Genomic DNA, 72,089 nt, shown 5'->3' on the forward strand with positions numbered 1-72,089 from the left:
GTCTTCTATTCACGCAAATGACGTGGGCCTGTTCCCGGGAAAGCAATATGTCCCTTACATAGGGCTCGTCGGACTCGTTGAAGGAAAAAAACAAATAGCTTCCAGCTCGTGGTGGTGAGTAATCAATGTTCTGATGTCCAGAAGTTATTTTCGGTCATAAGAGACGATAGCAGCAACATTATGTACAAAATAAGATTTAAAAAATAAGTTACAAACAAAGCAAAAAACAAACAAAATAGCACAGTTAGTGCTAGTAAATTCATTATTCTGCTCTCTGGTACTCAGACGAGAGAGCTCTGAAATCGGAGTAGAGAGCCAGAGCGATTTATGAAAGCACCCGAATGTCCATTGAAAAAGCACAACGACTATGCCATTTAGCTAAGCTAAGAATGATGGGAATAATCAAGTCAATAAACATTGGGTAGTTAGTTAGAATATAGTTCATATACTGTATAAGTAGCCAACTAGCGTTAGGTAGCTAGTTGACATACCGGTACATACTGCTGTAATAGCATGCAAGCAAATTGTCAGTCAAAATAACGTGTATGGTAACTTATTTGAAAAGTCATTACTTTATTACATTGCTCAGTATTTTATTAACATTTGTCATAATTAGTTAAAACAATGAATTTGTATCGGCTCTCGTTGGGCTTCGTCTGAATATTTTCCGCCATTTTCTTCAAATCTGAAAACGATGTGAAACCACGCCCATTTGATGAAGAATTGCATTATGGACCCTAACGTACTGCGTGTTTACGTCATATTTTGGCGAAGATAGTACGACATCAGGGAACTTTTAACATATTAACTATATCCATACTATGACCAATGAGCATACTATATAATCAATTAACATAACAAATAGTACGGTTAGTATGAGTATTCTAACACAGCTAATAACTTATCAACAGCTAACAATTTGACCCCTGGTAGTTATAGAAAGACCCATTTACTATTTAGCCACTGATTCTTGAAAAATATAACTTAAGTTAATATAACTTACCCCACCAGAAACCAAAATATAAGCTTGTATAACACCACTGTTTGTAAACAAGCACTGTATAGCCTTGAAATCTGTTTAAAACTATCATTTTGACCTTATGGATGGCTAGTCCTTGTATTTATAGTCAATTCAGGGGGTAGCCCTGAGCTGGACTCAAACCTGGGTCCAGTGACTGTCAAGCCAACACCTTATAACTGTTACGCCAAGATGTCTGAACTTCTTGAAGAGGTCGCTAGGTGTTGGGTTACGGTGGCTACAATAGCTTTCTCTATGAATTTGAGAGTGGTTACATTTCTCCAGCCCCCATCCCTCAGCTGTTTACCAAACCAAGTTTCAGGGCTGACATTTAGTTGCTGTTTAAATCCTAAGTGGCCCCTTAAAAAAAGCCACACAATCAACCAACCAATCTGTAGTTCAAACAATAACAAAGATGTCATTCCACCACTGTTTTGGTAATAAGATGATGGATGGGGCTGGAGAAATGTAACTACTCTCAAATTCATTGACAGACCTATGGATGCAAGGACTGACAATCCATAATATCAACATTATAGTTTTAACCATGTTGAGGCTATACAGTGTTGATTTACATTCTTTCTAAACATTGGCGTAAAAACTATTATTTGGGGGATCTGATGGGGTACAACAGTTGAACGAAGCTCATGAGGCATGTTATACTCTTCAAGAATCAATGGCTATAAATAAACACATTTAAAAAGTCTAAATATGGATGTAGCAATTGCATATTTCCCATCAGTTCAACAACTGCAGAGTTTGCGCCTCTGTTTTTAAGACAGTACTTGCTAGTGTTAATCAGGGCCCGTTCATCGTTAGAACCATTGGATGCTTTAACATGCCTTTGGGAAACCGAGTCCAGATATCCAGTTTCCTCCTCTTCTTTTACTGAAACTTCCTCTTTCACTCTGAACGCGTCTGCCTCTTCTTATTTCACTGTAACAGCCTCATCCTCTACTTGTTTTTGTATTGTGACATCCTCCTCTTCCTTCTCCTCTTTCACGACAACGTTCACCCACAGACCCTCTTTCTCCGTCCAGCAGACCTTCTCTTCTTTAACAGGAGAGTAAACTCTGGTGCCTTCTTACCGTGGGCACAAAACGAAACAACCTGCTTGCTCCTTTTTGTTTTGTCAACTTTTCGGTAGGGATGTTACGTTTGATACCGGAGCTACGAGGCATGCATCCAAATCGCTAAGCAGTAAACTTCAAAACAGTGTGCTGATGCCTGTATCACTTTATCAGCAGCACGTGATCAACAACTTCTGAAGCTTAATTTAGTTGAACAACCACCTGATTGGTTTGGTATTGGGCTTGTTTGACACTGCAGGCGACTGTCAACTGACTGATATACAAATACCCATGCATCATAAATAACTCCTCGTCATTATTTATAAATCAGCCAGTCACAATTTACCCACAATTCAGCATGGATTTGATGCTCTCGAAAATGGCCAGTGGTTTAGTAGATGACATAAAGGCTACGCTGCGCACGCTCTAGGCCGCGTGGGACGTCATCTATAATAATGTGACTGTTCTAAATTCTGTGTTGCTCAAACCTGTTGAACCTACATTACCGTTCAAAAGTTTGGGGTCAATTAGAAATGTCCTTGTTTTCCATGAAAACATACATGAAATGAGTTGCATAATGAATAGGAAATATAGTCAAGACGTTGACAAGGTAATAAATAATCATTTATAATTGGAATAATAATTGTGTCCTTCAAACTTTGCTTTCGTCAAAGAATCCTCCATTTAAAGCAATTACAGCCTTGCAGACCTTTGGCATTCTAGTTGTCAATTTGTTGAGGTAATCTGAAGAGATTTCACCCCCTGCTTCCTGAAGCACTTCCCACAAATTGGATTGGCTTGATTGGCACTTCTTATGTATCATACGGTCAAGCTGCTCCCACAACAGCTCAATAGGGTTGAGATCCGGTGACTGTGCTGACCACTCCATTATCGACAGAATACCAGCTGACTGCTTCTTCCCTAAATAGTTATTGCATAGTTTGGAGCTGTGCTTTGGGTCATTGTCCTGTTGTAGGGGGAAATTGGCTCCAATTAAGCACAGTCCACAGGGTATGGCATGGCATTGCAAAATGGAGTGATAGCCTTCCTTCTTCAAGATGCCTTTTACACTGTATAAATCTCCTACTTTACCACCACCAAAGCACCCCCAGACCATCACATTGCCTCCACCATGCTTGACAGAAGGTGTCATTTTTTCTGCATCTCATGAATGTTCTTGTTTGTGATCCAAATACCTGAAACTTAGATTTGTCTGTCCATAACACTTTTTTCCAATCTTCCTCTGCCCAATGTCTGTGTTATTTTGCCCATCTTAATTTTTTTATATTTTTAAACGGTCTGAGATATCGATTTTTCTTTGCAACTCTGCCTAGAAGGCCAACATCCTGGAGTCGCCTCTTCACTGTTGACATTGAAACTGGTGTTTTGCAGTTACTATTTGATAAAGCTGCCAGTTGAAAACTTGTGAGGTGTCTGTTTCTCAAATTAGACACTAATGTACTTGTCCTCTTGCTCAGTTGTGCACTGGGGCCTCTTTCTATTCTGGTTAGAGCCAGGTTGCACTGTTCTGTGAAGGGAGTAGTACACAACGTTGTACGAGATCTTCAGTTTCTTGTCAATTTCTCGCATGGAATAGCCTTAATTTGGAGGAGAGGGCTTCGGACCTCATCTCAGTGAGTTTAGGTTGGGAAACCGTGGAGGAGAGGGCTTTGGACCTCATCTCAGTGAGTTTAGGTTGGGGAAACTGTGGACGTGAGGGCTTTGGACCTAGTTCATGGCATTGAGGAGGAGAGAGCAGCTGTAACACAGTACCTGGTCTAGTTCATGACATTGAGGAGGAGAGAGCAGCTGTAACACAGTACCTGGTCTAGTTCAAAGGGACAAGGGGGATACTAAGAGGGACCAAGAGTCTGTTGATTGGTCGGTCATTGGGTTCATTTGTTTTACAATATGTTAAAATCAAGCTTTATTTATACAGCACATTTCAGACATGGATGCAACATAATGGCTTCGTAGGAAAAAAACAATGAAAATTAACAGAAGAAAAACAACTGAAAGACTAATGAACAGTCTAAGGAAATGCCATTGATTAAAATATGAATTGGATGCAATATCCAACCCAAAATACAAGCTTGTTTTTTAGGAGGGGCTCTGATAGACACTATGGGGGTGTCCACTGAAAATCGACTAGTAACAACAACTGGGACCTAAAAGACACTCACCATGAGACCCACTAAATCTTCCCAAGAAGAGGCAAACATAAGGAAAACACACACCAAACTTAAAGACAGGAAGTAAATCAAAAAGGTGGTGGTTAAAATAATTTATTACAATCAATACCATTCATACTATTACAAAATCATAATTCTCATTCATTCTTAATTAATTATATTTACAAAAACATCAAACAAAAACAAACCTCAGGGGAGCATCGTCCCTCCCCGTCATACCTAACCAATACCTAACCCTTTCTCTATCTCCCCTTCCCTAATCTATCCCCTTACCAAACTCACTCTAACACTCCCAGCCCTAAACCCCCTTTCCACCTCTCCCGTGCCGCATGCTTCCCCCACTTCCTCTCCTCCCTCTTCATCTTCCCCCTCAAATTACCTTCCACCCTTCTCACTATCCCTTCCACCCCACAATCTCTCCCTGTCTTGACTAAATTCTGCCCGGCTTCCCACAGTCCCTTTTTAAAGAGACTCATGAGAAGCCACAGCAGAAACCTGTCCCTATCCGTTCCCTTTGCTCTCCCTACGCCTCTCTCTAGCCTAGCCCATGTCAAAACAAAATCACTCCTAACCACACCTAGCATTACCCGTGCCCTAGCCCAGACTAGTCCGGCAAAGGCACAGTCCCAGAAGGCATGGCGCACAGTCTCCTCCCTGCCACAAGAGGATCTTGGACAGGTGGGGGATTGCACCAAACTATACCGGTACAAGATGGCACGTACCGGCAAGCACTTATGGAGGCCCAACCAATTCAGGTCCTTGAGCCTGTTGTCCAGGCCCCGCGCCTGCACTCCCTCCCAGACCACTGACGAGATGCCCGCTACAGGCGCAGGACTCCCTGCCTGCCTGACCTCCTCGTACAGGTGCCTGTGGTCTAAACCTACTCGGGCAACTTCAACCTCGGGGTGCGCACGCAGCCACTTGGCCGCATGGCCAAAATGCCACGGCAGCTGTTCCGCCCGAGGACCCGCGTTAGACTACACCATTACGCTTCTCGCCTTAAACGAGAAGAACATCAGCAGGAGGTAACCGGACGGGTGTATAACCGGACGAGCAAGCTCCGTCAACAAGAAAGAAACAAAAATGGCGTCCAGCTTGAGGGGGAAATGTGGTACCCCCCTACCTCCCTCCCCGATGGGACAGATCATGCGTGCCCTGGCGACCCACTCGCACCTGCCACTCCACATAAACTGAAACACAAGCCTCACTAGAGTCCTCCTCAGACAAGCCGGCAATGGATAGATGTATGCCACATACAAAAGAGACGGCAACACATCCACCTTTAGGACCAGGACTTTGCCCATAAAAGACAAATACCTAGCCTTCCACATTGCTAGCTTCCTCTGTACCACTGCGATACGCATGTTCCAGTTTAGCGTCGCTGAGCCGGAGGTCTCAAAATGAACCCCGAGAATCCTCAGGGCCCCTTCACAGAGAGATAACCCCCCAGGCACATCCGTTCTACCGCGCCATCTTCCGAAAAACTTGACGGAAGACTTTGCATGGTTCAGAACTGCTCCCGACGCTCGGGTGAAATCCCCAAAGATGGCAAGGGACCTTGTCAGGCACAAGTCCTTGCACAACAGCAAGGAAGTGTCGTCGGCGTACTGCGTCATCTTAACACGCAGCCCACCGCTTCCAGGGATCAACAAGCCTTCCACCCCTGTGTCTGCCCTAATGGCAGCCCCCAGAGGCTCCATGTACAGAACGAAGAGGAGAGCCGAGAGTGGGCATCCCTGCCTGACCCCAGGCGAGAGGTCAAAAACGTCACCTAAGTGACTATTTACACTAACTCGACACCCCGCTCCGACATATAAAGTACGGATCCATCCTATAAACTTCTCCCCAAATCCTAATCTACCTAACACCCTGAATAGAAAATATCTATTCACGCGATCAAAAGCTTTCGCCTGATCTAGCGCTGCTACCATTAAAGGCAGCCCTCTATCTTCAACCCAAGCGATGGAATCCCTGATCAACTGTAGGTTCCATCTTATAGAGCGGCCCTCTACCCCGCACGTCTGATCCTCGTGGACGACGTAGGGAAGGGCTGTGCGCAACCGGTCTGCTAAAACCTTTGCAAGAATCTTGTAATCTACGCACAGCATGGTCAATGGCCGCCAGTTGCCAAGGTCAGTTGCTTCCCCCTTCTTATAAAGAAGTGACAGCACACCACGCCACGCCTTTAGGGCTGTGAATCTCTCCCAGTCAATCGACCCGCCGAGGTTGCCTGCCTCGTACTCGAGTTCAATTAACCTTTGGATACGATCCACCTCCCTCCTTTCCTCCCTTTTTTTCCTTCTACAATATCCTATTATAAAAGCCCTTATCCTCCCCTTGACTAAATCCCACCACTCTAACACCCCCTCGCATATGGACCGGAGGCCGTCAAGCCTCCGAAAGAAACAAAAAAATGCATCAACGAAAGCCTGCTCCTCCAGTATATCCCGATCTAACTTCCAGTACCCCCTACCGAAGAGGCAGACTGGCGTCCCCACCTGCAGGAACACCCCGTCGTGATCCGTGAAGAAAACAGGCAACAGCCGCCCAGACAACTGACCCAAAGACCTGGATACAAAAATGTAGTCGAGCCTCCGCGCAACCCCCCTGGAGTTGCGCCATGTAGGACCGACCATTGCCGGAGTAGTGTGCAGGCCACCATCAACCAGACCATGGCAAGCCATTAGCCCAGAGATGGCACCTGCACTGCTATCACCGCCTAACCCTAAATCTATATTAAAGTCTCCTCCTATCACCAAGTGCCTGTTTGTAACACACAGGGGCGCCAGACAGTCCACCATCTCCCTCCTGTCTGCCGCCACCTGTGGCCCATACACCCCAATTAACCTATATCTAGCTTCTCTAAACTTAACATCTATCCCCAAAACTCTACCCTGCATTATTACAAAAGTGTTCTCTATTTTAACCTCTCTATGCCCACACAAAATCCCTACTCCTGTTGAGTGCACCCCTCCTATGCCCCAAAAAGATTCCCCCTTATCCCACTCCCTCTTAAATCTACACACATCCCCACCATCCCTCAGGTGAGCCTCCTGTAAAAAACAGAAATCAAACCCCACACCCTCTAAATAACAAAAAACCGCCCTCCTTTTAACATTATCCCTTAACCCCCTAACATTTAGACTAAAAAAAGAAACAGAACTATTCATTTAATTATTTACAGAAAATAAAAACCCCAAAACCCAAAGAAAAACTAGGAGACTCACCCGATGCTCCCCTGGTCCATCTCCACCGGCGGGGACGTCCTCTCCTCTCCTGACGCCCCCCCGTCCTCCATCCCAACCCATGATCCAGGCAGTGTGTTGGGTCCTCCCTCCCCACCCACCATCCCCCCCTCCCTGTTTGCCTCGGGGCTGCATATAGGGGACCCCATCTCCCCAAACAGGAGTTGGGATCCCTCTAGCAAACAACCCACCGACCCCTCACTGGAGTCATCCACTAAAATGCAAGGGGCTGAGGCAAACCGGGAGAACAAATTACCCTCCCCTCCCCCCCCCGCCACTCTCTTAACCCCCCCCCTCCCCCTCCACACCCCCCTCCCTCTCACTTCCTGCCAAGCTCCCCCTCTTTATCCCTTTCTTCTTTGGTGAAGGAGGTAGCGGGGAGACACAACGTCCCATCCCCACTAACCCCTCCACCAAATCCCTCATTTCGACCTCGAGGAAGCCTGGCAGGCTGTCCCCCCACTCCTTCCCCCCATCTCCCCCCCTCCCACCTCCACTCCTCCCTCCTTCTCCGTCACTGTCCCCGTTCCCTCTTCCACTCCTTCTCGTACCACTGTCCCCTTCTCCCTCTGCTCAGCTCCTCCACCTTCTTCCGTCCCCTTTTTCTTCTCTCCTTCTGTTCCATTCTTTTCTTCTCCTCGCCTCTTTCTTCCCACCTCATCCTTCTTCCCATCTTCTTCCTGCGCCGTCTTTTCCCCTGTGCCATCCATGCAATCCGCACGCGTCCTTTCTTTCCTCCCCCCATCACCCGCCCCCCCCCCCCAGCTGCAGACGCGTATGACCGGTGACGAGCCGGGCAATCACGCCACAGGTGTGCTCTTGAGCCACACCCGTGGCAAGCCTTGGGCTCGTCACACTCCTTGGCCTCGTGTTCTTCCGACCCACAAAAACGACATTTCTTGGCGCTGCACGAGGCCAGGATATGGCCGTAGGCCATACAACGCCTGCAGAACGGGGGCTGACGTGCATAGTAGAGTGTTCCCTGTCAGCCCCCAGGGAGAACATCGCCGGAGGATGGAGGTAGCCATCCACACTCTTCGGGGACTCCCTGAGTAACGCCTGGAACCCTCTCCTCCCGTTCCAGAAACCCAGGGAGTCCCTGAGGTACCTCGCTGAGGAGACATTGTCCATGTATCTCCCCAGAAAGGCCCTCACTTCTTCATCCTTCACGTGCGGATTGTACATGTTTACGGTGACCACCCTGAAGTTGTTCTTTGCCAGGCTGGTCACCGCATAATGGCACAGGGGTCCTTTTCTTTCCGCTTCCTTTGCCATCTTCAATACATCATCATGTTTCTCTTGCTTGTGAAACGTCACATCAAAACCCTTTTCATTTGGGTTGCCTTGAAGGCAGAGTACTTCCTTCACCTCTATCCTGAGGCATCCCATCAATATGGTCCTTCCAAAAGTTTCCCTGCCCCAAGGTTCCATCTCCTTTTCAGTCCATGAAAATCTTACGGTATTTGCTATACCAATCCCCGGAACCAACCAGGTTTGCTTGTTTGTATTCATTTTTTTCTTCAAAAAAAGCTCTCTTCAGAAAGAAGCTTCAACCTGAAATGAAAACATCTTTAACCAAAAAGGTGGATCAACTAAAGGTGTTGACTCTCCACATCTATCAAGACAACTAGACCACTGGGCCAGACACTCTTAAATAGAACCTGGACCAGCTCAAGTGAAACGCCTCCCCACTAATGAGATGTATAAGCCAGCACAGGTGTAACACATACTGACTAACAAGGTGACACCAATCAGTGCACTGAAGACACATTTCAATTGAACAAGGTATCCTCCTTTCCTACCTGCTAACCTCCAACCTCAAAACATAAATGGAAAAACCAAAGCCTGTAACACCTTCCCCCTAAAGACAACAACTTTATCCTATATTTCTGTTTGACAAGAGAAAACAACAGAAAACAACTTCCAGCCTCCTGGGTGGTGCACAGCCTCCTGCGATGCAGTGTTAGCTGTGCCACCAGACTCTGGGTTCGAGCCCAGAGAAATATGAGGCGATTTGAATCATGCTTCTTCAGTTGTGAAATGAAGACATTTAGCACTTGAATGTTGTAGGACTGTTCATACAATTGATTATAGACCAATTTATTACACTGCGACCATGTGTATAGGCTGTTGAAATTAAATTGTTTTCTTTTCAACTTTCACTTTCAACTAATACCAAACGTATATTGTACGTCGGGCAAAGTCTTATTTTCAACGACATTTTCCTAGGTGGGATAGCCCCAATGTCACAGTTTTAACGTGTCCAAATCAATAATCCAAATGCAGAGAAAGTTTGTGATAACTTGAAATCTTAAAGATAAAATGTTCTATATACACAAACATCTGCCACAATAATCATATGAAGTATTTTCTTAAACAAGCACCTTATAAACTGCATAAGCACCAAAAACGCTGTTGTTTTGACAAATAGTAATACATCACTGACATCGATTAGGGGGGAAATCAGGTTGTACGTGATGTTGAAACTAACATAACTATAAAAACACATGGAAATGGGAGATATCTTTCACCTCACTGATTAGAGGACAACATGCAGAAGACAGTCAGCTACATTTGGAAGTTAAATAAAAGAACGCAACACTTATTTGTCATCACTCATCGATATAATTTTTAAATCAATTGTGCAGCAGGAGGGAGATGAGGTTGCACGTCCTGTTAAAACTAACAGCTCAAAAACCACACGGAATATGGGAATAATGTGTACATCACTGGTTAGAGGACAACTTGTAGAAAACAGCCAGCTACATTTTGAAGTGGTGCAATTTGATTCAAGTGGGTCACCAACATGTTAAGTGTAACAACTTATTTGTTAGTCACTTTTTGTTAAATCAGATAAATAGTAACTCTTCCAATTCAGAGCCTGGATTTATCCCCTGAGGCTAATATCTATATCATGTTGAAATCAATAGAACAGGGGACAAAGGGTTAGGGTTCTACATTGTGACATCATTAGAATACTCCTACTACAATGGCAAAACATTCTACATTGTGACATTACTTCATTGATATCATGAAACAACTCCTTCATGTATTTATTTTCTGATGATTGATCGGAGATCTTTTATCAGAGTATCTCTGGTCACAGCTATAAGATCTCTCTCCTGTGTGTGTCCTCTGGTTTAAAGTCAGCTGGCAAGATGTTGTAAAACTCTTCCCACATTGATCACAGCCATAAGATTTCTCTCCTGTGTAAATACAACTAGCAAGATGTAGTAAAACCCTTCCCACATGGATCACAGCCATAAGGGTTCTCTCCTGTGTGTGTTCTCTGGTGTCTAGTCAGAATGCTAGATGTATTAAAACTCTTCCCACATTGGTCACAGCTATAAGGTTTCTCTCCTGTGTGTGTTCTCTGGTGTACTGTCAGATGGTCAGATCGAACATAACTCATCCCACATTGACCACAGCTATACGGTCTCTCTCCTGTGTGTGTTCTCTGGTGTACTGTCAGATTGCCAGATCGAACAAAACTCTTCCCACATTGATCACAGCTATACGATTTCTCTCCTGTGTGTGTTCTATGGTGTCGAGTCAGAATGCTAGATGTATTAAAACTCTTCCCACATTGGTCACAGCTATAAGGTTTCTCTCCTGTGTGTGTTCTATGGTGTCGAGTCAGAATGCCAGATGTAATAAAACTCTTCCCACATTGGTCACAGCTATAAGGTTTCTCTCCTGTGTGTGTTCTCTTGTGTCGAGTCAGAATGCTAGATGTAATAAAACTCTTCCCACATTGATCACAGCTATAAGATTTCTCTCCTGTGTGTGTTCTCTGGTGTACAATCAGATGGCTAGATGTCGTAAAACTCTTCCCACATTGATTACAGCTATAAGGCTTCTCTCCTGTGTGTACTCGCTGGTGTATTTTAAGTTCTGATGAAGTTCTGCAACGTTTCCCACAGTCAGAGCAGTAGTGAGATTTCTTTCCTGTGGGTCTCCGCTGGTGTTTCTTGAGGTGTTCTGATGTGGAGAGACTCTTCTCTGCCTCTTCATCATCATGTTGTTGTTGAGGCTCCTCAGAGGATCCACGGTAGTCCCGTATCTCTCCTGTGTGAACAACAAGTCAGACGGTTAAAGGCCCACAACAGCAGAAACTGTAAAAGGTGATGCCAACACGGTAGCCATGATGTTGTACAACAATTGACGTCTGACGCCTTGGTTCACTCCAGACCTGACTTCCCTCGACCAGCACAAAAACACCCTGTGGCGTACTGCACTAGCATCGAATATCCCCGCGATATGAAACTTTCAGGGAAGTCAGAAACCAATACACACAGTCAGTTAGGAAAGCAAAGGCTAGCTTTTTCAAACAGAAATATGCATCCTGCAGCACTAATTCCAAAAAGTTTTGGGACACTGTAAAGTCCATGGAGAATAAGAGCACCTCATCCCAGCTGCCCACTGCACTGAGGCTAGGAAACTGATAAATCCACGACAATAGAGAATTTCAATAAGCATCTCTCTACGGCTGGCCTTGCTTTCCACCTGGTCTGTTCAACCTCTCTTTCGTATCGTCTGAGATTCCCAAAGATTGGAAAGCTGCCGCGGTCATCCCCCTCTTCAAAGCGGGTGACACTCTACACCCAAACTGTTGCAGACCTATATCCATCCTGCCCTGCCTTTCTAAATTTATTTATATAGCCCTTCGTACATCAGCTGATATCTCAAAGTGCTGTACAGAAACCCAGCCTAAAACCCCAAACAGCAAGCAATGCAGGTGTAGAAGCACAGTGGCTAGGAAAAACTCCCTAGAAAGGCCAAAACCTAGGAAGAAACCTAGAGAGGAACCAGGCTATGTGGGGTGGCCAGTCCTCTTCTGGCTGTGCCAGGTGGAGATTATAACAGAACATGGCCAAGATGTTCAAATGTTCATAAATGACCAGCATGGTTCAATAATAATAAGGCAGAACAGTTGAAACTGGAGCAGCAGCACGGCCAGGTGGACTGGGGACAGCAAGGAGTCATCATGTCGGGTAGTCCTGAGGCATGGTCCTAGGGCTCAGGTCCTCCTCCGAGAGAGAGAAAGAAAGAGAGAAAGAGAGAGAGCACACTTAAATTCACACAGGACACCGAATAGGACAGGAGAAGTACTCCAGATATAACAAACTGACCCTAGCCCCCCTACACAAACTACTGCAGCATAAATACTGGAGGCTGAGACAGGAGGGGTCAGGAGACACTGTGGCCCCATCCGAGGACACCCCCGGACAGGGCCAAACAGGAAGGATATAACCCCACCCCACCCACTTGTTGTGGACATGTTGTGCTAATGTTAGTGTGATTGTGTGTGAGTATGTTTGTGTGATTGTGTGTGAGTATGTTTGTGTGAATGTGTGTGCGTGAGAAGCCAGTATAAAATGAACAGGCTAGCGCGCTCTCGAAAATAGATTTTCTGACAATCGTAGCTGGCCTTCATTTCAACCAGTTTCTCACAAATTCTGGGTTTCTGCCAAACATACCCTCGTAAAACTGACTGTCCTACCAATCCTTGACTTCGGCGATGTCATTTACAAAAGGTGATTCTACAAAGTATTGAAAAGTATTATTGGTGTGAATACAATAACAATAACATAGATTAAGTTATGGGTCCTACAGAAACCACTAGTTATACAAATACCATAGACCTACTGTAGGACCCATAACTTCACCTAACAACAACATAGACCTACTGTAGGACCCATAACTTCACCTAACAACAACATAGAGAAACTGCAGGACCCATAACTTTTGTCAATAAAGTTAAGGTGACACTCGGTTAGAACCATTGGATTTAGCAAACTCTGAAATGATTTAGGATTTCTGTGCGCATGAAAACTGTTTTCCCATAAGGAGCCACTAAATGTTACGTAGGTAGAGAGCATTTCAGAGATCTGAATACAAAAAACTGTCCGACAGCAAGATCCAGTATTTAAGTTGAAGTTCATCATATGACAAGCTTAACGTTATGACTATAACTACTGTTCCCTGAAGGAGGGAAACTAGGTACAACATACTATTAAATCCATGCCTCGCTGGAAGCCCCGCCTTCCACAGGTGATGAGCGTGAGACTTCAATTTAACACCGCTCTTCACCGATCCAGGAAGTGGCGGGGCCAAACAGGTGTTGTAACTCATTCATAACTGGCACGCAGATTGGTAGAAATGGTAAGATAGATTGGCTCTCCAAATGGAAATGGAAAAAGTTTGCCGATTTTACTGGAAACTTCACGAGCATAACCTCAGGCCAGCAGCAGGTTGGGAATTGGTTATTTTCTTCTGGTTAAATTGATCTCTGGCTTCCTCAAGTGATCTGTGTGTCTTAATTATTTAATCAAACGCTTAAAGCATCAGTTCAGTTCAAGTTCTGCATATACAGTTGATGTTATTAAACACATGGGGTGTGTCTATATGAAAAAAAATACACATCATAAAATTTCAACCATTCATTTGGTAGAAAGAAAATACTATTTAAAAAAAAAATCTGGGACAGCCCTAAAACATACAACATACATGCATTCAGACCCCTTCCCTTTTTACACATTTTGTTACGTTACAGCCTTATTCTAAAATAGATTAAATAGAGAAATGTTCCATTTAAAAAAAATTAAGCAATCGTCAGACAATACCCCATAAAAGTGAGAAAAAAGTTTAGAAATGCTTGCATACCATTGGTTGTAACTCTCTAGGTCATGCCAGTAGGTTACAGTAGGTTGTAACTCTCTAGGTCATGCCAGTAGGTTACAGTAGGTTGTATCTCTCTAGGTCATGCCAGTAGGTTATATCTCTCTAGGTCATGCCAGTAGGCTACAGTAGGTTGTATCTCTCTAGGTCAAGCCAGTAGGCTACAGTAGGTTGTATCTCTCTAGGTCATTCCAGTAGGTTACAGTAGGTTGTATCTCTCTAGGTCATGCCAGTAGGTTACATCTCTCTAGGTCATGCCAGTAGGTTACAGTAGATTGTATCTCTCTAGGTCATGCCAGTAGGTTACAGTAGGTTGTATCTCTCTAGGTCATGCCAGTGTAACGGATGTGAAACGGCTAGCTTAGTTAGCAGTGGTGCGCACTAAATAGCGTTTCAATCGGTGACGTCACTTGCTCTGAGACCTTGAAGTAGTAGTTCCCCTTGCTCTGCATTGGCCGCGGCTTTTGTGGAGTGATGGGTGATGCTTCGTGGGTGACTGTTGTTGATGTGTGCAGAGGGTCCCTGGTTCGCGCCCGGGTATGGGTGAGGCGACGGTCTAAAGTTATACTGTTACACCAGTAGGCTACAGTGGGTTGTATCTCCCTATGTCATGCCAGTAGGTTACAGTAGGTTATATCTCCCTAGGTCATGCCAGTAGGTTACAGTAGGTTGTAACTCTCTCTAGGTCATGCCAGTAGGTTACAGCAGATCCAAGTGGAAACAATTATCAACCCAATGTGGAAAGTGTCGAATTTGGTCAACAACAAAATGAATGGCTTAATTGCTACATGAGGTTTACTTAATCCAACAGAAGTTTCGTAAAGCTTAAGTTATGTGGACACGTGACATACCGACAACTTTGATAAAAACACTACAGGAGTTGTCTCCAGATCGATATGCATATTCATGCTAGTAGCTTAGCATCTCTCTCCATTGAATACGTTGACGTTGTTGACGTCAACAACCCTCATATAATATAAACAATAGATTACAATAATAAGATGTATCCACCAATCCAAAGAAAGGATAGGTGGGAGCTAGACAACCCGCATGGCCACTGTGAAGACAAAGACTCCCCTTGTTAGAGCGGAGAATCATCTTGTCAGTATATCCATAATCTTTGGTGTAGCCAACCCAACTCTCACATGGCACTATTGGGGGGCACGGTGTGTAGTAAATCATCACTACACGAAAATCACTACATGCCGTGCCCCCCAGTCTGCGGTCAGCAGATAGACCCTTCTCAAATATATGTTAAGTTTGACTTTTTGGAAACGGAAAGGATAAAACAAGGGGTGGCTTGCTCTCTACGTTGTCTGACTCTAGACATATCAGTCATCATCCCAGGGCCCTCCGTTGAAGAGGTATTGACGAGCAAACTCCGAATATCCAAAGTGAAAAAACACATTTAAGTCGGTACTTACTTGTGTTAATTAGATCTCCAATCTCCACCTCTTCATCTTCCAATGTGACAGTAATCGCCCCTTCCTCTTTCACTCCAAAAACTGCATCCTCCTCTTCCTCTTCTTTTACTGTAACATCCTCCTCCTCTTTCACTCTGAACGCGTCTTCCTCCTCTTTCTCTTCCTCTTCTTTCACTGAAACGTCTTTCTCTTCTTCTTTCACTGTAACAGCCTCACCCTCCACTTGTTGTTTTACTGTAACATCCTCCTCTTCCTTCTCATCTTTCACAACAATGTTCAGCCCCAGAGCTTCTTCCTCCGTCCAGCAGACCTCCTCTTCTTTAACAGGAGGGGAGTAGTTTAGGGAGCTCATGTTCGGGGACGTTAGCTAGCTATCATTAGCGACTAGGCTAGTGCTAACTTAACCAGCCAGCTACTATAGCTGACTAATACAAAATAACGTAATATGAAATTAAATAGGTTAACAAGTAGATACGACAGATGTGTGTCTAAAACACAGCAGCTAATATACACCGAAAGCGTATAAATAGCTTGAATCTTTCGGCTATGTTGGCTAACAAGCTACCGAGGTGGTTGATGAGCTGTTTCTGAAGAACCGTCCACTAGATTATTCGTCACGCTGGCAGCGTCGCCAGAAAGACTCACATCGCCGTCTGCTGACTGGAGGGGAAACGCAGTTGAGGATCATATTTTATTTTCAGACAAAGATTATTTTAAATGGATTTAATTAAATAATACTATTATATTGAAACATAGAAAGACCTGAATGTGCTGATTGATTAGTGCGAATATTTTTTTTTTACTACAGCAGATTTAAGGCAGTTTCATTAAGTCAAACTAAATCTAAATAAGTAGCCAGCAACTGTCAGTCTATACCGCTCCTACATGGTGTAACAATACATCATGTATATGTATATAATGAACAGACTAGGTCTATACTGCTCCTACATGGTGTAACAATACACCATGTAGATGTATATAATGAACATACTAGGTCTATACTGCTCCTACATGGTGTAACAATACATCATGTCGGATCTATAGAATTTTTTAAAATTTGATTTATTTCACCTTTATTTAACCAGGTCGGCAAGTTGAGAACAAGATCTCATTTACAATTGCGACCTGGCCAAGATAAAGCAAAGCAGTTCGACACATACAACATGGAGTAAAACAAACATACAGTCAATAATACAGTAGAAAAATAAGTCTATATACGATGTGAGCAAATGAGGTGAGATAAGGGAGGTAAAGGTAAAAAAAGGCCATGGTGGTAAAGTAAATACAATATAGCAAGTAAAACACTGGAATGGTAGATTTGCAGTGGATGAATGTGCAAAGTAGAAATAAAAATAATGGGGAGCAAAATAAATTAATACAGTAGGGGTAGTTGTTTGGGCTAAATTATAGATGGGCTATGTACAGGTGCAGATGGGCTATGTACAGGTGCAGATGGGCTATGTACAGGTGCAGATGGGCTATGTACAGGTGCAGATGGGCTATGTACAGGTGCAGTAATCTGTGAGCTGCTCTGACAGCTGGTGCTTAAAGCTAGTGAGGGAGAACAGTGTTTCCAGTTTCAGAGATTTTTGTTGTTTTTGCCAGTCATTGGCAGCAGAGAACTGGAAAGAGAGAATTAGTTTTGGGGGTGACCAGAGAGATATACCTGCTGGAGTGCGTGCTACAGGTGGGTGCTGCTATGGTGACCAGCGAACTGAGATAAGGGGGTACTTTACCTAGCAGGGTCTTGTAGATGACCTGGAGCCAGTGGGTTTGGCGACGAGTATGAAGCGAGGGCCAGCCAACGAGAGCGTACAGGTCGCAATGGTGGGTAGTATATGGGGCTTTGGTGACAAAACTATTTTGTAAATGACATCGCCGAAGTCGAGGATCAGTAGGATGGTCAGTTTTACAAGGGTATGTTTGGCAGCATGAGTGAAGGATGCATTGTTGAGAAATAGGAAGCCAATTCTAGATTTAACTTTGGATTGGAGATGTTTGATGTGAGTCTGGAAGGAGTTTACAGTCTAGCCAGACACCTAGGTATTTGTAGTTATCCACGTATTCTAAGTCAGAGCCGTCCAGAGTAGTGATGCTGGACGGGCGGGCAGGTGCAGTCACCGATCGGTTGAAGAACATGCATTTAGTTTTACTTGTATTTAAGAGCAATTGGAGGCCACGGAAGGAGAGTTATATGGCATTGAAGCTCGTCTGGAGGGTTGTTAACAGAGTGTCCAAAGAATTATTTGACACACTGAACTCTATCAGAGAAGTAGTTGGTGAACCAGGCAATACATACGTCATGTAGATGTATATAATGAAAAGACTAGGTCTATACTGCTCCTACATTGTGTAACAAAAGTTTGGGGTCCGTAAGAAGTGTCCTTGTTTTTGAAAGAAAATCTATTTTTTTGTTCATTAAAATAACATCAAATTGATCAGAAATACAGTGTAGACATTGTTAATGTTGTAAATGACTATTGTAGCTGGAAACAACATATTTTTTATGGAATATCTACATAGGCATACAGAGGCCCATTATCAGCAACCATCACTCCTGTGTTCCAATGGCACGTTGTGTTAGTTATTCCAAGATGATAATTTTAAAAGATTAATTGATCAGTAGAAAACTCTTTTGCAATTATGTTAGCACAGCTGAAAACTGTTGTGCTGATTTAACAAAGCTTTTGTAAACAGTGTGTGGGCCTTGTTCATTAACAAAGCTTTTGTAAACAGTGCTGTTGCATAACAATCAGGCAGTAGAACAACAATAATCATCACCCTCTTGACCAATCTTCCCTCCCCTTAACATTGGGTAGGATTCAGACCCTGTCAGTGTGCCAGGTGGTCATTGGGTTTGATTCAGACCCTGTCAGTGTGCCAGGTGGTCATTGGGTTTGATTCAGACCCTGTCAGTGTGCCAGGTGGTCATTGGGTTTGATCCAGACCCTGTCAGTGTACCAGATGGTCATTGGGTTTGATTCAGATCTTGCCAGTGTACCAGGTGGACATTGGGTTTGATTCAGACCCTGCCAGTGTACCAGGTGGACATTGGGTTTGATTCAGACCCTGCCAGTGTACCAGGTGGACATTGGGTTTGATTCAGACCCTGCCAGTGTACCAGGTGGACATTGGGTTTGATTCAGACCCTGTCAGTGTACCAGGTGGACATTGGGTTTGATTCAGACCCTGCCAGCATGGCCAGAAATGTATTCCAAGGTCAGTAATTTATAACCACAGAAGCACCACAGACCTTTCATGCATGACTAAAAACAACTAAGTATTATATTTACTGCCATGGTCTAGTATGTCACCACCTCAGACACCATTCACAATGCTGGCTGAGGTACGAGTGAAACATGACATATTATTTTCTAACCGTTCACAATGCTGGCTGAGGTACGAGTAAAACATGACATATTATTTTCTAACCGTTCACAATGCTGGCTGAGGTACGAGTAAAACATGACATATTATTTTCTAACCGTTCACAATGCTGGCTGAGGTACGAGTGAAACATGACATATTATTTCCTAATTGTCAAAAAAATCCCCACTCCTTAATCAACTCTCACTGTTTAACCAGAATAACATGAGTTGTGTCCTTTAGACTTTTAGACTGTTAGTCCAAAATAATATTCAGCTACTTAGATGTCATGTTTTGTGATGTTATGGTCACTATAAGTAATCCTGAATCTAGTGAAATGCCTGGAGGGGATGTGTTCATTCATAACCCATCATTTATACCTGTTAATTCATAACCCATCATTTATACCTGTTAATTCATAACCCATCATTTATACCTGTTAATTCATAACCCATCATTTATCCCTGTTAATTCATAACCCATCATTTATTCCTGTTAATTCATAACCTATCATTCATTCCTGTTAGTTCATAACCCATCATTTATACCTGTTTGTTCATAACCCATCATTTATACCTGTTAATTCATAACCCATAATTTATACCTGTTTGTTCATAACCCATCATTTATACCTGCTAATTCATAACCCATCATTTATATGTGTTCATTCATAACCCATCATTTATACCTGTTAATTCATAACCCACCATTTATACCTGTTAATTCATAACCCATCATTTATACCTGTTAATTCATAACCCATCATTTATACCTGTTAATTCATAACCCATCATTTATCCCTGTTAATTCACAACCCATCATTTATACCTGTTAATTCATAGCCCATCATTTATACCTGTTAATTCACAACCCATCATTTATACCTTTTGCTCGAAAGGGGCGGTTCAGGCAGACTTGCACGCTCCCTGACCTTACTTCTTACTTGGCAGGAACTGATGGGGATCCATAATAAACCCCAGGAAGAGTAGCTGCTGCCTTGGCAAGAACTAATGGGGATCCAAAATAAACACCAGGAAGAATAGCTGCTACCTTGGGAGGAACTAATGGAGATCCATAATAATCCCCAGGACAAGTTGTTGCACACAGTTGGAACACAGTTATGTGATACTTGGTATAGAAAAGTCCAATCTTAGGAGAGTACATGAGAGGCACTATACTGTGTGTCTGCAGGTGTCTATCTTGTCAAAACCACTGATACAGGAGACCCAACACCCTCTGGCGGAATGGATCATTTCTACAGAGAAACCTAGATTCAAAGGCTTGTGTGTATTAGGTATATGTTGTGAAATTGTTTGATATTACTTGTTAGATATTACTGCACCGTCGGAACTAGAAACACAAGCATTTCACAACACCCGCAATAACATCTGCTAAACATGTGTATGTGACCAATAAAATGGAGGAGGAGAGGAGGTAGACTAGTGGTTAGAGGGGAGGTAGACTAGTGGTTAGAGGGGAGGTAGACTCGTGGTTAGAGAGGAGGTAGACTCGTGGTTAGAGAGGAGGTAGACTCGTGGTTAGAGAGGAGGTAGACTCGTGGTTAGAGAGTGTAGTATCTGGGATCTACATCGGTTTATATTAGTTACTGTGCTGTTACTAAGCAGTAATGCATTACGGCAGTGTTACTTTACTACACCTAATAGGAAATGCACATGCTCACTGGGGTGCCGCAAACTGTAGAGCACGAGGGGTTTTGACTAAACGAAAACTAACTGTACTCCCGTCTCCTGCCTGGTCATTTCTCCACAACACAAATATTACAGAGAGGAGGTAGACTCGTGGTTAGAGAGGAGGTTGACTCGTGGTTAGAGAGGAGGTAGACTCGTGGTTAGAGAGGAGGTAGACTCGTGGTTAGAGAGGAGGTAGACTCATGGTTAGAGAGGAGGTAGACTCGTGGTTAGCGAGGAGGTAGACTCGTGGTTAGCGAGGAGGTAGACTCGTGGTTAGCGAGGAGGTAGACTCGTGGTTAGAGAGGAGGTAGACTCGTGGTTAGAGAGGAGGTAGACTCGTGGTTAGAGAGGAGGTAGCCTAGTGGTTAGAGGAGGTAGACTAGTGGTTAGAGGGGGTAGACTAGTGGTTAGAGGAGGTAGACTAGTGGTTAGAGGAGGTAGACTAGTGGTTAGAGGAGGTAGACTAATGGTTAGTGACTAGTGGTTAGAGGAGGTAGACTAGTGGTTAGAGGAGGTAGCCTAGTGGTTAGAGGAGGTAGCCTAGTGGTTAGAGGAGGTAGCCTAGTGGTTAGAGGAGGTAGCCTAGTGGTTAGAGGAGGTAGACTAGTGGTTAGAGGAGGTAGACTAGTGGTTAGAGGAGGTAGACTAGTGGTTAGAGGAGGTAGACTAGTGGTTAGTGACTAGTGGTTAGAGGAGGTAGACTAGTGGTTAGAGGAGGTAGACTAGTGGTTAGAGGAGGTAGACTAGTGGTTAGAGGAGGTAGACTAGTGGTTAGTGACTAGTGGTTAGAGGAGGTAGACTAGTGGTTAGAGGAGGTAGACTAGTGGTTAGAGGAGGTAGACTAGTGGTTAGAGGAGGTAGACTAGTGGTTAGAGGAGGTAGACTTGTGGTTAGAGGAGGTAGACTAGTGGTTAGAGGAGGTAGACTAGTGGTTAGAGGAGGCAGACTAGTGGTTAGAGGAGGTAGACTAGTGGTTAGAGGAGGTAGACTAGTGGTTAGAGGAGGCAGACTAGTGGTTAGAGGAGGTAGACTAATGGTTAGTGACTAGTGGTTAGAGGAGGTAGACTAGTGGATCGAGGAGGTAGACTAGTGGTTAGAGGAGGTAGACTAGTGGTTAGAGGAGGTAGACTAGTGGTTAGAGGAGGTAGACTAGTGGTTAGAGGAGGTAGACTAGTGGTTAGGGGATGTAGCCTAGTGATTAGGGGAGGTAGCCTAGTGATTAGAGGAGGTAGCCTAGTGATTAGAGGAGGTAGCCTAGTGATTAGAGGAGGTAGCCTAGTGATTAGAGGAGGTAGCCTAGTGATTAGAGGAGGTAGCCTAGTGGTTAGAGGAGGTAGCCTAGTGGTTAGAGGAGGTAGACTAGTGGGTAGAGGAGGTAGACTAGTGGTTAAAGGAGGAAGACTAGTGGTTAGAGGAGGCAGACTAATGGTTAGAGACTAGTGGTTAGAGGAGGTAGACTAGTGGTTAGAGGAGGTAGACTAGTGGTTAGAGGAGGTAGACTAGTGGTTAGAGGAGGTAGAATAGTGGTTAGAGGAGGTAGACTAGTGGTTAGAGAGGAAGTAGACTAGTGGTTAGAGAGGAAGTAGACTAGTGATTGTGGGTTATATTTCTCAATACCAAATTCACTAAAAGAACACCTGAGAATACACACTGGAGGGAAATCTCACTGCTGCTCTGTGGGAAGATATTCAACTCTTCATCAGACCTTGAAATATATCAAAGAATTCACACGAGATACATTTTTAGACTATGATGGTAATTTTTCTACATCTAGCAGTCTAACTATACACCATAGAACACACAGGAGAGAAACCTCATAGCTGTGATCAATGTGATACGCTGATATTTAACAAAAAGTGACTAACTAAAAAATAGTTGTTACACTTACCACGTTGGTGACCCAGTTGAATCAAAATGAAACCCATCAAAATGTAGCTAGTTGTTTTCTACAAATTGTCCTCTAACCAGTGAAGTACACATTATTCCCAGATTCTGTGTGGTTTTTGAGCTGTTAGTTTTAACAGGATGTGCAACCTCATCTCCCTCCTTTTGCACAATTGATTTCAACGTGATATCGATGAGTGATGACAAATAAGTGTTGCATTCCTTTGTTTAGTGACCCTTACATTTAAATGCATCACTCCAAAATGAAGCTGACTGTCTTCTGCAGGTTGTCCTCTAACCAGTGAGGTAAAAGATATCTCCCATTTCCATGTGTTTTTTTAGTTGTGTTAGTTTCAACAGCATGTACAACCTGATTCGCCCCCAATTGATATCAGTGATTTGGTGCTTGTGCAGTTTATATGATTACTATTGTGGCAGATGTTTGTGTACATAGCACATTTTCTATTTAGGTTTTCAGTATATCACAAACTGTTTCTGCATATTGGTTATTGATTTGAAGACGTTAAAACTGTGTTTTGACATTGGGCTATCCCGCCTAGCAAAATGTAATTGAAAAGATGTTGACAATAAGACTATGCCTGACGTCCAATATAAGTTCACATTGTAGTTTTTGGCTCAGCACTGCACAGCTGATTCAAATTATCAACTCATCATCAAGCTTCAGGTGGTATTTATGTATTAATTTGCGATGCTATCCTTGATATGATCCTGTAATTGTCACATGTTACACATGCACATATGTGTGCCCATGCATCTATCAATCCAATGTTATCATGATTTGTTATCAGGGATATTATACTTTAGTAATCCACAATGACCTGGTGATGTAACAGTCTAATAATTACATTGTCTTCCATATTCCTAGATACCTTGTAACTGGAGATTCCTTCAAAACGATTTCCTACATTTACCGTGTAGGGCACTGCAAGGATGGGTGACTAGGGTCATCTGGGACTGCCTCCTGGAGGAATTCAGGTGTGTGAAGGCTACCTGTGTCCTGCGTAACTTCATGAGGATGGACACGAGGACCAGGATGGGTTCTGCAGCTCGCCGCCGTGTCCCAGAGGAGAAGTCTGCTGCTCTGCAGGATGTTTCAAGGATGGGGTCCAACAACGCAGCAAGAGAGGCAATCCGTGTGCAGGAGATCTTCACCTCCTACTTCTTCAAAGATGGTGCTGTTCCCTGGCAACACCTTAGACTACACTATGCACAACCAAAGGCTCTTTTAAGAGCCATTCACATTGCAATAAGAGTATTCTTCCATTTACTTAGCTATGTCACCTGCAGTTATTAAATTCACAGTTTCTCTCCCTAGGTAGGGTGCTGTTGTCTCCCTAGGTAGGGTTTGATGTCTGTGCAAAAAAAAACAAAACAGGGTATTTTAAATCACCCACATTGAAAAAATGTTGAACAATTAGACACCCTATAACCCACACCTACACACTCATGTATCAATCTGATTGATGGATTGTGTTGTGCAGTAAGCAGGTTCAGATGTATAACTGTGGCTCCTTCCACCTTCAAAGAATAGGCAAGAGGGCCAACCATGGAGAATAGTAAGACAGTTCATTATTTCTATAACTACGCTATATTGTTTGTCCTTGTGCGTCCGTTCATGTTTTTCAGCATAAAGTCCTCTGCAGCCACTTAGTGTGGTGTGGACACCAGGTGAGGCCACACACAGATTCCTGTTGAACACTGTCACTTTAACTACCTTATTTTCTCAATAACAGTCTCTCTCCTTCACTTCATCCCTCTCTCCCCTTCTCCCTAAATCCTCTAGGTTATATCAGCTGTGTCGGTGAACGCCTCCTGCATCTGAACTGGCTACAAGAGGGCACAGCATGATCAGAGGTGAGTGGTCACTTGGTCAGGTCAACAGGAAGTATTATTAAAGAGATGCTTTACATTGAAATACAGATAGAGATGCAGTAGTCCCAGAGTTAATGATTCAAGGTCAGTTTTGCATTTCACCTCCTGATTGATGACTAACAATGTTAGAATAAAAAATAAAAACACAAGGCTTAAACATGCTCTCTCTCTTCATCCGTCTCTCATCTGCAGGTATGTTTTGATGTGAGAGGATGCCAACCCCCAGTCCCATCATCGCCACCTCACCTGCTTTTAAGATAACCTTTGGGCTGATGAGACACTATTATGTAATTGTGATGAACTGAGACAATATTTAGGTAGCACTGTGATTCATTAATCACGTGCTGCCTTCCCTGCTCCTATGTTCTTACCTCTTTCCCTTTCTGTCTTTTACACCTCTCCTTCCACCTCTGTTCATATAATTCACAACAGATGTGCATTGAAGTACAGTTTGAACTTGTATTTATAACATTTGGATAATGAGCTTTTCAATAAAGCGTTCTCTACTGGTTGAAATGAAGTGTAATGTGATGAAATACTCCACCTATCCTGTGTTTATCAGATCAATGCAGATGAAGGGCATTAGATGTTGAGATGAACCAGTGTTAGAGTATTTACATGATGCATAGGAAGTGTAGTGTACTGTTTAACATAGTTCTGTATATATGAATTAACTAGTTAAATCCTGTTTCTAGTCTATTAGTTACAATGTGTAACCATTGATGTCACAGGACCAAGATTGGTAAATACTGTTGAAGTGTATAATTGTAATACATACATGCAGACACAGCATCATTCAAAGACTGGAATTTGATACTCCTGGTATTGGATATGACTGAAAAATAATCTCAAAGACATTCATACCTGAACAGCACCTTTATTTGCCAAGGTAGAGTACATGATCAGTGAATATATTAAATGTACAGGCTACAATGTGGGGATCTCATGCATGGTAATAACTACATGTATATATGACTTGCATCCTTGGCACGACATGATATTATATTCTACTCAATCCATAGGCTTCATTAATGTCATTCAGGCTGTTTTGAAGTTGATACAACTGGCTATGATAGCTGAGGTTCATAGCTAGGTTCTGAACTAATATGTATACCAAACGTTCGGGTCCATTACACAGATCGGCTAGATAGCTAGCTACACATCCATACAGTATCCAAACCAGTACAGCCTGGTTTGCTGGTTGTTTCAGGAGTCCCTAAAACAACCAGAATGACAATTTCATACTCATGTCACAACACCCATAAAGCTAGCCAGCTAAATCAAGATTTTCTTAAATTATCTTTATGATAAAAAAAAAAGCATAATCGTTTGTCTCTACATTAACTAACATTCCTGTCAACTGTACATGTTTTTGCATGATTTTTTTTATAACGTTATAATCCCTTACATTTGCTTCCATCCTAGTATTTCAGTCCGCCATCTTTGATCCAGTTCAGGTCTGTGTGGGGGTACCCCTCTCTCCTAGTATTTCAGTCCGCCATCTTTGATCCAGTTCAGGTCTGTGTAAGGGTACCCCTCTCTCCTAGTATTTCTGTCCGCCATCTTTGAGCCAGTTCAGGTCTGTGTAGGGGTACCCCTCTCTCCTAGTATTTCAGTCCGCCATCTTAGATCCAGTTCCGTTCTGTGTAGCGGTACCACTCTCTCCTAGTATTTCAGTCCGCCATCTTAGATCCAGTTCAGTTCTGTGTAGCGGTACCCCTCTCTCCTGGTATTTCAGTCCGCCATCTTAGATCCAGTTCCGTTCTGTGTAGCGGTACCCCTCTCTCCTTGTATATCAGTCCGCCATCTTAGATCCAGTTCAGGTCTGTGTAGGGGTACCCCTCTCTCCTAGTATTTCAGTCCGCCATCTTAGATCCAGTTCAGTTCTGTGTAGCGGTACCCCCCTCTCCTTGTATTTCAGTCCGCCATCTTAGCTCCAGTTCCGTTCTGTGTAGCGGTACCACTCTCTCCTCGTATTTCAGTCCGCCATCTTAGATCCAGTTCAGTGTAGCGGTACCCCTCTCTCCTTTTATTTCTGTCCGCCATCTTTGCTGAAGAAAGTCTAACAGTCACTCGTGCAGCAGCAGCCTCCCCCGGTCCCAGTGCAGGTCTGAAGAAGTTTAAGATGCGACGAAACGTTTGACGAAAAAAACTAATCGCATAAAAAAAATATTGACTGATATTTATTTATTTAGGGGGGGATAATGAACATTAAAGGCATGGCGACGTCTCTTATTTTTACCCTTTAACTTTTTGTCTGAAAATGTAATTTACATTTTACTCAACTGCGTTACCCACTCCAGGCAGCAGAGGGCGGTCTGCGACTTGAAGGCAATGATGCTGGTGTGACGTATAATCTAGTGGACGGAATGCTTCTTTCAACAGCAGCAACAGTTAGTCAGACACCTCGGTAGCTTGTTAGACAAAATAGACGAACCAATAAAGCTCTTTAGACGCTTTAGTGGATATTAGCCACTGTGTTTTAAACCCACTTCTGTCGTCTAGTTAGTTATCCGATTTAATTTCATATTTACGGTGTTGTTGTTATTAGTCAGCTAGCAGGCTGGTTAGGTTAGCATTAGCCTAGCTAGCTAGCATTCCAGACCATGAGTTCACTAAGCTACTCTCCTCCTGATAAAGAAGAGATGGTCTGCTGGACGGAGAAAGAGGGTCTGTGGCTGAACGTTGTCGTGAAAGAGGAGGAGGAAGAGGAGGATGTCACAATACAAAAACAAGTAGAGGATGTTACAGTGAAAGAAGAGAAAGACGTTACTGTGAAAGAAGAGGAAGACGCGTTCAGAGTGAAAGAGGAGGAGGATGTTACAGTAAAAGAAGAGCAAAGAGGGGGTTTTAGTGAGGCTGGATATCTGGGCCCGGTTTCCCAAACGTATCTTAAGGCATCCAATGAATGGACCCTGATTAAGACTAGTAAGTACTGTCTTAAATACAGAGGCACAAACTCTGCAGTTGTTGGAACTGATGTGTGGTGTTAAAGGGGAAATATGCAATAGCTACATCAATATTTAGACTTTTAAATTATGAATTTATAGCCATTGATTCTTGAAGAATATAATACATGCCTCATGAGCTTAGTTCAACTGTTATACCCCATCAGGACCACAAATAAGCTTTTTTTTTACTCCAATGGTTTACATTGTTTCTAAACAACACTGTATATCCTCAACATGGTTAAAACTATAATGTTGATATCGTGGATGGTTAGTCCTTGCATCCATAGGTCTGTCTATGAATTTGAGAGTAGTTACATTTCTCCAGCCCCATCATCTTTTCCCAAAACTGTTTGAACTGCAGATTGGTTGGTTGGTTGATTGTGTTTTTTTTTTTAACATAAACAAAATGTCAGCCCTGAGACTTGGTTTGGTAAACAGCTGAGAGAAGGAGAAATGTAACCACTCTCAAATTCATAGAGAAAGCTATTGAAGCAACCGTAACCCAAAACCTAGCGACCTCGTCAAGAAGTTAAGACATCTTGGCGTAACAGTCGCTGGACCCAGGTTTGGTTTCAGCTCATGGCGAAACATGCCTAGATTCATCCATGATGTCATAATGATACATAGATTCAATTACATTAATGAATTGTTTTGAAACGTTTGTTTTATACCCTTCTCAAAGTTGGTGCCTTGACGGATTTGTAAAAAACAGTTTGTCATAAAACACAATTTTTATTTATTTAAATGTAACCTTTGATTAACTAGGCAAGTCAGAAATCTTATTTACAATGACTGCCTTCCCCGGACAACGCCGGGCCTATGGGACTCCCGATCACGGCCGGTTGAGATACAGCCTGGATTCGAACCAGGGTGTCTGTAGTGACGCCTCAAGCACAGAGATGCAGTGTCTTAGACCGCTGCGCCACTCGTGAGCCCCAAAATCATTGCAAAATCATGTGCTGTCCCCAACTAAAATAAATCTTGGTCAACCAAGAGACATCTTTTTTTTTTTTACCAATCTCCCCATGTGTTTTAATAAAATCAACAATATGTACAGTGGGGAGAACAAGTATTTGATACACTGCTGATTTTGCAGGTTTTCCTACTTACAAAGCATGTAGAGGTCTGTAATTTCTATCATAGGTACACTTCAACTGTGAGAGACGTAATCTAAAACAAAAATCCATAAATTCACATTGTATGATTTTTAAGTAATTAATTTGCATTTTATTGCATGACATAAGTATTTGATCACCTACCAACCAGTAGGAATTCCGGCTCTCACAGACCTGTTAGTTTTTCTTTAAGAAGTCCTCCTGTTCTCCACTCATTACCTGTATTAACTGCACCTGTTTGAACTCGTTACCTGTATAAAAGACACCTGTTTTACCGAAGTTGACCGACTGAAAGGGAGTGTAACTTTATGACTATTGTTGGATTCGGGCTAAACTTTGAACATTGAGATATTAACGACATGATAGATCAGACGCAGAGTATATAAAGGAGTGAGATCTGAAGAAAGACAGAGTGGCTGTGGAATGTGCTGGGTGGATGGGAGGAGATCACAGGATTGCTGTAGGGGAAGCGGATGGACATCTGTGGATTAGGCGAAGGAATGATTGAGGTCAGGTCAGATCCCCTGAAAGGAGTAATAAGGGTTTAGTATCCTGTCACCCTCTTCCTGTGGAACCAGGAGATGTAAGGATTAGAGAGAAGGAGGGGTGTCCAAAGTGGGGTATATATACTTATGATGGTGAGAACATGTTTTTGTTTGAATTACAGCTGTAAAGACCCTTTGGGAAGAATTAAACTTGGTTAAGCTTCTCTAGTGTCCGTGAGTTATTTACTCTGAAAAATTAGAGCCTAACACTATAATTACTGTTCCCTGAAGGAGGGAAACAAGGTACAACACCTGTTTGGCCCCACTCCTTCCTGTGTTGGTGAAGAGCGGTATTAAATTTAAGGAATAAACCCGAGCCTCACGCTCATCACCTGCTCATCACTCCTCGCTGGAAGCGGGCTTCCAGTGAGGCGTGAATTTAATAGTATGTTGTACCTAGTTTCCTTACTTCGGGGAACAGTAGTTATAGTCATAACGTTACGCTTACCATATGATGAACTTAAATACGGGATCTTGCTGAGAGTTTTTTTCCTATTCTGAAATGCACTCGCTCCTTATGTTACACTGGGAAAACAGTTTTCATGGGCACAGGTATACTAAATAATTTCAGAATTTGCTAAATCCAATGGTTTTTAACTGAGAGTCATCTTGTAATCCAAGATGGCGTAGCAGTAAGACGTGTTTGTTGTAAATGTTATGTTTTTTTTTCGTCTTTTTTATATATATTGCAATATATTTCTCTCTTTTTCCATTTTTAAATGAAATATGCTTCCGGCAACTCGCCTCACCCAATGTGATATGGATCTGCTATTTTGTAGATCTTATAGTTAGAACCTCCATCAGCAGCTAGCCATCAGAAGCTAACCAGCTAATTAGCTACTAGCTATTTAGTCATTGTTAGCCACTGCTAGCGGTCTTGAACTTTTTAGCTCAGACACCAGCCGCTTTTAGCTTGGATAATACCTGCCAGTCTGCACAGCGCAATATCAACCCTGAGCATATCGGACTGTTTTTCTCCACTACCTCACCGTATTCCTGCCGTAAGCTCTGGACCATTACACCAGATAATCTGCCCATTCATCGCCATTTTACCTGTTGTTGTTGTCTTACCTGTTGTTTTAGCTAGCTCTCCCAATCAACACCTGTGATTGCTTTATGTCTCTCTAATGTCAATATCCCCTGTATACTGTTGTTTAGGGTAGTTATCATTGTTTTATTTTACTGCGGAGCCCCTTGTCCCACTCAACATGCCTCAGAGAACTCTTTTGTCCCACCTCCCACACATGAGCTGACCTCACCTAGCATAACTGGTGCCTCCAGAGATGCAACCAATCTTATCGTAAATCAATGCCTAGGTTTACCTTCACTGTACCCGCACCCTACCATACTGTACATTATGCCATGAATCTATCCTACCACGCCCAGAAATCTGCTCCTTTTATTCTCTGTTCACAACGCACTACAACCAGTTCTGATAGCCTTTAGCCATTCCCTCATCCTACTCCTCTGTTCCTCTGGGGATGTAGAGGTTAACCCAGGCCCTGTGTGTTCCCAGGTACTCTCAATTGTTGACTTCTGTAACCGTAGAAGCTTGGTTTCATGCATGTTAACGTCAGAAGCCTCCTCCCTAAGTTTGTTTTACTCACTGCTTTAGCACACTCTGTCAACCTTAATGTCCTTGCCATGTATGAATCCTGGCTTTGGAAGGCCACCAACAAACAAGGCCACCTGACATGTCCATCCCCAACTACAACATTTTCTGTCAAAATGAGAGGATTTGCAATCTACTGCAGAGATGGCCAGCAAAGTTCTATCATACTTTCCAGGTCTAAGCCAAAACAGTTCGAGCTTCTAATTTAAAAGATGAATCTCTCCAGAAATAAGTCTCTCACTGTTGCCGCCTGTTACAGACCCCCCTCAGCTCCCAGCTGTGCCTTGCACACCATATGTGAATTGATTGCCCCGCATCTATCTTCAGAGTTTGTTCTGTTAGGTGACCTAAACTGGGATATTCTTAACACCCCGGCCGTCCTACAATCCAAGCTAGATGCCCTCAATCTCATACAAGTTATCAAGGAACCCACCAGGTACAACCCTAAATCTGTAAACATGGGCACCCTCATAGATATTATCCTGACCAACTTGCCCTCCAAATACACCTCTGCTGTTTTCAATCAGGATCTCAGCGATCACTGCCTCATTGCCTGCATCCGTTATGGGTCCGCGGTCAAACGACCACCCCTCATCACTGTCAAACGCTCCCTAAAACAATTCTGCAAGCAGGCCTTTCTAATCGACCTGGCCCAGGTATCCTGGAAGGATATTGACCTCATCCCGTCAGAAGAGGATGCCTGGTTGTTGTTTAGAGGGTAATTTCCTTGCCACCTTAAATAAGCATGCCCCTTTCAAAAAATTTGTAACTAAGAACAGATATAGCCCTTGGTTCACTCTAGACCTGACTGCCCTCGACCAGCACAAAAACATCCCGTGGCGTACTGCACTAGCATCAAATAGTCCCCGCGATATGCACCTTTTCAGAGAAGTCAGGAACCAATACACACAGTCAGTTAGGAAAGCAAAGGCTAGCTTTTTCAAACAGAAATTTGCATCCTGTAGCACTAACTCCAAACAGTTTTGGGACAATGTATAGTCCATGGAGAATAAGAGCACCTCCTCCCAGCTGCCCACTGCACTGAGGCTAGGAAACACTGTCACCACCGATAACTCCACGATAATTGAGAATTTCAGTTAGCATTTCTCTATGGCTGGCCATGCTTTCCTCCTGGCTACCCCACCCCGACCAACAGCTCCCCACCCCCCGCAGCTACTTGCCCAAGCCTACCCACCTTCACCCAAATCCAGATATCTGATGTTCTGAAAGAGTTGCAAAACCTGGACCCGTACAGATCAGCTGGGTTAGACAATCTGGACCCTCTCTTTCTAAAATGATCTGCCGTCTGACTAGCATCACTACCCTGGACGATTCTGACTTATTATTTGGTATTTGGTACTTGGTATTTGTTGTTGTCCACATATTCTAATGTGTCTGGTTAGACTGTATATCTCACTGGTCATTCCCAAAGCCAACACCTACTTGGGCCGCCTTTCCTTCCAGTTCTCAGCTACCAATGACTGGAACGAATTGCAAAAATCGCTGAAGTTGGAGACCTATATCTCCCTCACTAACTTTAAGCATCAGCTATCTGAGCAGTTTACTGATCGCTGCAGCTGAACACAGCCCATCTGTAAATAGCCCATCCAGCTGCCTACCTCATCCCCGTGTTTTTCTTTTTTTGCTCTTGTCACACCAGTATTTCTACTTGCACATCATCATCTGCACATCTATCACTCCAGTGTTAATTTACTAAATTGTAATTACTTCGCTACTATGGCCTATTTATTGCATTTCCTCCTTACTCCATTTGCACACACTGTATATAGATTTTTCTATTGTGTTATTGACTGTATGTTTGTTTATCCCACGTGTAACTCTTGTTTTTTGTCACACTGCTTTGCTTTATCTTGGCCAGGTCACAGTTGTAAATGGGAACTTGTTCTCGACTAGCCTACCTGGTTAAATAAAGGTGAAATAAAAAATGTAATCTTAACTTTATTGACAACACCCAAATTGATACTGTCATTAACGCGGTTCTTCAATAATTACACATAATTCATAATACTGTAGGAAACATTATATTAAGCAGGACATTCAAACGAGCCTCACAATTATAATCCAAAGTAGTGTGAAATGTACTCATAAGCAACCTGGAAATGGAGTTTTCCCCCATTCACATTCAGAATACATTGTGAAAAACAAATCTTTGCTCACCATTTTTGCTCCAGGCAGATATAGTACATCCATAACTATCGGTTTCCTCATTACCAGATATACTACATCCATAACTATCGGTTTCCTCATTAGCAGGGAGGAGTTTCTGCAATCAAATTGCCCTCGTGCCGCAATTTTAGCAAACACAGAAATGTGCCTATATTGGAGACCAAAAGTCGTCTGGCACACTGCTTAGAGATTCAGCAACATGAATATCTTATTTCTACCCTACAATCATTGATGTCACTACTAATGTGAAAACAAGACAAAATATGACTTCTTGCTCATTTTAAGACAATTGTCAAATAATTTTGACATTCAGACATCAATTGTTGTATAACATCATGGCTACGCTGTTGGCATCACCTTTTACAATGGATTACCGCTGTTGTGAGCCTTTAATCATCTGTCTGACTTTGTTGTTCACACAGGAGAGAGAAGTGACTATCGTGGATCCTCTGGGGAGCCTCAACAACCTCATGATGCTGACGAGGCAGAGAAGAGTCTCTCCAGATCAGAACACCTCAATAAACACCTGCAGAGATCCACAGGGAAGAGAACTCACTGCTGCTCTGACTGTGGGAAGAGATTCACCTCATCAGGCATTAACATTCATCAGGGAACACACACAGGAGAGAAAAGTTATAGCTGTGTTCAATGTGGGAAGAGTTTTGGTCAATCTTCCCAGCTGACTCACCAGGGAACACACACAGGAGAGAAACCTTACAGCTGTGTTCAATGTGGGAAGAGTTTTGGTCGATCTTGCCATCTGACTCAACACCAGAGAACACACACAGGAGAGAAACCGTATAGCTGTGTTCAATGTGGGAAGAGTTTTGGTCAATCTTTCCATCTGACTCAACACCAGAGAACACACACAGGAGAGAAACCTTATAGCTGTGGTCAATGTGGGAAGAGTTTTGGTAGATCTGGAGTGCTGATAGTACACCAGAGAACACACACAGGAGAGAAACCTTATAGCTGTGTTCAATGTGGGAAGTGTTTTGGTCAATCTTTCCATCTGACTCAACACCAGAGAACACACACAGGAGAGAAATCGTATAGCTGTGGTCAATGTGGGAAGAGTTTTGGTGGATCTGGAGTTTTGACAGTACACCAGAGAACACACACAGGGGAGAAACCTTACAGCTGTGATCAATGTGGGAAGAGTTTTGCTACATCTAGCACTCTGACTCTACACCAAAGAATACACACAGGAGAGAAACCTTATAGCTGTGATCAATGTGGGAAGAGTTTTGTTCAATCTGGCCATCTGGTATCACACCAGAGAACACACACAGGAGAGAAACCTTTTAGCTGTGATCAGTGTGACAAGAGATACTTTGATGAAAGATCTCTGATCAAACATCAGAAAATACATGCAGTTATTTCGTGATATCAATTAAAAAATGTCACAATGTAGAATGTTTTAACATTATAGTAGGAGTATTTTAAGGAATTTCACAATGTAGAAACCTAAACGTTTGCCCCATACAATATATTTCAGCGTGATATGGATATTAGCCTTGGGAAAAATCCAGGCTCTGAATTGAAAAAGTACTATTTATGCGATTTAACAAAAAGTGACTAACACAAAAAGAGCTGTGTTACACTTACCACGTTGGTGACCCACTTGAATCAATATGCAACACTTCAAAATGTAGCTCGCTGTTTTCTACAAATTGTCCTCTAACCAGTGATGTACACATTATTACCAGATTCCGTGTGGTTTTTGAGCTGTTAGTTGTAACAGGACGTGCAACCTCATCTCCCTCCTCTCGGCACAATTGATTTCAACATGATATTGATGAGTGATGACAAATAAGTGTTGCGTTCCTTTGTTTAGCGACCCTTAAATTTAAATGCATCACTCCAAAATGTAGCTGACTGTCTTCTGCAGGTTGTCCTCTAACCAGTGTGTTTTCCATGTTTTTTTCTAGTTGTTAGTTTCAACAGCACGAACAACCTGATTTTCCCCCTAATTGATATCAGTGATTTATTGCTACTTGTCAAAACAACGGCGTTCCTGGTGCTTGTTTAAAAAAAGTTATATGATTATTGTGGTGGACGTTTGTGTATATAGCACATGTTATGTTTAGGTTTTCAATTTATCCCAAACTGTTTCTGCACATTGGTTATTGATTTATTTATTGATTTGGACATTGGGATATCCCACCTAGCAAAATGTAATTGAAAAGACGTTGAAAATAAGACTATGCAACCAAATACTTTATTTATTTTTTTACATTTCATGAAATATTTAGTAATGATAATTATTCATGCAACCAACTGACAATTTTTTGGTACAATTATATTGACATTGTTGCCCTGCTTAAAGAATATCAGGGTTAATTCTCATATGTGCCAAACCAAATGTACTAGAGCATGACATTGGGGACTGGGTCCCGATCCAACAACATACCTTATCTATTGAACCCTGAAAAGAGAGAAGTTCTGCAGTGAGGTGTAAAGTTACTACGGATATTGCAGGAGTTTCCCCTTGAAATAAAACATCTCTGTGGTAAGGACAACTTGGTTGCTGTTTGTCTCAAGGGTGGGCAGTGGAAAAGTTTTGTGTTTTGCATTTAGCCAGTGCGTTGCCATTTATTTTGACTGCACATTTTTCCGTATTGGAGATGAGTTTTGTTTGGGCTCGTTCCAAGGGGACGAGAGTTCCCGACGCTAGTGAGTTTTTTAGGAAGACAACAGTTCTAGACACTAGTAAGTTTTAGGGTTTTTTTTTTCTTGTTTTTAATTTTTCACAGCCAGTGTTTATATTGGTGAAGTTGGAGCATTGTAGTTGATTATAATGTGAAATGGAAGTGGTTTTCTGTTGGTGGTAAGCATTCTCTTAAGGGGGAAGGTGTTTTTGTTTTTCCATTTATGGGCAGATTTAGTGGGTGTCTTCTATGTCCCAGTTGTTGTTACTAGTCAACTTTGAGTGGACACTGAGAGCAAAACTGAAACATTATGTTATAATACTTTTATTATATCAAATGGTTGTTTTATGCAACAGAATAGAGGGTTCTTATAACTATTGTGTCTACTGAGGATGGGCCTCTGGGAGAAACACTGACAGGAGATTTACAATGTCTTTTGGGTGATAAAACCTAAAGAGACCACATTCCAGAGCATGAGTTAATGTTTCTGTTCTATATGGTACCAGGGAGAGATGACCTCAGGGTTAGACCCTGGACTCTACACAAATAGTACTCTTTTTACAGCAGATACTGTCTGCTGAGAAGCAAATCTTAATATTGTGACCCATTTTATACTTCTCTTGTTTGTCATGTAGATTGAAAGGGGTGTGTCTTGGCTGTAAAAGACCTATGAATCATCTGGGGGTGATTCGTCGACCAGCCATCATTATCGTAGAGCACTCAATTGATTCACTTTATATGTGTGCGTTGTCTTGACCTGCTCCCTTATTATTAAGCAAATAAAGATTTAGTTCAAGTATAACTCTGACTTGAGTGATACATTGGTCACCTCATTTGATATCAAAGAAATCAACAACCACGTTTGGCGATGGGGACGTGAATCTTGACTTGGTGACTGACGACCTGGCTAAATGGTGCACGAGAGATCCCTCTAACTTGGGATCTCAGGGAGACCACACTTCGGGAACGGAGCAGATGAACCCACCTTTGATCTGAGTGGATACCACAACTCAAACCTAGTTTTTTAAAAAAGAAAGAGGTGAGTGAAACACGCAATGTGTAGTTTTTAGAAAAGCCTCATAGGCTCTGAGTGTGTATTCCTGTGTGGAGGTGTAAACAGGGCCCAGTCAGGAGGCTCTGAGGGTGAGTCAGCTATCTGTGTGAACTGGATGAAAACTAGAATCTGTGTTTACTAGTTACCATTTATGATATAGTAGAAGATAGGATGGTGCACCTGTAATTGTTTTAAATCTGGAACCCATTTTAGAAGTATTGAAAGATGTAAATGTATGAGTTACATTATCCTAGAAACTAACCATGAGATAGAAATGTGAAAATATTCCTGCAGGTTAAAATATTGTTGAAAAACAACTAACTGATTAGGTATGTTAGGGAATAGCATTGTGTGACTGTGATATGAGAGTTGTGTGACTGATATGAGAGCTCGGAGCTCTATAGTTCCTCACAGATCTATAGTTCCTCACAGATCTATAGTTCCTCACGGAGATCTATAGTTCCTCACGGAGATCTATAGTTCCTCACGGAGATCTATAGTTCCTCACGGAGATCTATAGTTCCTCCTAGAGATCTATAGTTCCTCCTAGAGATCCATAGTTCCTCCTAGAGATCCATAGTTCCTCACAGAGATCTATAGTTCCATAGTTCCTCACAGAGATCTGTAGTTCCTCACAGATATCTGTAGTTCCTCACAGAGATCTGTAGTTCCTCACATAGATCCGTAGTTCCTCCTAGAGATCCGTAGTTCCTCCTAGAGATCCATCCGTAGTTCCTCCTAGAGATCCATCCGTAGTTCCTCCTAGAGATCCATCCGTAGTTCCTCCTAGAGATCCATCCGTAGTTCCTCCTAGAGATCCATCCGTAGTTCCTCCTAGAGATCCATCCGTAGTTCCTCCTAGAGATCCATCCAGATCCATCCGTAGTTCCTCCTAGAGATCCATCCGTAGTTCCTCCTAGAGATCCATCCGTAGTTCCTCCTAGAGATCCATCCGTAGTTCCTCCTAGAGATCCATCCGTAGTTCCTCCTGGAGATCCATCCGTAGTTCCTCCTGGAGATCCATCCGTAGTTCCTCCTGGAGATCCATCCGTAGTTCCTCCTGGAGATCCATCCGTAGTTCCTCCTGGAGATCCATCCGTAGTTCCTCCTGGAGATCCATCCGTAGTTCCTCCTAGAGATCCATCCAGATCCATCCGTTGTTCCTCCTAGAGATCCATCCGTAGTTCCTCCTGGAGATCCATCCGTAGTTCCTCCTGGAGATCCATCCGTAGTTCCTCCTGGAGATCCATCCGTAGTTCCTCCTGGAGATCCATCCGTAGTTCCTCCTGGAGATCCATACGTAGTTCCTCCTGGAGATCCATCCGTAGTTCCTCCTGGAGATCCATCCGTAGTTCCTCCTAGAGATCCATCCGTAGTTCCTCCTGGAGATCCATCCGTAGTTCCTCCTGGAGATCCATCCGTAGTTCCTCCTGGAGATCCATCCGTAGTTCCTCCTGGAGATCCATCCGTAGTTCCTCCTGGAGATCCGTAGTTCCTCCTGGAGATCCATCCGTAGTTCCTCCTGGAGATCCGTAGTTCCTCACGGAGATCTATAGTTCCATAGTTCCTCCTAGAGATCTGTAGTTCCTCCTAGAGATCCGTAGTTCCTCCTAGAGATCCATAGTTCGCAACGGAGATCTCTATAGTTCCCAATGGAGATCTCTATAGTTTCCAACGGAGATCTCTATAGTTCCTCACGGAGATCTCTATAGTTCCTCACGGGGAGATCTATAGTACCATAGTTCCTCACGGAGATCTATAGTACCATAGTTCCTTCTAGAGATCCATAGTTCCCCACGGAGATCTCTATAGTTCCTCACGGAGATCTCTATAATTCCTCACGGAGATCTCTGTAGTTCCTCACCGAGATCTCTATAGTTCCTCACGGAGATCTCTATAGTTCCTCACCGAGATCTATAGTTCCATAGTTCCTCACGGAGATCTATAGTTCCTCACGGATCGATAGTTCCATAGTTCCTCACAGAGATCTATAGCTCCTCACAGATCTATAATTCCTCCTAGAGATCCATATTTCCTCCTAGAGATCCCTATAGTTCCTCCTAGAGATCTCTATAGTTCCTCCTAGAGATCTCTATAGTTCCTCCTAGAGATCTCTATAGTTCCTCACAGAGATCTCTATAGTTCCTCACAGAGATCTCTATAGTTCCTCACAGAGATCTCTATAGTTCCTCACGGAGATCTCTATAGTTCCTCACAGAGAAATATGCCTAGTCAGATGATTGATATGTGGATAATAAGCTTTGATAAAACGTTATCTTGGGGTTCCGTTCCTTCACTGCCATCATAGAAGATTGCGGGATGGTAGTTTAGAAAGCAGCGGAAAGTCTATAGTTCCTGGGAGGCTTGATTTTTGCCGTGGTCTGTGGGAGGTTAGAGAACCATTGACGATCCGGTCATTGTCCGGGAAACAAAAGCATATTTTTTTTTGTTTCCGCTGGGAGTATGTTTGGAGAGCTGCTTCGTAGCTATGGACTGTCCTTGAAAAAGCAAATGGAATGTTTTTCGTGAGAACCTAAGAATTTCTTACGTTTTATATGGATTCTGTGAATATATGATAAATTGTATGTGTGTATAATCGATTACTAGAGAATTGATCAAGTAATACTGGGAATATAATTAGATACAATTTTAACAACCCATATGTAGATGAATGTAGGTCTTGAGTTGGTATCTTTAATGGATCATTTGATAAAGTTGAGGTTTAAGCATTATTAAACGGTCTACAAAGTCTGGGCAGTTGTCTCAGAAACTGATGGGAGTGTATCTACTTTAGGGTAAGTTACCCTAACGATGTAATTATAAAACGCTTATTGGATTTTCTTCCCAGTATGAGCGGAGTTGCTAGATGTATTGAATAAACCTTTTTCCATAAAGTTAGTGAACCAAGGTGGCTGACTAGCTGTTGATGTTGAAGCGTCCCGTCCACTAGATTATACATCACAGTGGCAGAATCACCTGAAAGACGGACATCGCCATCTGCTGACTGTAGTTTGTATCGCAGTTGAGAAAATACTGACACAAAGCGACTGCCCCTAAAAACCAACAACTCCGTTTGAAAACGGGCAATGTAGCATCAGAAACATTTATTATAGTGTAAAAATGTACTACAAAGTGTAGCTAAATATAATAACTTTGGTCATACCCACTCAGCACGTGACGTCGAATTATAGGCGATATCAGGTCTGTCTGTTGTGGCCGCTTTTTCGCCCCAAATTAGCCATCCCAAATTGGGCTGTGTATAACAATGTAAATGTCTCTTGGACAAGGTGACTTTTATCAATATACACTCTAAAAAGTAAATGTTCCTGGAGTATCCTTTAGGGGTTCTTCAAATTGAAACTGTGGGAACCCCTAAATGTTATTCTTTGAAGAACATTTTGGGGTTCATTTTTTAAACTTGCCATCTTTATGAACGGCCTTGGTAACTCCACCCCAACTTCTCTTATCCCCATAACACAGTAACTTAAGAACATAAGTGTTTTTCTGACATTTTTGGGAAATTTAAGGGAAAATAAAAAACACAGCCCTATCAGAGCCCCAAGTCCCATGGAGACGTCCTCGAGGGCGGGAATGTTCTCCCCATCAAAGGACAGCGGGATTTCACTCTCATATCCATTCCCTGGACTTGATTCATTTCTGAGAACATCTGAAAAGATAATTTGCACACATTTGTATGCTAATAGATTTCAGTTTGTATTGACTGCTATGCAGGTTAAATGTACACTTCAAATGCAGCTGTCCTACAACATATCTGAAACTTCTTCTTGATCCCAATTGCATTGTGTCCATGTTCTGTCCTATAAGAATTTCAAAGGAAGAGAAAATGTGTCAAATAATAGTCTAACAAGCATTAAAACACGCATATATATACATATATATATACATACATACATACAGTGGGGCAAAAAAGTATTTAGTCAGCCACCAGTTGTGCATGTTCTCCCACTTAAAAATATGAGAGAAGCCTGTCATTTTCATCATAGGTACACTTCAACTATGACAGACAAAATGAGGAAAGAAAAATCCAGAAAATCACATTGTAGGATTTTTATTTCATTTATTTGCAAATTATGGTGGAAAATAAGTATTTGGTCACCTAAAACAAGCAAGATTTCTGGCTCTCACAGACCAGTAACTTCTTCTTTAAGAGGCTCCTCTGTCCTCCACTCGTTACCTGTATTAATGGCACCTGTTTGAACTTGTTATCAGTATAAAAGACACCTGTCCACAACCTCAAACAGTCACACTCCAAACTCCACTATGGCCAAGACCAAAGAGCTGTCAAAGGACACCAGAAACAAAATTGTAGACCTGCACCAGGCTGGGAAAACTGAATCTGCAATAGGTAAGCAGCTTGGTTTGAAGAAATCAACTGTGGGAGCAATTGTTAGGAAATGGAAGACATGCAAGACCACTGATAATCTCCCTCGATCTGGGGCTCCACGCAAGATCTCACCCCGTGGGGTCAAAATGATCACAATAACGGTAAGCAAAAATCCCAGAACCACACGGGGGAGAGCTGCAGAGAGCTGGGACCAAAGTAACAAAGCCTACCATCAGTAACACACTACGCCGCCAGGGACTCAAATCCTGCAGTGCCAGACGTGTCCCCCTGCTTAAGCCAGTACATGTCCAGGCCCGTCTGAAGTTTGCTAGAGAGCATTTGGATGATCCAGAAGAAGATTGGGAGAATGTCATATGGTCAGATGAAACCAAAATAGAACTCAACTCGTCGTGTTTGGAGGACAAAGAATGCTGAGTTGCATCCAAAGAACACCATACCTACTGTGAAGCATGGGGGTGGAAACATCATGTTTTGGGGCTGTTTTTCTGCAAAGGGACCAGGACGACTGATCAGTGTAAAGGAAAGAATGAATGGGGCCATGTATCATGAGATTTTGAGTAAAAACCTCCTTCCATCAGCAAGGGCATTGAAGATGAAACGTGGCTGGGTCTTTCAGCATGACAATGATCCCAAACACACTGCCTGGGCAACGAAGGAGTGGCTTCGTAAGAAGCATTTTAAGGTTGTTGAAGGAATTTAATTCCTCTGTTTTAATTCCCAATTAAAATTAAACACTCTGTCAATTCATAAGGATTTGTAAGACCCTTATTTTATAGGAATGGACAGAGTCCCGGTCTTAAAGTCAAGTAACAGCCTTTATTCAAGAGAGTACTGAGTTCATACACATTTTACCACAGGTTATAAACTGAAAATGACGTCAGCGTTTTCTAAATGTTCCGTCTCTTCTTGACACTGGTAGAAAGGCCCTATAGCTCTCAAGCCTTCCCTCCTCGCCTAGAGCCAAGGTCAGTCAGTGTAGATAAGCATTCTAGACAGTCTGGAGATAGTTCATTCATTTGTACCAAGGAACAGACCGTCATTGTACTAAACTCCCGACTACATTCACTACATTATATTCAATACTGGGAGCAAGAGAGAAAATTCATACATGTACAGTAGCATAACAGTATTCTGACTAAAACATCCTGATTGAAATGTATACATAATTAGTCATTATAGATCAAAAAAATTCCCTTAACCTTTCTGATCTCCCCATCCCGGATCCGGGATCGTGAATACAGACTCAAGCTCATTACCATAACGCAACGTTAACTATTCATGAAAATCGCAAATGAAATGAAATAAATATGCTAGCTCTCAAGCTTAGCCTTTTGTTAACAACACTGTCATCTCAGATTTTCAAAATATGCTTCTCAACCATTGCAAAACAAGCATTTGTGTAACAGTATTGATGGCTAACGTAGCATTTAGCATTAGCATTCAGCTGGCAACATTTACACAAAAAAACAGAAAAGCATTCAAATAAAATCATTTACCTTTGAAGAACTTCAGATGTTTTCAATGAGGAGACTCTCAGATAGCAAATGTTCAGTTTTTCCTGAAAGATTATTTGTTTAGGACAAATCGCTCCGTTTTCTGCGTCACGTTTAGCTATGAAAAAACCCCTGTATCCAGGATTGTGTAAATCTATCAGCAAGCTCATTAGCATAACACAACGTTAACTATTTATGAAAATCGCAAATGAAATGAAATAAATATGCCATCTCTCAAGCTTAGCCTTTTGTAAACAACACTGTCATCTCAGATTTTCAAAATATGCTTCTCAACCATAGGAAAACAATCATTTGTGTAAAAGTAGCTAGCTAGCGTTAGCATTTCGCGTTAGCATTTAGCGTTAGCATTAGCGTTAGCATCCAGCACGCAACATTAACAAAAACATAAAAGCCTTCAAATAAAATCATTTACCTTTGAAGAACTTCTGATGTTTTCAATGAGGATACTCTCAGTTAGATAGCAGATGCTCAGTTTTTCCAAAAAGATTCCTTGTGTATTAGAAATAGCTCCGTTTTATACATCACATTTGGCTACCAAAAAAAATCCCCAAATTCAGTCCTCAAAACGCGAACTTTTTTCCAAATTAACTCCATAATATCGACTGAAAACATGGCAAACGTTGTTTAGAATCAATCATCAAGGTGTTTTTCACATATCTCTTCATTGATACATCGTTCTTGGACACATGCTTTCTCCCCTGAATCAAATGGTAAAGTAGAAGCAGCTGGCAATTGCGCACCGAATTCGACGCAGGACACCAGGCGGACACTTGGAAAATGTAGTCTCTTATGGTCAATCTTCCAATGATATGCCTACAAATACGTCACAATGCTGCTAAGACCTTGGGCGAACGACAGAAAGTGTAGGCTCATTCGTTGCGCAATCACAGCCATATAAGGAGAGAATGGAAAACAGAGCTTCAGAAATTCTGCTAATTCCTGGGTGATGCATCATCTTGGTTTTGCCTGTAGAATGAGTTCTGGGGCACTTACAGACAAAATCTTTGCAGATTCTGAAACTTCAGAGTGTTTTCTTTCCAAAACTGTCAAGAATATGCATAGTCGAGCATCTTTTCGTGACAAAATATCGCGCTTAAAACGGGAACGTTTTTTATCCAAAAATGAAATAGCGCCCCTAGAGCTCTAACAGGTTTAACAAAGGTCCTGGAGTGGCTTAGCCAGTCTCCAGATCTCAACCCCATAGAAAATCTTTGGAGGGAGTTGAAAGTCCGTGTTGCCCAGCAACAGCCCCAAAACATCACTGCTCTAGAGGAGATCTGCATGGAGGAGTGGGCCAAAATACCAGCAACAGTGTGTGAAAACCTTGTGAAGACTTACAGAAAACGTTTGACCTCTGTCATTGCCAACAAAGGGTATATAACAAAGTATTGAGAAACTTTTGTTATTGACCAAATACTTATTTTCCACCATAATTTGCAAATAAATTCATTAAAAATCCTACAATGGGATTTTCTGGAAAAAAATGCTAATTACAGGCCTCTGTCATCTTTTTAAGTGGTGGAACTGGCTGACTAAATACTTTTTTGCCCCACTGTGTGTGTGTGTGTGTGTATATATATATATATATATTAAATAAATATTGAAAGATAAATGGCAATGACATACAATGTAATGTAAAATAGAAGAATATATTGGAGAAAGCACCAGCCAATACAGTACTGCCATACAGCCTAATATCACATTTCAAGATCTTCGTACACAAATTGAAAGATTTGAAGATTTGACTTGAAAGATTACACACAACATTTTGCTGCGTGGCAATACTGTGTTTGGATTCTGAAGGGCATTTATACAAAAGAGGTAGTCTAGACACTGTATTAATACCATTATGCAATTGAACAGCTACCATCTAAGATATTAATTTCCCTTCATAAGGGGGGTGGACATGCAACGTCTCCAAAATGGGACAGTATTGTACATGTAATGTTTCCAAAATGGGACAGTATTTTACATGTAATGTTTCCAAAATGGGACAGTATTGTACATGTAATGTTTCCAAAATGGGACAGTATTGTACATGTAATGTTTCCAATATATGGGAAAGAATATAGTTCAGGAAATAATCCAAACCTAGTTCTGCCTAGTTAGGACATAACGTTATCTAGCTAGATAACGGTACTGTACTGTAGCTCATACAACGCCGACGGTCAAACCCGGCTTTCTAATATTTACCTTAATTAACTATAGTAACGTTATGGAAGATATTCACAGAAAACCACCATTGTCTTCGTTATGCATTATTAGTATGTTATATTATTATATATAAATTATTTTGAGACATATTCAGAGCCAAACATCAACCCAACTTAACATTTTTAACTTGTTGTCGCATCCAAACTTGTCACCATCGTTTTCAGTTGTAATTGCGAAGTTCCCGGAAGAAGTCCAGCAACAACGGAGGTTCCTCAATGAACCCACCTTCTAACAAGTTCTTTGAAGAATCTTTTGGGGCTGTTTTACATTGACCAAGAATCCTACGGTTCTTAGGGGATCTGAGAACAACTCCAGTTGATCCCTTCATTTTTAGAGTTGTAGTCGGCTCTATTTACTCTCAGATTCAAAACATGCTGATTAGCATCAACGATCAAGTCAGCTGCTGCTGCTCCAATACAGTATGAGGTGAGACGGTGAACTGACGTTGAACTGGGCAGTCAGCTGCTGCTGCTCCAATACAGTGTGAGATGAGACGTTGAACTGATGTTGAACCGGGCAGTCAGCTGCTGCTGCGCCAATACAGTATGAGGTGAGACGTTGAACTGATGTTGAACCGGGCAGTCAGCTGCTGCTGCTCCAATACAGTATGAGGTGAAACGGTAAAATGACGTTGGACTGGGCAGTCAGTCATTCATTCTGTACTATGAGTCTGGTCGGTCATTGTTGGTATTGAAAAAGCCTATTGCACATTGTGGTGGAAATTCTAACCAATCTGGAGAGACTTTGTCATTTCTTTAAAAAAATCAACCTTTATTTGATAAGAATTGCAATAATGTAGCTGGTCAGCCCTACACTCTGAGGTGGAAGGCCGAGAGCTCAATGACACAAGGAGTTCAGAAGCCTTATATAGTGAAACTATCTTGTTCATATAGAAAACACGTGATCTTGGTATGTGTCCGTGTGTGGAGAACGAGACACAGATTAACTGTGAATTGGTCGTCTCATTCTGTAGCAACAGCTAGTTATTCTAGTTTACCAGTGAGGTGTCAAAACAACAGGAAATCACTCTCCACACAGTTCCTCTGAAGTAGATCAATGGTTCCTTGAATAGGACCAAGCAATCGCCGTTGGCCTGTCTGCCCAGAAGGTGTTTCTAGAGCTCTTCTGGAGATAAATCAGACCCAGTCTGAACTGTGTGATGTAGTAGAGAGTTGTAGTTTCTCATGAGATAAATCAGACCCAGACTGAACTGTGTGATGTAGTAGGGAGTTGTAGTTTCCAACTGGCCAATATTCTACATAGTTTAGCGCATAAAACGTTGTAATTAACTACAATGACCATAATCCACTGCGCGCCAACTTGTCTTGTCTGTGTTTCTTTTACACCTGTGTTAAGTTCTAAATAAAGAGTAAAAACTCAGACGATAAGTAAAGCTCAAACCAAGTTTATTCACCCACTGAGTCACAGCTGCATAAGACCAAGACATATTCACACAAGCGCTGGTATTTAATCCTTTATGCTGAATCTCCACTTTACTGGTATTTAACCCTTTATGCTGAGTCTCCTCCTTACTGGTATTTAACCCTTTATGCTGAGTCTCCTCCTTACTGCTATTTAACCCTTTATGCCGAGTCTCCTCCTTACTGGTATTTAACCCTTTATGCTGAGTCTCCTCCTTACTCGTATTTAACCCTTTATGCTGAGTCTCCTCCTTACTCGTATTTAACCCTTCATGCTGAGTCTCCTCCTCACACCTCTGTTGCTAGGCAGAACTTTAGTCACATCAGTTCTTCCTCACTTCATCTGACCTCAGCCTAAATTCCTCCCACCTCACGGCTGTCCTGTTGACTTGTACCAGACTGTGGCCCTTCTCCGTCATACCTCATGGCTATCCTGTTGACTTGTTCTCCTTCCATAGGATCCCTGACGTCTAACAACACATTCTGACAGAACGTAAACGTTCTAAATTCCCCTCTCTCAAACAGTGACATGAATAAGGATATTTAATATTTTTAAGTTCAGAACCCATCACCTGCTATGTTAAAGAGAGAAGAATGCACAATGGTCAATGCTATCCAGGATCCTTGGGGCATCCCTCCCCTAAACCCTGCCTTAACCCTTTTAAATGTCAACTTCAATGGGTTAGGGACGTCCCAAGGATTTATCTCTACCTAAAAATAAACATTTTCTAAGTGATTGATAGTTGGTATTCAGCAGTCATAAAGCCTTATTTATTTTAATGAACTATTAAAATAGTGATTTTGTCAGACAGCAGCTCTACACTTTATTGACTGACTGATCCATTCATCCTTCCTCAGCCTTCCTCTCCTCTGAAGACCCAGTGAGGGTGGAGCTCAGTCAGAGAGCTGTTGAGGGACTGGTTAGGAAGAACACTTCTACAGCCAGAGAGGTGAGAGGTCACACATGAAAGTGAATTTCACCTCAGGCACACACATTTGTTCTTTGTTATTACCCGAGCCATCTGTCTGACTTCGTTGTTCACACTGGAGAGAGAAGTGACTATCGTGGATCCTCTGGGGAGCCTCAACAACCTCATGATGCTGACGAGGCAGAGAAGAGTCTCTCCACATCAGAACACCTCAAGAAACACCAGCAGAGATCCACAGGGAAGAAATCTCACTGTTGCTCTGACTGTGGGAAGAGATTCACCTCCTCAGCAGGCATTAAAATTCATCAGAGAATCCACACAGGAGAGAAACCTTATAGCTGTGGTCAATGTGGGAAGAGTTTTACTATCGATATCGATGAGTGATGACAAATGTGTTGCGTTCCTTTGTTCAGCGACCCCTAAATTTAAATGCATCATTTCAAAATGTAGCTGGCTGTCTTCTGCAGGTGTCTTCTAGTGAGGTAAAATATATCTCCCATTTCCATGTGTTTTTTTAGTTGTGTTAGTTTCAACATCACCTACAACCTGATTTCCCCCCTAATTGATATCATTGATTTAATGCTACTTGTCAAAACAACAGCTTTTCTGGTGCTTGTGCAGTTTATAAGGAGCTTGTTTAAATAATTACAAGTAATATGATTATTGTGGCAGATGTTTGTGTACATTTCACGTTTTATGTTTAGGTTTTCAATATATCCCGAACTGTTTCTGCATATTGGTTATTGATTTGGACACGTTAAAACTGTGTTTTGACATTGGGGCTGTTCCACCGATTAAAATGTAATTGAAAATAAGACTATGCCCGACGTCCAATATTTGTTTGGTTGTAGTTGAAAATATGTATTTTCGGGTCATTTTTTAAATGACTTTAAAACAACGTAATTTCAATGTACTGTGTCAGTAGCCGAGCGTTGGACGAGTATCCAAAAGGTTGCTGGATCAAATCCCCGAGCTGACAAGGTAAAAATATGTTGTTCTGCCCCTGAACAGTTCTTAACTGACTTGCCTAGTTAAATAAAGGTTAAATAAAAAGTGGACTAGAGTTCTAGAAGCTAGTGAGTTTTCGGATTCTATAAAGAAAAATGTGAAAAATAATACTAATATATATTATTATTTAGAAACACGTGTTAATTGTTGACAGCCAGTAGACGCCATCTTTATATTTTTGAAGGTGAAGCATTGTAGTTGATCATAATGTGAAATGGAAGTTGTTTTCTGTTGGTGGTGAGCAAACTCGTTCATCAAAAATATAGGATATATTGTCTTAAAGGGGAAGGTTTTACAGGCTTTGGTTTTTCCATTTAGGTTTTGAGGTTGGACTTTAGCACGTATAGCTCATTAGCACGTAAAGCACGTATAGCTCGTTAGCACGTATAGCTCATTAGCACGTATAGCTCATTAGCATGTAGGACGCACTGATTGGTGTCACCTTGTTAATCAGTATGTGTTACACCTGTGGTGGCTTGTCCATCTCGTTAGTGGGAAGGTGTTTCACCTGAGCTGGTCCAGGTTCTATTTAAGAGTGTCTGGCCCAGTGCTCCAGTTGTCTTGATAGATGTGGAGAGTCAACAACTTTTTGGTTTACTTCCTGTCTTTAAGTTTGGTGTGGTTTTTTCTTTTGTTTGCCTCTTCTTGGGCAGATTTAGTGGGTCTCACGGTGGGTGTCTTTTAGGTCCCAGTTGTTGTTACTAGTCAATTTTCAGTGGACACCCTCTTAGTGTCTTTCAGAGCCCCTCCTAAAAACAAGCTTATATTTTTGGGTTGGATATTGCATCCGATTAATATTTTAATCAATGGAATTTCCTTAGGGTGCTCATTAGTTGTCTGTTTGTTGTGTACTAAATATTTGTTTATTTTCATTGTCTTTTGTTTTTTCCTGTGAAGCCATTGTGTTGCATTCATGTCTGAAATGTGCTGTATAAATAAAGCTTGATTTGATTTCAACAACAAAATGTTATTTTTATTTCACCTCTATTTAACCAGGTAGGCCAGTTGAGAACAAGTTCTAATTTACAACTGCGACCTGGCCAAGATAAAGCAAAGCAGTGTGACAAAAACAACAGAGTTACGTGGGATAAACTAATGTACAGTCAATAACACAATAGATAATCTATATACAGTGTGTTCAAATGGAGTAAGGAGGTAAGGCAATAAATAGGCCATAGTGGTGAAATAATTACAATTTAGCAACTAAACACTGGAGTGATAGATGTGCAGAAGATGAATGTGCGTGTAGAGATACTGAGGTGCAAAGGGACAAAAAATAAGGATTCCAGAAATAAAGATCCCATGTAAACATAGCTGACTGACAGATCAATGAGGTCAGATCCCATGTAAACATAGCTTACTGACAGATCAATGAGGTCAGATCCCATGTAAACATAGCTTACTGACAGATCAATGAGATCATATCCCATGTAAACATAGCTTACTGACAGATCAATGACGTCAGATCCCAATACCCATGTAAACATAGCTTACTGACAGATCAATGAGGTCAGATCCCAATACCCATGTAAACATAGCTTATTGACAGATCAATGAGGTTAGATACAAATACCCATGTAAACAAGTGTTCTCGTTATTACCAGAGTGACATTGTTTTTAAATTGTTATTTGGGACAGGTATGGACCTCAGATGTGTCAATATGATTTGTTAGATATTTTTATATGTCTAAGCCAAGACGTGTTATATTTTGTATCTTGCTCCCTGACATGGTGGGTGTGTTGGCATCAGGACACAGGTTATTGGTTTTGATTTTACTTGCATCATATCAGGATGGGTTGGGAGAATGTAGAAGTAGGTTAGAAATTCATACTTATTACAAATCTGCAGTTGTCTGACTATTATATTATTATCTAATGAAAGAAATGTAAAAATGCACTTTTTGTCTGGAAATAAAATAAACAATTATCTACGTTACCCACTCCAGTCAACAGATGGCGATGCGCGTCTTTCAGGCGATGCTATCGCGTGACGTATGATCTTGGAAAGTCTACACATTCTAGTTATCAGACTCACATGGAATTATTGTGCAATTTAAATGTTTAAATATCAAATGTAATTTTAGCTTCTAAATGAGAGAATTGTTTTCAATAAGTAAACTGGGCTCATTCAGTGGCCACGCCCAAGTGAACAGACATTGGTTGAGAACTATGAAACACGCCCTTCTCTCCCCCACTACAAATGTCCGTTGACGGAAGTCAACTTCATGTTCCAGATGAGGTGTCCATATGTTTAAAAGGGCTAATTTCAACCCTGGAGGTGAGGATGAATTTCGACTACACCAGCCAGAATATAGTACGAGCTGAGTTGAGGGAACTTGGTAAGAACGTATCCGTTCTGTGACACTACGACCAGACAGATTCTACAAGGGACGAGGGCGATCTCTGCTGGGCAAACCAGTCTTCCATCTTCGACCCATCATGACAAAGGTACAATAATGTCAATACACTTTTATAATATTCTACAGGAAGGCTGTCCAGATCCGGTGATTTCCCTGCTTTCATAGATCAAATGGCGGCTCTAACCTCCTCTTCTGTTATAGTCCAGTCCAGGTCCTCTACCTGGCTATCTGATCATCTAGGTAATTCTATACCAGACAAAGAAGTGTCCATATCTATGGGGCTGAACAGGAGGATGTACAGTGGGGCAAAAAAAGTATTTAGTCAGCCACCAATTGTGCAAGTTTATTTGTAAAAACGGTTTGTCAAAAAACACTTATTTATTTAAATGTAACCTTTATTTAACTAGGCAAGTCAGTTAACAACAAATTCTTATAGACAATGACTGCCTAACCCGGACGACACTGGGCCAATTGTGTGCCGCCCTATGGGACTCCCAATCACGGCCGGTTGTGATAGCCTGGTTCGAATCCAGGCTGTGTCTGTTGTGACGCCTCGAGCACTGAGATGCAGTTTCTTAGACCGCTGCACCACTCGGGAGCCCCAAAATCATGTTCTTGTGCTGTCACCAACTAAAATAAATCTTGGTCAACCAAGAGTCATCTGTTCTTTCTACCAATCGCCACATGTGTTTTTATAAAATCAACTATATGTACATAACTTGTCTGATGCTTTAAGCACATTGTTTGATTAAATAATTACAGATACACAAATTACTAGAGTGAGCCAGTCATCAATAGATAACCTAACCAGAAGAAGAAAATGATACAAATCTAAAATAAACTTTTATTGCCATTGCCAACTAGGTAAAAATAGCCTACATAAAGCCAACAAATAAAAACATTTCAGGTAGAAAATATCAGGATAAAAAATAAATAAATCACATAAATAAATCACATTGGCTTCACAAACATTCTATCAACTGGTTCGGCCGAAACTCGCGATAGTAAGCTTGCGACATTGTATAAAATAGTCTGGGCCCTCGGTTTTCCAGTGAGTTCGGGACAGACACAATTTTAGGCTATTTTTGCAAAGGATAAGAAGTAATCTTAAATATGGGATCTTGTTGTCAGACAGTTTTTTGTATTCAGATCTCTGAAATGCACTTGAACTACCTAACATTTCGTGTCTCCTTGTTCAACTGTCATCAGCTGATTCAAGAAATCAATTTCTGAATGACTGTCAAATGACAAACATCACAACATAGGTATATTTGTTGTTTGGTGACCTTATGGGTCCTACAGTAGGTCTATGCTATTGTTAGGTAACCTTATGGGTCCTACAGTAGGTCTATGTTATTGTTAGGTGACCTTATGGGTCCTACAGTAGGTCTATGTTATTGTTAGGTGACGTTATGGGTCCTACAGTAGGTCTTAGAATTGCAAGAGAAAGGGCATACTGAAAATTAGCTCCCAGGATGCAATTCCTATGGCTTCACAGGGTGTCAGCAGTCTATGTTCAAGGTTTCAGGCTTGTAACTTCCAAAACGAATAAGAAATATCAGTTTTAGTACAGGGACACAGTCTTGGAAATTCGTGTTTGCACGCTCGACATGAAGACAGGACGCACCTGCTAAAGTCGGTTTCCTATTGAACATACTTCTTTCCGTAAGAAATATTATAGTTTGATTACATTTTAGGGTATCTGAGGAGTAAATAGGAACGTATTTTGACTTATTGAAACTAAGTTTAGGGTTTAGCTTTTTGGATTCCTTTGTCTGCATGTTGAACGAGTCGATTACTCAACAATTGTTTACAGACAGATTATTTCACTTATAATTCAATGTATCACAATTCCAGTGGGTCAGAGGTTTACATAAACTAAGTTGACTGTGCCTTTAAACAGCTTGGAAAATTCCATAAAATGATGTCATGGCTTTAGAATCTTCTGATAGGCTAATTTATATAATTTGAGTCAATTGGAGGTGTACCTGTGGATGTATTTCAAGGCCTACCTTCAGACTCAGTGCCTCTTTGCTTGACATCATAGGAAAATCTAAAGAAATCAACCAAGACCTCAGAAAAATAATTGTAGACCTCCACAAGTCTGGTTCATCTTTAGGAGCAATATCCAAATGCCTGAGGGTACCACGTTCATCTGTACAAACAATAGTTTGCAAGTATAAACACCATGGGACCACACAGCCGTCATACCGCTCAGGAAGGAGATGCGTTCTGTCTCCTAGAGATGAATGCACTTTGGTGTGAAAAGTGCAAATCAATCCCAGAACAACAGTAAAGGACCTTGTGAAGATGCTGGAGAAAACAGGTACAAAAGTATCTATATCCACAGTAAAACGAGTCCTATATCGATATAACCTGAAAGGCTGTTCAGCAAGGAAGAAGCCACTGGTCCAAAACGCCATAAAAAAGCCAGACTACGGTTTGCAACTGCACATGGGGACAAAGATCGTTCTTTGTGGAGAAATGTCCTCTGCTCTGATGAAACAAAAACAGAACTGCTTGGCCATAATGACCAACGTTATGCTTGCAAGCCGAAGATCACCATCCCAACGGTGAAGCACGGGGGTGGCAGCATCATGTTGTGGGGGTGCTTTGCTGAAGGAGGAACTGGTGCACTTCACAAAATAGATGGCACCATGAGGGAGGAAAAGTATGTGGATATATTGAAGCAACATCTCAAGACATCAGTCAGGAAGTTAAAGCTTGGTTGCAAATGGGTCTTCCAAATGGACAATGACCCCAAGCATAATTCCATAAGATGAGACAAAATAGCTTAAGGACAACAAAGTCAAGGTATTGGAGTGGCCATCGCATAGCCCTAACCTCAATCCTATAGAAAATGTGTGGGCAGAACTGAAAAAGCGTGTGCGAGCAAGGAGGCCTACAAACCTGACTCAGTTACGCCAGCTCTGTCAGGAGGAATGGGCCAAAATTCACCCAACTTATTGTGGGAAGCTTGTGGAAGGATACCCAAAATGTTTGACCGAAGTTAAACAGTTTAAAGGCAATGCTACCAAATTCTAATTGAGTGTATGTAAACGTCTGGCTGAAATAAATCATTCTCTCTACTATTATTCTGACATTTATATTGTTAAAATAAAATGGTGACCCTAACTGACCTAAGACAGGGAATTTTTACTAGGATTAAATGACAGGAATTGAGTTTAAACTGAGTTTTAATGTTTTGGGCTAAGGTGTATGTAAACTTCTGACTTCAACTGTATATGTACCTAAATGTTTAATATCCATAATTCTTATGATTATAAATTTGAATTGCACGCCATCCAGTTTCACTGGAAGTTGTCACGCTAGCGGGACGCCTCGGCTTAAGAATGTGAATTTAAATAGACTGAAGAAGTTCATGTGAGTTTCCTTGAGTAGCATCCTGATCTTGCACTGATAGTGTGCTGTAATATTCAGAATACAGTGTGAAAAACAAAAATCTTTGCTCACCATTTTTGCTCCAGGCAGATATGCTACATCCAAACTAGCGGTTTCCTCATTACTACATCTAGCCAGCTAACAACTCACCAGAGAACACACACAGGAAATAATCCTTATAGCTGTGATCAATGTGACGAGATACTCTGATAAAAGATATCTGATTAAACATCAGAAAATACATGCATGAAGGAGTTTTTTCATTATATCAAACATTGTAGAAGGAGTATTTGTTTGCTGATTGTCTCAAGGTTGGGCAGTCAAAAAGTTTTGTGTTTTGCTTTTAGCCAGTGCATCACAGTTTATTTTTACTGCAAGTTTTTCCGTATTGGAGATGAGTTTGGTTTGGGCTCGTTCCAAGGGGACGAGAGTTCTAGAAGCTAGTGAGTTTTAGGAAGACAAGAGTTCTCGAAGCTAGTGGGGATGTGTGTTTCTTGTTTTTAATTGTTGACAGCCAGTAGACACCATGTTTATATTCTAGGTGAAGCATTGTAGTTGATTATAATGTGAAATGGAATTTGTTTCCTGTTGATGGTAAGCATTCTCTTAAGTTGTTAGTCTTTGGTTTTTCCATTTTATGTTTTGAGGTTGGACTTTAGCACGTATAGCTCGTCAGCACAGAGGGTGCACTGATTGGTGTCACTTCGCTAGTCAGTATGTGTTACACCTGTGCTGGCTTGTCCATCTCGTTAGTGGGAAGGTGTTTCACCTGAGCTGGTCCAGGTTATATTTATGAGTGTCTGGCCCAGTGCTCCAGTTGTCTTGATAGATGTGGAGAGTCAACACCTTTAGTTGCTCCACCTTTTTGTTTAAGATATTTTCATTCCAGGTTGAAGCTTCTTTCTGAAGAGAGATTATTTTTTTAAATGAATCAATACAAGCAAACAAGATCGGTTCCGGGGATTGGTATGGCAAATACCTTATGATTTGCCTGGACTGAAAATGAGATGGAGCCGTGGAGTAGAGAGACATTTGGAAGGACTATTTTGATGGGATGCCTCAGCATAGAGGTGAAGGAAGTGCTCTGCCTTCAAGGGAACCCGAATGAGAAGGCTTTCGATGTGACGTTTCACAAAGAAGAAAAACACGACGAAGTAATGAAGATGGCAAAGGAAGCGGAGAAAACGGGACCCCTGTGCCATTATGCGGTGACCAGCCTGGCGAAGAACAACTTCAGGGTGGTCACCGTAACCATGTACAATCCGCATGTGAAAGATGAAGAGGTGAGGGCCTTTCTGGGGTAAATAATTAAATGAATAGTTCTGTTTCTTTTTTTAGTCTAAATGTTAGGGGGTTAAGGGATAATGTTAAAAGGAGGGCGGTTTTTTGTTATTTAGAGGGTGTGGGGTTTGATTTCTGTTTTTTACAGGAGGCTCACCTGAGGGATGGTGGGGATGTGTGTAGATTTAAGAGGGAGTGGGATAAGGGGGAATCTTTTTGGGGCATAGGAGGGGTGCACTCAACAGGAGTAGGGATTTTGTGTGGGCATAGAGAGGTTAAAATAGAGAACACTTTTGTAATAATGCAGGGTAGAGTTTTGGGGATAGATGTTAAGTTTAGAGAAGCTAGATATAGGTTAATTGGGGTGTATGGGCCACAGGTGGCGGCAGACAGGAGGGAGATGGTGGACTGTCTGGCGCCTCTGTGTGTTACAAACAGGCACTTGGTGATAGGAGGAGACTTTAATATAGATTTAGGGTTAGGCGGTGATAGCAGTGCAGGTGCCATCTCTGGGCTAATGGCTTGCCATGGTCTGGTTGATGGTGGCCTGCACACTACTCCGGCAATGGTCGGTCCTACATGGCGCAACTCCAGGGGGGTCTTTGGGTCAGTTGTCTGGGCGGCTGTTGCCTGTTTTCTTCACGGATCACAACGGGGTGTTCCTGCAGGTGGGGTCGCCAGTCTGCCTCTTCGGTAGGGGGTACTGGAAGTTAGATCGGGATATACTGGAGGAGCAGGCTTTCGTTGATGCATTGTTTTGTTTCTTTCGGAGGCTTGACGGCCTCCGGTCCATGTGCGAGGGGGTGTTAGAGTGGTGGGATTTAGTCAAGGGGAGGATAAGGGCTTTTATAATAGGATATTGTAGAAGGAAAAAAAGGGAGGAAAGGAGGGAGGTGGATCGTATCCAAAGGTTAATTGAACTCGAGTACGAGGCAGGCAACCTCGGCGGGTCGATTGACTGGGAGAGATTCGCAGCCCTAAAGGCGCAGCTCAGGGAGCTGCAGGAGCAGAAGGCTCGAGCTTTCCTGGAGCGTGCGCATAGTGGCTTTCTAGAACATAATGAGACTTGTTCCGCTATGTTCTTTAAGTCGGTTAGGGCCAGACAGAGTAGGAAGGTAATGAAGGGAGTTAGGGAAGAAAATGGTAGTATAGTAAGTAAACCAGAGGAAATGGTCAGAGTGACAACTGATCCTTTCCAAGGTTTATTTAAGGAAAGGGAAATAGATGTAGAGCAGGGAAACGTGTTTTTAGAATACTTGTCCCGGCGGTTGCCAGAGGACATTAGAGACGTGATGGAGGCCCAGATCTCACTAGAAGAGGTTGAGAGCGCTCTTAGGAGGATGGGAAAAGGGAAGGTGCCTGGGATGGATGGGCTGCCGGCTGAGTTTTACCTCAAGTTTTGGGGTATACTTGGACCAGTGGTTCTCGAAGTCTTGAAGGCCATCCTTGAGACGGGGGTCCCGGGGGGATCAATGGTTGTTGGTGTGCTGTCACTTCTAGTGAGGCTTGTGTTTCAGTTTATGTGGAGTGGCAGGTGCGAGTGGGTCGCCAGGGCACGCATGATCTGTCCCATCGGGGAGGGAGGTAGGGGGGTACCACATTTCCCCCTCAAGCTGGACGCCATTTTTGTTTCTTTCTTGTTGACGGAGCTTGCTCGTCCGGTTATACACCCGTCCGGTTACCTCCTGCGGGTGTTCTTCTCGTATAAGGCGAGAAGCGTAATGGTGTGGTCTAACGCGGGTCCTCGGGCGGAACAGCTGCCGTGGCATTTTGGCCATGCGGCCAAGTGGCTGCGTGCACACCCCGAGGTTGAAGTTGCCCGAGTAGGTTTAGACCACAGGCACCTGTACGAGGAGGTCAGGCAGGCAGGGAGTCCTGCGCCTGTAGCGGGCATCTCGTCAGTGGTCTGGGAGGGAGTGCAGGCGCGGGGCCTGGACAACAGGCTCAAGGACCTGAATTGGTTGGGCCTCCAGAAGTGCTTGCCGGTACGTGCCATCTTGTACCGGTATAGTTTGGTGCGATCCCCCACCTGTCCAAGATCCTCTTGTGGCAGGGAGGAGACTGTGCGCCATGCCTTCTGGGACTGTGCCTTTGCCGGACTAGTCTGGGCTAGGGCACGGGTAATGCTAGGTGTGGTTAGGAGTGATTTTGTTTTGACATGGGCTAGGCTAGAGAGAGGCGTAGGGAGAGCAAAGGGAACAGATAGGGACAGGTTTCTGCTGTGGCTTCTCATGAGTCTCTTTAAAAAGGGACTGTGGGAAGCCAGGCAGAATTTAGTCAAGACAGGGAGAGATTGGGGGGTGGAAGGGATAGTGAGAAGGGTGGAAGGTGATTTGAGGGGGAAGATGAAGAGGGAGGAGAGGAAGTGGGGGAAGCATGCGGCACGGGAGAGGTGGAAAGGGGGTTTAGGGCTGGGAGTGTTAGAGTGAGTTTGGTAAGGGGATAGATTAGGGAAGGGGAGATAGGGAAAGGGTTAGGTATTGGTTAGGTATGACGGGGAGGGACGATGCTCCCCTGAGGTTTGTTTTTGTTTGATGTTTTTGTAAATAGAATTAATTAAGAATTGAATGAGAATTATGATTTTGTAATAGTATGAATGGTATTGATTGTAATAAATTATTTTAACCACCTTTTTGGTTTGCTTCCCGTTTTTAAGTTTGTTGTGGGTTTTTATTTTGTTTGATGCTTGGGCAGATTTACTGGGTCTCATGGTGGGTGTCTTTTAGGTCCCAGTTGTTGTTACTAGTCAACTTTCAGTGGACACCCCCATAGTGTCTTATAACTATTGTGTCTGTGTGTTCTACTGAGGATGGGCCTCTGGGAGAAAACACTGTCAGGAGATTTACAATGTATTTTGGCTGATAAAACTTAGAGACCACATTCCAGAGCTTGAATTAATGTTTCTGTTCTATATGGTACCAGGGAGAGATGACCCCAGGGCCAGACCCTGGTCTCTACACAAAGACTACTCTTTTTACAGCAGATACTGTCTGCTGAGAATTATAAGTATCTTTCATACAAATCTTAACCTTGTGACCTGTTCTATACATCTGTTAGTCATCATGTAGGTTGAAAGGAGAGTATCTTGGCAATAAAATACTTTTGTACTTGTCCCTCCTTTGATGGGAGGCAGTCTGTTCTGTGTTCCATGTAGGACTAAAGATAAACACCACCAGTGTTACATCTTCCTTAGGATATAACGCAACAACATGTGGAACAAGTCAAGTGGGAACCTTTATACATTCAGGATGTAACACAACAACATGTGGGACAAGTCAAGGGGGAACCATTATACATTCAGGATGTAACACAACATGTGGGACAAGTCAAGGGGTGTGAATACTTTCTGAAGTCTCTGTATATATAAAACTCCCCCCACACAGCAGTCTAATAGCATCAGTAAAATCTGTTGAAATAAACCCACAGATAAATGTAAAATCTAATAGCATCAGTAAAATCTGTTGAAATAACATTGTACAATTAAACAATACAGCAGAAATAGTTACACACTATAGAGATCCATTCATGGATGTACAGGTCTGTTGGATAAATGTTCAAAAATGTCCGCTGCTGATTTTTTTCCCAGGTACCTATAGCGGACACCCTGGCCCTGTGAATCCTGGCCATGGACAAAGTCAGAACTCAGCCTCTCTATTCTCTCGTGTGATTTCAGGTCCTCTGACTGGGAAAATGTCTTTTCACAATGAGAGCAGTGGTATGTCTTCTCCTCCTGTGTATTAGTATGTTGGAAAGGCTTTTCTCCTGTGTGTTTTCTCTCATGCTTTTTCAGGACCCATAACCACCTAAAACTCTTTCCACAGTGGGAACAGTGATAAGGCTTCTCTCCCGTGTGTGTTCTCTCATGCATCATGCATTTTCAGGCTCCCTAACCACTTAAAACTCTTTCCACAGTGGTAGCAGTGGTGTTGGTTAGGCGTCTCCATGTCTGTTTCCTCTGAGGAACTCTTCCCGCTGTCAGAGTCTGGTCTCTCTCCTGCCAAAAGACAAACATATTATTTAGTTAAACAGAGAGACCTGAATGACACCTGCATTAAATATTTTTATTTTATCTTTTTATTTCACCTTTATTTAACCAGGTAGGCTAGTTGAGAACAAGTTCTCATTTGCAACTGCGACCTGGCCAAGATAAAGCATAGCAGTGTGAACAGACAACACAGAGTTACACATGGAGTAAACAATAAACAAGTCAATAACACAGTAGAAAGAAAAAAAGAGTCTATATACATTGTGTGCAAAAGGCATGAGGAGGTAGACGAATAATTACAATTTTGCAGATTAACACTGGAGTGATAAATGATCAGATGGTCATGTACAGGTAGATATACTGGTGTGCAAAAGAGCAGAAAAGTAAATAAATAAAAACAGTATGGGGATGAGGTAGGTAAATTGGGTGGGCTATTTACCGATAGACTATGTACAGCTGCAGCGATCGGTTAGCTGCTCAGATAGCAGATGTTTGAAGTTGGTGAGGGAGATAAAAGTCTCCAACTTCTGCGATTTTTGCAATGAGGTTTAATCTAGACTAGATCCCTCAATAACCTGAGGTCAGTTTTCACAACATTACATAATTAAAAATAAACTTGGTGACGGTGAGATTTAAGAACAAATGACGTAGAGCTCCAAATCTAATTTCTCAGGGAATGTCTTGATGTCCTAATAAGAGCTCTATAATAATAGATGATGTCATGTTTATAGGTTGAGCAGAGCTCTATAATAATAGATACTGTCATGTTTATAGGCTGAGCAGAGTTCAAATCAAATCAAATCAAATTTTATTTGTCACATACACATGGTTAGCAGATGTTAATGCGAGTGTAGCGAAATGCTTGTGCTTCTAGTTCCGACAATGCAGTAATACCCAACAAGTAATCTAACTAACAATTCCAAAACTACTGTCTTGTACACAGTGTAAGGGGATAAAGAATATGTACATAAGGATATATGAATGGGTGATGGTACAGAGCAGCATAGGCAAGATACAGTAGATGGTATCGAGTACAGTATATACATATGAGATGAGTATGTAAACAAAGTGGCATAGTTAAAGTGGCTAGTGATACATGTATTACATAAGGATACAGTCGATGATATAGAGTACAGTATATACGTATGCATATGAGATGAATAATGTAAGTAACATTAAATAAGGTAGCATTGTTTAAAGCGGCTAGTGATATATTTACATCATTTCACATCAATTCCCATTATTAAAGTGGCTGGAGTTGAGTCAGTGTCAGTGTGTTGGCAGCAGCCACTCAATGTTAGTGGTGGCTGTTTAACAGTCCGATGGCCTTGAGACAGAAGCTGTTTTTCAGTCTCTCGGTCCCAGCTTTGATGCACCTGTACTGACCTCGCCTTCTGGATGATAGCGGGGTGAACAGGCAGTGGCTCGGGTGGTTGATGTCCTTGATGATCTTTATGGCCTTCCTGTGACATCGGGTGGTGTAGGTGTCCTGGAGGGCAGGTAGTTTGCCCCCGGTGATGCGTTGTGCAGACCTCACTACCCTCTGGAGAGCCTTACGGTTGAGGGCGGAGCAGTTGCCGTACCAGGCGGTGATACAGCCCGCCAGGATGCTCTCGATTGTGCATCTGTAGAAGTTTGTGAGTGCTTTTGGTGACAAGCCGAATTTCTTCAGCCTCCTGAGGTTGAAGAGGCGCTGCTGCGCCTTCTTCACAATGCTGTCTGTGTGAGTGGACCAATTCAGTTTGTCTGTGATGTGTATGCCGAGGAACTTAAAACTTGCTACCCTCTCCACTACTGTTCCATCGATGTGGATAGGGGGGTGTTCCCTCTGCTGTTTCCTGAAGTCCACAATCATCTCCTTAGTTTTGTTGACGTTGAGTGTGAGGTTATTTTCCTGACACCACACTCCGAGGGCCCTCACCTCCTCCCTGTAGGCCGTCTCGTCGTTGTTGGTAATCAAGCCTACCACTGTTGTGTCGTCCGCAAACTTGATGATTGAGTTGGAGGCATGCGTGGCCACGCAGTCGTGGGTGAACAGGGAGTACAGGAGTGGGCTCAGAACGCACCCTTGTGGGGCCCCAGTGTTGAGGATCAGCGGGGAGGAGATGTTGTTGCCTACCCTCATCACCTGGAGGCGGCCCGTCAGGAAGTCCAGTACCCAGTTGCACAGGGCGGGGTCGAGACCCAGGGTCTCGAGCTTGATGACGAGCTTGGAGGGTACTATGGTGTTGAATGCCGAGCTGTAGTCAATGAACAGCATTCTCACATAGGTATTCCTCTTGTCCAGATGAGTTAGGGCGGTGTGCAGTGTGGTTGAGATTGCATCGTCTGTGGACCTATTTGGGCGGTAAGCAAATTGGAGTGGGTCTAGGGTGTCAGGTAGGGTGGAGGTGATATGGTCCTTGACTAGTCTCTCAAAGCACTTCATGATGACGGAAGTGAGTGCTACGGGGCGGTAGTCATTTAGCTCAGTTACCTTAGCTTTCTTGGGAACAGGAACAATGGTGGCCCTCTTGAAGCATGTGGGAACAGCAGACTGGTATAGGGATTGATTGAATATGTCCGTAAACACACCGGCCAGCTGGTCTGCGCATGCTCTGAGGGCGCGGCTGGGGATGCCGTCTGGGCCTGCAGCCTTGCGAGGGTTAACACGTTTAAATGTCTTACTCACCTCGGCTGCAGTGAAGGAGAGACCGCATGTTTTCGTTGCAGGCCGTGTCAGTGGCACTGTATTGTCCCCAAAGCGGGCAAAAAAGTTATTTAGTCTGCCTGGGAGCAGGACATCCTGGTCCGTGACTGGGCTGGATTTCTTCCTGTAGTCCGTGATTGACTGTAGACCCTGCCACATGCCTCTTGTGTCTGAGCCGTTGAATTGAGATTCTACTTTGTCTCTGTACTGAAGCTTAGCTTGTTTGATAGCCTTGCGGAGGGAATAGCTGCACTGCTTGTATTCGGTCATGTTACCAGACACCTTGCCCTGATTAAAAGCAGTGGTTCGCGCTTTCAGTTTCACGCGAATGCTGCCATCAATCCACGGTTTCTGGTTAGGGAATGTTTTAATCGTTGCTGTGGGAACGACATCTTCAACGCACGTTCTAATGAACTCGCACACCGAATCAGCGTATTCGTCAATGTTGTTGTCTGACGCAATACGAAACATGTCCCAGTCCACGTGGTGGAAGCAGTCTTGGAGTGTGGAGTCAGCTTGGTCGGACCAGCGTTGGACAGACCTCAGCGTGGGAGCCTCTTGTTTTAGTTTCTGTCTGTAGGCAGGGATCAACAAAATGGAGTCGTGGTCAGCTTTTCCGAAAGGGGGGCGGGGCAGGGCCTTATATGCGTCGCGGAAGTTAGAGTAACAATGATCCAAGGTCTTTCTACCCCTGGTTGCGCAATCGATATGCTGATACAATTTAGGGAGTCTTGTTTTCAGATTAGCCTTGTTAAAATCCCCAGCTACAATGAATGCAGCCTCCGGATAAATGGTTTCCAGTTTGCAAAGAGTCAAATAAAGTTCATTCAGAGCCATCGATGTGTCTGCATGGGGGGGGATATATACGGCTGTGATTATAATCGAAGAGACCCCAAGCCCTGGTATATCACTAGACTGCATACAAACCTAACTGCATCCCCAGGCCCTGGTATATCACCAGACTGCATACAAACCTAACTGCATCCCCAGGCCCTGGTATATCACCAGACTTCTGTGACAACCCTCCCACTCTGTCTGCCAAATTCTATCTCTTTGCTCTTGTTTTCCTTAATAGGATGTCGGTGGGCGGAACCGGGAGGGTAGTCAGTGAAATGGGACACACCTGGGCTCGGGTGTGTCCCAGGATAAATGTACCTCTTCCCCATTCATTGAGGAGACTCTTTCCATGCAGACACAGACATATTTTGGTTGTTTGCATTGGCACCTTTCAACACCCCTCATTATCACATGTATACACGCGACCACTCACTTACACTACTGACTAAACACACAGCATTGTTAATTGTATATACTTCAGTTAATAAATATATTTTGTTATTCTTCATCTCCATGTTGTCTCACTTTTTGTCACGTTCTTCGAGCTGGTTTGTGACACTATGGTCAGCGAGCTGGAGCCCAACTAATGGCGACCAGTTAGGACCCAACTAACAGAGCCCAACTAAAACATGACTGCAGATCAGAAGAGCAGAGACATACAGAATGATGGCAGGGAAAATCCCCAATATCCAAAATAGATAGATTCCATGGTGGGGAAACAAAGCTTCCTTGAAGCATTGACGCTTTCCAGCCAATTGTCTCAAAAATAGGTTCATTACTCAAGACTTTGAGCAACACAGAATTTAGAACAGCCAAATTATTATAGATGACATCCCACACTGTAGCAGCATAGCCTTTATGTCATATTATAGATGACATCCCACACCGTAGCATGTAGCAGCATAGCCTTTATGTCATTATTATAGACGACATCCCACACCGTAGCAGCATAGCCTTTGTCATTATTATAGATCGCATCCCACACCGTAGCAGCATAGCCTTTATGTCATATTATAGATGACATCCCACACCGTAGCACGTAGAAGCATAGCCTTTATGTCATTATTATAGATGACATCCCACACCGTAGCAGCATAGCATTTATGTCATTATTATAGATGACATCCCACACCGTAGCAGCATAGCCTTTATGTCATATTATAGATGACATCCCACACCGTAGCACGTAGCAGCATAGCCTTTATGTCATTATTTTAGATGACATCCCACACCGTAGCAGCATAGCCTTTATGTCATTATTATAGATGACATCCCACACCGTAGCAGCATAGCCTTTATGTCATTATTATAGATGACATCCCACACCGTAGCAGCATAGCCTTTATGTCATTATTATAGATGACATCCCACACCGTAGCAGCATAGCCTTTGTCATATTATAGATGACATCCCACACCGTAGCACGTAGCAGCATAGCCTTTATGTCATTATTATAGATGACATCCCACACCGTAGCAGCATAGCCTTTATGTCATTATTATAGATGGCATCCCACACCGTAGCACGTAGCAGCATAGCCTTTATGTCATTATTATAGATGACATCCCACACCGTAGCACGTAGCAGCATAGCCTTTATGTCATTATTTTAGATGACATCCCACACCGTAGCAGCATAGCCTTTATGTCATTATTATAGAAGACATCCCACACCGTAGCACGTAGCAGCATAGCCTTTATGTCATTATTATAGATGACATCCCACACCGTAGCAGCATAGCCTTTGTCATATTATAGATGACATCCCACACCGTAGCACGTAGCAGCATAGCCTTTATGTCATTATTATAGATGACATCCCACACCGTAGCAGCATAGCCTTTATGTCATTATTATAGATGGCATCCCACACCGTAGCACGTAGCAGCATAGCCTTTATGTCATTATTATAGATGGCATCCCACACCGTAGCACGTAGCAGCATAGCCTTTATGTCATTATTATAGATGACGTCCCACACCGTAGCACGTAGCAGCATAGCCTTTATGTCATTATTATAGATGACGTCCCACACCGTAGCGGCATAGCCTTTATGTCATTATTATAGATGACATCCCGCACGTAGCAGCATAGCCTTTATGTCATTATTGTAGATGACATCCCACACGTAGCAGCATAGCCTTTATGGCATTATTATAGATGACGTCCCACACCGTAGCAGCGTAGCCTTTGTGTCATTTACTAAACCACTGGCCGTGTTCGAGAGCATCAAATCCATGCTGCATTGTGGGTAAATGGTGACTGGCTGACTGATTTATAAATAATAATACGTAGTTATTTACAATGTATAGTGATTTGAAGGTCAGTCAGTCGCCTGCAGTGTCGAACAAGCCCAAAACCAAACCAATCAGGTGGTTGGTTGTTCGACGAAATTAAGCTTCAGACGTCATTGATCACGTGCTGCTGATAAAGTGATACAGACATCATTTTACTGCTTAGAAGTTTACTACTTAGCGATTTGGACGCATGCCGCGTAGCTCCGGGTATCAAACGTAACATCCCTACCGAAAAGTTGACAAAACAAAAAGGAGCAAGCAGGTATGATTTTCAAAACTCATGCTTCCTATACTTTAACTTGTTGTCTGAAAATTAAATATACATTTTACTCAACTGCGTTACCCACTCCAGTCAGCAGATGGCGAAGGGAGACTTTAAGGCAATGCTGTTGGTGTGACGTATAATCTAGTGGACGGAACGCTTCTTTAAACAGCAGCAACAGTTCGTCAGCCACCTTGGTAGCTTGCTATACAAAATAGCCGAACCAATATAGCTCTTTAGACGCGTTAGTGTATATTAGCCACGGTGTTTTAAACCCACTTCTGTCCTCTAGTTAGTTATCCGATTTAATTTCATATTTACGGTGTTGTTGTTATTATTCAGCTAACAGGCTGGTTAAGTTAGCATTAGCCTAGCTAGCTAACATCCCCGACCATGCGGTCACTAAGCTATTCTCCTTCTAAAGAAGAGGTGGGTATCACAGTAAAACAAGAAGTACAGGGTGAGGCCGTTACTGTGAAAGAAGAGGAAGACACGTTCAGAGTGAAAGAGGAGGGGGATGTTACAATAAAAGAAGAGGAGGGACCATTTTATGAATTGAAAGAGGAGGGGGAGATGACTGTCACATCCACAAAGGCGGAGGAAGAAGAGAAGGAACCTGGATATCTGGGCCCGGTTTCCCAAACGCATCTTAAGGTGTCCGATGGTTCTAATGGTTCTAACGGCCAAAATATGGTATTGGGAAACCGTTCCATGATTAACACTAGTAAGTACTGTCTTAAAAACAGGCACAAACTCTGCAGTTGTTTATCTGATGTTTGGTGTTAAAGCGGGAAATCTGCAATTGCTACAGCTACATGTGACTTTAAAATTATTTATTTACAGCCATTGATTATTGAAGAATATAACACATGGCTCATAAGCTTAGTTCAACTGTTGTAAACAATGTAAATAAACACTGTATAGCCTCAACAATGTTAGAACTATGTTGAAATCATGGATGGTCAGTCCTTGCATCCATAGGTCTGTCTATGAATTTGAGGGTAGTTTCATTTCTCCATCCCCATCCTTCATCTTATTAGCAACAGTGGTGGAATGACAGATTTGTTATTGTTTGAACTGCATATAGCTGGGTTGTGTTTTTTTTAAAACAACAACAAAACGGCAGCCCAGAGACTTGGTTTGGTAAACAGCTGAGGGATGGGGGCTGGAGAAATGTAACCACTCTCAAATTCATAGAGAAAGCTATTGTAGCAACCGTAACCCAACACCTAGCGACCTCGTCAAGAAGTTCAGACATCTTGGCGTAACAGTTATAAGGTGTTGGCTTGACAGTCACTGGACCCAGGTTTGAGTTCAGTTCAGGGCTACCCCCTGAATTCACTACACTATGAATACAAAGACCGGCCATCCATGAGGTCAAAATTATCCTTTTAAACAGTTTGAGGCTATATAGTATATTCTAGAATTAATCCATGATGTCATAATCATAGTTTAACCAGGTTTCTAGGATATATACCATATTCTAGAATTCATCCATGTCACAATGATAGTTTAACCCAGTTTCTAGGCTATATACAGTGAGGAAAAAAAATATTTGATCCCCTGCTGATTTTGTACGTTTGCCCAAATGATCAGTCTATAATTTTAATGGTAGGTTTATTTGAACAGCGAGAAACAGAATAACAACAAAAAAATCCAGAAAAATGCATGTCAAAAATGTTATAAATTGATTTGCATTTTAATGAGGGAAATAATTATTTGACCCCCTCTTAATCAGGAAGATTTCTGGCTCCCAGTCTTTTATACAGGTAACGAGCTGAGATTAGGAGCACACTCTTTAAAGGCAGTGCTCTTAATCTCAGTTTGTTATCTCTATAGAAGACACCTGTCCACAGAAGCAATCAATCAATCAGATTCCAAACTCTCCACCATGGCCAAGACCAAAGAGCTCTCCGGGACAAGATTGTAGACCTACACAAGGCTGGAATGGGCTACAAGACCATCACCAAGCAGCTTGGTGAGAAGGTGACAACAGTTGGTGAGATTATTCGCAAATGGAAGAAACAAAAGAACTGTCAATCTCCCTCTGCCTGGGGCTCCATGCAAGATCTCACCTCGTGGAGTTGTAACCACGGTCATGAGAACGGTGAGGAATCAGCCCAGAACTACACGGGAGGATCTTGTCAATGATCTCAAGGCAGCTGGGACCATAGTCACCATGAAAACAATTGGTAACACACTATGCCGTGAAGGACTGAAATCCTGCAGCGCCCGCAAGGCCCCCCTGCTCAAAAAAGCACATATACATGCCCGTCTGAAGTTTGCCAATGAACATCTGAATGATTCAGAGGACAACTGGGTGAAAGTGTTGTGGTCAGATGAGACCAAAATGGAGCTTTTGGCATCAACTCAACTCGCCGTGTTTGGAGGAGGAGGAATGCTGCCTATGACCCCAGTAACACCATCCCCAAAGTCAAACATGGAGGTGGAAACATTATGCTTTGGGGGTGTTTTTCTGCTAAGGAGACGGAACAACTTCACCGCATCAAAGGGACGATGGACGGGGCAAAGTACCGTCAAATCTTGGGTGAGAACCTCCTGCCCTCAGCCAGGGCATTGAAAATGGGTCGTAGATGGGCATTCCAGCATGACAATGACCCAAAACTTATGGCCAAGGCAACAAAGGAGTGGCTCAAGAAGAATCAAATTAAGGTCCTGGAGTGGCCTAGCCAGTCTCCAGACCTTAATCCCATAAATCTGTGGAGGGAGCTGAAGGTTCGAGTTGCCAAACGTCAGTCTCGAATCCTTCATGACTTGGAGAAAATCTGCAAAGAGGAGTGGGACAAAATCCCTCCTGAGATGTGAGCAAACCTGGTGGCCAACTACAAGAAACGTCTGACCTCTGTGATGGTCAACAAGGGTTTTGCCACCAAGTAATGTTTTGCAGAGGGGTTAAATACTTATTTCCCTCATTAAAATGCAAATCAATTTATAATTTTTTTTTTATGTTAAAGTTTTTCTGGATTTTTTTGTTGTTATTCTGTCTTTCACTGTTCTAATAAACCTACCATTAAAATTATAGACTGATAATTTCCTTGTCAATGGGCAAATGTGAGAATGTCCCTTACTCTAGTATATTCTAGAATTGCCAGTGTAGATTTCCAAATTGTTACAGCTGTTGATAAGTCATTGTATAATATTCTGCCTATTTATTTTCATGCCATTACGTTAAAGGCGAAACATACCTAGATTCAGTTACATTCATGAATTGGTTTGAAACCTTTGTTTTAATCCCTTCTCAAAGTTGGTGCCTTGACGGATTTGTAGAAAATGGTTTTGTCATAAAACAATATTTATTTATTTAAATGTAACCTTTATTTAACTAGGCAAATAATTTAAGAACAAATTGTTATTTACAATGACTGCCTACGACTCTGGGCCAATTGTGCGCCGCCCTATGGGACTCCCAATCACGGCCGGTTGTGATACAGCCTGGATTTGATCCAGGGTGTTTGTAGTGACGCCTCAAGCACTGAGATGCAGTGTCCGCTCCACCACCCGGGAGCCCCAAAATCATGTTCTAGTGCTGTCCCCAACTAAAATATATCTTGGTCAACCAAGAGTCATCTGTTCTTTATACTAATCACCCCATGTTTTCATAAAATCAACTATATGTGCGTCTGATGCTTTAAGCATGCTTTTTGATTAAATAATTACAGATACACAAATTACTCAAGGGAGCCATTCATCAATATCACCTAACCAGAAGTAGAAAAACTCTCCTCCTCCCGCTGCTGCTGGATGTAAATTCTGTCGTTATGCTCCTGAAGTTTTCAGTAATACACGGCACCAGCGGTCGTCAAACTTTTTCCATTAGGAGTGCCAATTTATCTTACCATTTCTACCAATCTGCATGCAAGTTATGATTTTCATGGATCAGATTAATTTAATTTATAGTAGTATCTCAAAATCATCGTCTGTGATACATTTTTATGCATTTATCCGTTATTTTACCAGGTAAGTTGACTGGGAACACGTTCTCATTTGCAGCAACGACCTGGGGAATAGTTACAGGGGACATTAATCTACATTCTATATGAATCTAAATGAAAATTATACAAATCGAAAAGTAATTTTTATTGCCATTGCCAACTATGTAAAAATAGCCGACATGAAGCCAACAAATAATAACATTGCAGCCTGAAGGTAGAAAATATCTTGATAAAAATAAATATCCTATAAATCACATTGGCTGCACATGACCTGTCTAAAACAAACTTTAAACATGGTATCAACTGGGTTAGCCCAAAACTCGTGATAGCAAGCTTGCAACATTGTATAAAATATTCTGGGCCTTCAGTTTCCCAGCCAGTGAGTTTGGGACAGACACAGCTGTCGGCTATTTGTGTAAAGGATAAGAAGTAATCAGGTATTTTATGACATTTCCACTTGATCAGAGCATTACATTTTTCCCTTTTATGCCGAGTGGTTATCGAAAGGGCGAGAGCTGGAAATATTTTATGAATATTTATGAGAACTATTGTCATTCGCAATTGATTTTGATTAGACTTTGTTTACTTGCTGTTTGAGGTGAAGAAAAAAATGCTTTGAGAAGCTCCACAACTCATTAGTGGTGGTGCGTTAAGACAATCAGAAATACTATCAGACATCCCAAATGTAACTTTGACTGTAATTACTCTTCCCTGAAGGAGGGAAACGAGGTACAACACCTGTTTGAACCCGCTCTTTCCTGGGTCGGTGAAGAGCGGTATTAAATTGAAGGAATAAATCCGAGCCTCACGCTCATCACCTGTGGAAGGCGGGGCTTCCAGCGAGGCGTGGATTTAATAGTATGTTGTACCTAGTTTCCCTCCTTCAAGGAACATTAGTTATAGTCATAACGTGTGGATTTAATAGTATGTTCCGAGTTTCCCTCCTTCAGGGAACAGTAGTTATAGTCATAACATTAAGCTTGTCATATGATGAACTTCAACTTAAATACTGCATCTTGCTGTGGGACAGTTTTTTTTGTATTCAGATCTCTGAAATGCTCTCTAACTACGTAACATTTAGTGTCTCCTTATGTTACGCTGGGAAAACAGTTTATTGGCACAGAAATCCTAAGTCATTTCAGAGTTTGCTTAATCCAATGGTTCTAAAACGAGAGTCACCTTAACTTTATTGACAACACCCAAATGGATACTGTCATTTACGCGGTTCTTCAATAATTACACATCATTCTTAATACTGTTGCAATTTAGTTAGTCACATGATCAACTATCATCAGCTGATCCAGGAAATAATTTTCTGAATGACAGTCAAATGACAAACATCACGACATGCAACAACCAAAGTGCTTCATTCATTACTCTGGTAAAGACAGTTATGCCGTGCTCCACATTCGATCCAACATCCCTTACAAATTGATGTTTATAGTTTATTGTCTGCTTGATTTATAGTAGGGTCTCATTAGTCTGTTTGCACACAGAGATACTTATCTCATAATGTGTAGAGAACTGTTCCTTGATGGATAGGCTATTGTACAACACACAGAGCTATTTTCCTTTTTTCAGGACATTTAGAATGACAACACATTACAGAGTAGCCTAGTAGGATTATTGACAAAATGATCTGGTGACCAGGTTATGAAATATCATGACAAAGACATTTTAGTTTCCATGTTTCACCTGAAATATTCAATTATTTATAGTCCTCGGTCTATGTTGTTAGGTGAAGTTATGGGCAAATTTGGCAAACACTTAGTGTACAAACCCTCGTTGTCAGGCTGATGGAATATCTAGCAATAAAGAGCATTTTACTGGTTGAAGTGTTTTTTTTTAAGTATAAAGTTGATTTGCGATGATGACACAAACATATTAAGCAGGACATTCAAGCGAGCCTTACAATTATAATCCAAAGTAGTGTGAAATGCACTCATAAGCTTCCTGGAAATGGAGGTTACTTCCCTGAGTTTTCCCCCATTCACATACAGAATACATTGTGAAAAACTCAAATCTTTACTCACCGTTTTTGCTCCAGACAGATATACTACATCTATAACTAGAGGTTTCCTCATTAGCAGGGAGGAGTTTCTACAACAAATTGCGTGTGAATCGACGTCATACCGCAATTTTAGCAAACACAGAAAGCGTCCTATATTGGAGAACAAAAGTCGTCTGGCACAATGCTTAGGATTTCAACAACTTTAATAACCGATGTCTAGCCTACAATCATCAGTTACTACTAATGTGAAAATAATCCAAAATATTCCTATTCTTGCTAATTTTGTGGGCCTTTAACCATCTGTCTGACTTTGTGGTTCACGCAGGAGAGAGACGGGACTATCGTGGATCCTCTGGGGAGCCTCAACAACCTCATGATGCTGACGAGGCAGAGAAAAGTATCTCCAGATCAGAACACCTCAAGAAACAACCGCAGAGACCCTCATGGAAGAGAACTCACTGCTGCTCTGACTGTGGGAAACATTTCAAATTTTCATATGAACTTAAAATACACCAGAGAACACACTCAGAACAGAAACCGTATAGCTGTGCTCAATGTGGGAAGCGTTTTACTACATCTTGCAAGCGGACTAGACACCAGAGAACAAACACAGGAGAGAGACCGTATAGCTGTACTCAATGTAGGAGGAGTTTTTCTCAGTCAACCACCCTGATAGCACACCAGAGAACACACACAGGAAAGAAACCTTATAGCTGTGCTCAATGTGGGAGGAGTTTTTCTCAGTCAACCACCCTGATATCACACCAGAGAACACACACAGGAGAGAAACCTTATAGCTGTGTTCAGTGTGGGAAGAGTTTTGCTACATCTTGCAAGCTGACTAGACACCAGAGAACACACACAGGAGAGAGACCGTATAGCTGTACTCAATGTGGGAAGAGTTTTTCTCAGTCAACCACCCTGATAGCACACCAGAGAACACACACAGGAGAGAAACCTTATAGCTGTCCTCAATGTGGGA

General features: G+C 42.4%; 3 protein-coding genes and 1 pseudogene across 5 annotated transcripts in view; 2 read left to right on the forward strand and 2 right to left on the reverse strand.

Annotated features, from left to right (window-relative positions):
* Positions 1–10,130: 10,130 nt before the first annotated feature.
* Positions 10,131–11,609, reverse strand: LOC149978841 (uncharacterized; annotated as a pseudogene). The gene has a single exon (XR_016485844.1). The product of XR_016485844.1 is annotated as an uncharacterized LOC149978841 (transcript).
* Positions 10,131–16,246, reverse strand: LOC110487376 (uncharacterized). 2 transcript variants are annotated; one of them, XM_021559305.3, is made up of 2 exons: positions 15,631–16,246; positions 10,131–12,552 (listed from the first exon to the last, which is right to left on the reverse strand). In XM_021559305.3, the coding sequence occupies exons 1-2, from the start codon at positions 15,980–15,982 to the stop codon at positions 12,539–12,541; spliced, it is 366 nt and encodes a 121-aa protein (XP_021414980.1). In that variant the 5' UTR covers positions 15,983–16,246; the 3' UTR covers positions 10,131–12,538. The 2 variants fall into 2 exon arrangements, with proteins under 2 accessions (XP_021414980.1, XP_021414979.1); XM_021559304.3 differs by having other exon boundaries at positions 10,131–12,555; positions 15,631–16,243.
* A 9,973-nt stretch (positions 16,247–26,219) lies between these two features.
* Positions 26,220–36,327, forward strand: LOC118938249 (uncharacterized). Its single transcript, XM_036940696.2, has 2 exons — positions 26,220–27,392; positions 33,297–36,327. The coding sequence occupies exons 1-2, from the start codon at positions 27,071–27,073 to the stop codon at positions 34,259–34,261; spliced, it is 1,287 nt and encodes a 428-aa protein (XP_036796591.1). The 5' UTR covers positions 26,220–27,070; the 3' UTR covers positions 34,262–36,327.
* A 29,061-nt stretch (positions 36,328–65,388) lies between these two features.
* The window catches only part of LOC110487365 (uncharacterized), a 9,820-nt gene continuing 3,119 nt past the window's right edge, over positions 65,389–72,089 (forward strand). Inside the window, exons 1-2 of the mRNA XM_021559291.3 lie at positions 65,389–65,867; positions 71,433–72,089. The exon at positions 71,433–72,089 is cut by the window's right edge and continues 3,119 nt beyond it. Coding sequence (XP_021414966.3) covers positions 65,537–65,867; positions 71,433–72,089 — 988 coding nt within the window. The 5' untranslated portion in view covers positions 65,389–65,536. The remainder of the gene's footprint in view (positions 65,868–71,432) is intronic.

The sequence above is a fragment of the Oncorhynchus mykiss genome, chromosome 13 (genome assembly GCF_057628025.1).
Source record: "Oncorhynchus mykiss isolate SJ-2025 chromosome 13, ASM5762802v1, whole genome shotgun sequence".
Lineage (NCBI taxonomy): Eukaryota > Metazoa > Chordata > Actinopteri > Salmoniformes > Salmonidae > Oncorhynchus > Oncorhynchus mykiss.

What these genes read in the sequence shown, in the direction of transcription:
- LOC118938249 (XM_036940696.2), top strand. Translation starts at nt 27,071, where the DNA reads ATGAGTTCACTAAGCTACTCTCCTCCTGATAAAGAAGAGATGGTCTGC. An exon ending in ATGGACCCTGATTAAGACTA is followed by an intron (nt 27,393 to 33,296) that starts GTAAGTACTGTC and finishes TTGTTCACACAG; the next exon opens with GAGAGAGAAGTGACTATCGT.
- LOC110487376 (XM_021559304.3), bottom strand. Translation starts at nt 15,982, where the DNA reads ATGAGCTCCCTAAACTACTCCCCTCCTGTTAAAGAAGAGGAGGTCTGC.